The sequence below is a fragment of the Giraffa tippelskirchi genome, chromosome Y, assembly GCF_054371585.1.
Source record: "Giraffa tippelskirchi isolate mGirTip1 chromosome Y, T2T-mGirTip1v1.2.pri, whole genome shotgun sequence".
Taxonomy (NCBI): Eukaryota; Metazoa; Chordata; class Mammalia; order Artiodactyla; family Giraffidae; genus Giraffa; species Giraffa tippelskirchi.
The window spans coordinates 10,584,236-10,655,989 of record NC_137290.1 but is presented as its reverse complement, the minus strand read 5'-3'; the positions used below and the strand labels follow the sequence as shown (position 1 = coordinate 10,655,989).

The following is a 71,754-nucleotide window of genomic DNA, read 5'->3' as shown; positions in this document are numbered from 1 at the left end:
TTATACTCAGTCTCTCACATCTATCCTGTTCATCCCAGTCCGTATTATACTTTGATGGATTTCCAAATCATTTAGGAAATGAAACCAAGGCACTACCCTGGTGTGCTAGTATTTTAAGATTCTCAGCGTCCACTGTAGGGGTCACGAGTTCAATTCCTGGTCTGAAAAGGATGATCTGCATCCTGTGCGACATGGCCACAAATAACATTTAACACCCAAACTGCTTAAGATTATTCACACCGTGAATTAGAACAGCTGGTTATGTACCAATAGTGGAGAATTTATTTCTTTCTTTTACCCTATTTTTATAGATCTTTAAACATATGACAATACTCCATTGAAGCGAAGGTGAAGTCACTCAATCATGTCTGACTCGTTCTGACCCCGTGGACTGTAGCCTACCAGGCTCCTCTGTCTGTGGGGGTTCTCCAGGCAAAAACAGTGGAGTGGATTGCTATTTCCTTCTCCAGGGGATCTTCCCAACCCAGGAAGACCTTTTACCCTCTGAGCCACCAGGGAAGCCCGATACTCTACTGATGTTGCATGCTTTTAAAGCACACCAGAAACAGGAAATTAAAAAGGAGTAGAAAAATATTGTTGCAATATCATTAAATATTTTTAAAAATTTTCTCTTCCAGTTTTGCTACCACTTATCAGAGGCTCGAAAATTTTACATCAGTTTTTATTTTATATATTTATGATGCCTCTGTCATCATCTTTTATGTATTTGGAGTTATGAATTTTGTAAATGCTAAAATGAACATCTTAAAGATTTCAGTTAAACCGTGGTTAAAAATGAAAAGGCAGTTTTATTTGAAAAAGTGGACCCCGGGTTTTATGACTCAGTGTAAATCAGAAAGTAAAACACAATTATATACTAAGAAAGAATCCAGTAATGAAATGTCTTTTAAGTAGATGTCTTTTTAATGATATCTTTGTAGTATCTAGATGGTTTGTAATGCTGACCACAGATTTCTTAGAAATGCTGTCCTCTCTCTAATGTTTTGCTCAGTTTTGCAATCTCTCTCTCAGCCAGAGATTCCTTGTGGCTAAATTAATACTGAGGAGGTACAGTTGACAGTTATTTTCTGTGGTAAGAATGTAAAATGAACCAGTTATGTAGTATGTTATTCGAGACCGGAAGGTTGTCACGGCTGAGCTGGGGTTGAAGGCAAGGGAGCTAACCAAAGGGAAGACTTGAATACCAAGCCACACAGAGTTAAGCTTTTCCTTAGAAGGAAAAGAGAACAGGTTTCTGGAGCTGTGACTAAGCAGGTCAGTTGGGGAAAAGACTAAAGGCAACCGTAAGTGAAAGAGTTTGTCTTATATTGGAAATTTTGTTTAGGTTTATGTGTTTTATGTCAGAATCGCAGTTCTTGCCACAGTCAGATATCCTGGTGATTACTAGAGTGTCACGCCTGTGATCAGATTGAGTCACAAGCATTGGATTTAGTACCATCCTTCTCTCTTTGGGAGACGAAAAGATTCTAACCTGCCATTAAGATGAGTGAGTTAATTTAAAACATTGAAAAAATAATAGCTTGCGTAACATGATGTTCTCATTGAGATCATAGAGATTCACTGAAAACACATAGGAATTGAGAAAACAATCTGGTTGTTGTTCTTAACTTTAGTTCAAAAGGAATAATTTTCTAAGTAGTGTAAGAAGATCCTTTAAGCATTATTACAAGAATTATTTTTTCTGTAGATCTGATGTTCTTTTCACTTACAGATCTGAATTGAATTCAGAAGTCTGAGGAACATGCTACAGTTTGAATTTTGGTCATCACCTGCCGAGAAGAATAAAATTCAGTATGAGTGTAGTTTAAAGCACACTGTGCCTTAAATAAACTATGGTTTATTTTCATTGTTTTATTTCTTTATTTTTTATTAAATTAGTTTCTTTATTATTTAACTTTACAATATTGTATTTGTTTTCCATACATTGACTTGAATCCACCGTGGGTGTACATGTGTTTTCCTTCCAGGACCCCCCTCTGACCTCCGTCCCCACCCCATCCCTCCGGGTCATCCTGGTGCACCAGTCCCGAGCACCCTGTATCATGCATCGAACCTGGACTGGTGATTCGTTTCACATATGATAATTTACATGCTTCAGTGTCATTCTCCCATATCATCCCACCCTCGCCCTCTCCCATAGAGTCCATAACACTGGTCTATACATCTGTTTCTCTTTTACTGTCTCTCATACAGGGTTATCTTTACCGATTTACTAAATTCCATATATATGTGTTAGTATACTGTATTGGTGTTTTTCTTTCTGGCTTACTTCATTCTGTATAATAGGCTCCAGTTTCATCCACCTCATTAGAACTGATTCGGATGTATTCTTTTTAATGGCTGAGTAATATTCCATTCTGTATACGTACTAGAGCTTCCTTATCCATTCGTCTGCTCAGGGGCATCTAGGTTGCTTCCATGTCCTGACTATTATAAACAGTGCTCCGATGAACATTGGGGTAGACGTGTCTCTTTCAATTCTGTGTATGCCCAGCAGTGGGCTTGCTGGGTCATATGGCAGTTCTATTTCCAGTGTTTTGAAGAATCTCCACACTGTTCTCCATAGTGGATGTACTAGTTTGCATTCCCACCAACAGTGTAAGAGGGTTCCCTTTTCTCCACACCCTCTCTAGCATTTATTGCTTGTAGACTTTGGAGAGCAGCCATTCTGATGGGTGTGAAGTGGTACCTCATTGTGGTTTTGATTTGCATTTCTCTGATACTGAGTGACGTTGAGCATCTTTCCATGTGTTTGTTAGCCATCTGTATGTCTTCTTTGGAGAAATGTCTGTTTAGTTCTTTGGCTCACTTTTTGACTGGGTCATTTATTTTTCTGGAATTGAGCTGCAGGAATTGCTTGGATATTTTTGAGATTAATTGTGTGTCCGTTGCTTCGTTTGCTATTCTTTTCTCCCATTCTGAAGGCTGTCTTTTCACCTTGCTTATAGTTTCCTTTGTGGTGCAAAAGCTTTTAATTTTAATTAGGCCCCACTTATTTTTGATTGTATTTCCAATATTCTGGGAGGTGGGTCATAGAGGATCCTACTGTGTTTTATGTGGGAGAGTGGTTTGCCTATATTTTCTTCTAGGAGTTTTAAGTTTCTGGTCTTATGTTTAGATCTTTAATCCACTTTGAGTTTATTTTTGTGTATGGTGTTAGAAAGTGTTCTAGTTTCATTCTTTTACAAGTGGCTGACCAGTTTTCCCAGCTCACTTGTTAAAGAGATTGTCTTTTCTCCATTGTATCTTCTTGCCTCCTTTGTCGAAGATAAGGTGTCCATAGGTGCGTGGATTTATCTCTGGGCTTTCTCTTTTGTTCCGTTGGTCTATGTTTCTGTCCTTTTGCCAGTACCATACTGTCTTGATGACTGTGGCTTTGTAGTAGAGCCTGAAGTCAGGCAGGTTGATTCCTCCATCTCCATTCTTCTTTCTCAACATTGCTTTGGCTATTCAAGGTTTTGGTATCATATTCCTTTTAAAAACAGATGAAGCTGAATTATTTTGAGTAAAATGTTAACACTTGCTTCTTTCAATGTAATGGAATTTTTAGGGGTAAAGACCTCAATATCTGCTGCCAAAACACTGGGGACAAAGAAAGAAGAGGAAAGATTCCTCTCCTGTTTTACCTCCAGTCAACGGATGTTTTGAATAAATTGCCTCACCATCATAAGCCCTCGTGTGAACTCATTTGTTTGCAGAGTCTTTCTATATATTCCACTTATCTAGAGGTTTTCTTGAGATTTTTGATAGAATATAAAGAAAGCAGAAGTATGCATTTGAAGTTAAGAAAAAGGGCTATTTTCTTACATATGATGCTCAAGTGTAGTTTTATTCTGTTTGGTAACATATACTCTTTTCATCATTTTGTGTTGCCACTGTATATAAAAAGGGCATTTCCAAAGTGAAGCCTTCAGAAGACAGGTTGGAGTCATAATGTTCAATTCATGTGATTAGAAGTTGCAGAAATTCTACACTAAGTAACACTCAATTTTATTAACATTGAATGTTTTGATCTGTTTGTGGAGAGTATTTTTACTCAGCATTTTAAATATTTCTCAAGTACAACCACCATTAAGAATAAAGTAAATAGATGAACCTTTACAGATAAAGTAGGTTATTTGTCCTTTCATTCTCAAAAGTCATATGCATTGTAACAATATAGTGCTGAATTTGCTGAGTAAAATAATCACATTGTATGCGTGAAAATCTCATTTCATAAGTAATTTCTATAAACTAATACTTTCATAAATTTGTCCCTTAGCTGTGATAAGGGAAAGGAAGGAACAGCCACTGAAAAATACAAGAAAGTGTTGCATTCAATATATTTTGGTCTTGCTTTGTGTCACTGGTGTATTTGTGTGTGTGTGTGGCGCATATTTTACTGCAAATTTAGACACTAATCTTGCTTTTTAACAGTGTGCTTTGAATGTATCCTCTGAATGAAATGAAATTCAGGGCTTGTTCAATGACCTCAATAAAATTTTACTCATGTGTAGTGAGAGACCATTCATCAAGTAATTTCTGAAACATATTCCTTTGGAGAATTTTTAGGGAATATACATTTAGCTGGTTTCTGTAATATAAAAAAGGGGAGTAAACATTTGGATGGTTTCATTTCACTTTGCTAGAGTTTTCTTTCCCAAGTTTGTACACTGAGTGTGTACATAGTTAAATCCGAGAAAAAAGTTCATGGATGTGTTTTTTGGTGCTTCATCTGTGGAGTTCCTGAGCACTTATATGCTGAACATATTTGAGATGGAGGACTAGTTTTAATAGTCTGAAGAAACAAACTTGAGAAGTTGACTTCATTGATAATCAAAACTTCCTGGTTATTTAGTCTTTTTACGTATCTTTCTTCAAGCCTTTGCCAAAAATACCAGAATCTGTGCACATGACATAGTGAAAAACTTCTCTGTGGATGTTCTCAAACAAACACGGGCTTGTCCAAAGATTTAATCTACACTTACATTGTGTTTGCTAGTTTTCATGGTCTGATTGTTTTACTCTTGTTTGTTTCTTGATTTCTGTTTTTATTTTCCTAAAAATTGTGTTCTGATACCCTAACCTCAGAAGATAATAGTATTTTGAAGCAGGCCCTCTAGGATGTCATTATGCCACTGCGGGGGAACCCTTAGGAAAGGAGTTTCTACCCTTATGAAGGAGACCTCAGAGGGTTTGCCCTGAGCAGAGGCAGCAAGAACTCAGCAGTTTGCAAATCAGAGGAGGCTTCACCAGAACCCTAACCCTACCAGCACACTGATCCTAGACTTCCCATGTCTGGAAGTGAAACTTTCTGTTGTTGAGAAGCCAGTTTGTAGTATTCTGATATAAGAACTTGAATGAAGGGAAACACTGGTGACAACACATTTTTTTCTCTCTGTTTAGTAACTGTGAGGCATAGTGTTTCATCTTGAGTTTCTTCTGTACAATTTTCCATGGAAGAATTATTTTGATACATCTCATGTAGAAATTGTATAGGTAAAATTTGTGGGGGGTGGTGCCTAGGAAATTTATTCAAAATTGGATGCCCCATGTTACTTGGTGCTTCAAAGAGCGTGATCTCTTTTGCTTCCTCTCCAGTCACTTGAAACATTCCGTAAGATGCCCCGGAAGGGAAAACAAAGTAATATTTTAATGGAAACTTGACAGGTCCATTTTGTAGGATTTTAGAGTGTGGGAACACAGTTCTTGGCAACATAATTTGACACTACCCTCCTTCAAATCAGACTTTGTTTCATAGGTTCAGAAGATATGCAGGACCATGAACTCCAACACTGCAATTTCAGAAAGCAAACTTTCATATTTTAAAATTATTTTAACTGTAAGATATTAAATTTACATCAACCAGAGTCAGTCACTGGTACACACATATTCCCGCGCCCTGAACCCTCCTCCCCAGCCTATTGCTCTGTGTTGTCCCAAGCACTGGCTGTGGGTGCCCTGCGTCATGCACTGGACTTGGAATGGCCATCTGATTTTGTACGGTAATGTACATGTTTCAATGCTGTTCTCTCAAATTGTCCCACCATTGCCCTCTCCCACAGAGTCCAAAAGTCTGTTCTTCCCATGTCTGTCTCTTTGGCTGCTCTGCATGAAGGATCCCCGTGACCATCTCTCTAAATTGCATACATATACATTACTATACAGCATTTGTATTTCTCTTTCTGACTTTACTTCACTCTGTAGAACAGGCTCCTGTTTCCACACATCATTAGAACTGACCCAAAGCATTCCTTTTCACAGCTGAGTAATGGTCCATTGTATATATATATACCACAACTTCCTTATCCATTCACCTGCAATGGATATCTAGCAATATTGCTTCCATGTCCTAGCTATCGTAAATAGTGCTGAGATGAATATTGGGGTGCACGTGTCTCTTTCAGTTCTACTTTCCTTGGGGTGTATGTAAGCAGTGGGATTGCTGGCTCATATGGCAGTTTTGTTTCCAGGTTTTTAAGAACTCATACGCTTTATTGTGGCTATACTTGTTTGCATTCCTACGAACAGTGTAAGACCCTTACCTTTTCACTCCCTCTCCAGAATTTCATGTTTGAGATGTTTGGGTGATGGTCATTGTGCCCAGTGTCAGATGCCACTTCATTGTGGTTTTGACTTTCATCTCTCTGAAAATGAGTGATGTTGAGCATCTTTTGTGTGTTCATTCAGTTCAGTTCAGTTCAGTCGCTCAGTCGTGTCCTACTTTTTGCAACCCCATGAATCACAGCACGTCAGGCCTCCCTGTTCATCACCAACTCCCGGAGTTTACCCAAACCCATGTCCATCGAGTCGGTGATGCCATCCAACCATCTCATCCTCTGTCATCCCTTTCTCCTCCTGCCCCCAATCCTTCCCAGCATCAGGGTCTTTTCCAATGAGTCAACTCTTCACATCAGGTGGCCAAAGTGTTGGAGTTTCAGCTTCAACATCAGTCCTTCCAATGAACACCCAGGACTGATCTCCTTTAGGATGGATTGATTGGATCTTCTTGCAGGCCAAGGGACTCTCAAGAGTCTTCTCCAACACCACAGTTCAGAAGCATCAATTCTTCAGCACTCAGGCTTCTTCCCCCTCCAACTCTCACATCCATATGTGACTACTGGAAAAACCATAGCCTTGACTAGATGGACATTTGCTGGCAAAATAATGTCTCTGCTTTTAAATATGCTGTCTCGGTTGGTCATAAATTTCCTTGCAAGGAGTAAGTGCCTTTTTTTTTTTATTAAGTATTTATTTATTTATTTATTTATTTTTTCTTATAAATTTATTTATTTTAGTTGGGGGCTAATTACTTTACAATATTGTAATAGTTTTTGCCATACATTGACATGAATCAGTCATGGGTTTACATGTAGTGCCTTTTAATTTCATGGCTGCAGGCACCATCTGCAGTGATTTTGGAACCCCAAAAAATAAAGTCTGACACTGTTTCCACTGTTTTCCCATCTATTTTCCATGAAGTGATGGGACCGGATGCCATGATCTTTGTTCTCTGAATGTTGAGCTTTAAGCCAACTTTTCCACTCTCCTCTTTCACTTTCATCAAGAAGCTCTTTAGTTCTTTTTCACATTCTGCCATAAGGGTGGTGTCATCTGCATATGTGAGGTTATTGATATTTCTCCCAGAAATCTGGATTCCAGCTTGTACTTCATCCAGTCTGGCATTTCTCAGGATGTACTCTTATTAGATCTTAGGGATACTAATTTTAAAGAGACAACATAATAAATTGTGCAAAGCATAAAATATACACATACAATAAGAGTTGTACACAGTACAATGGAATATTAGCCATTAAAAAGAATGAAATAATGCCATTTGCAGCAACATGAATGGACCTAGAGATTGTCATAGCGAGTGAAGTAAATCAGACAGAGAAGGAGAAATATCATATGGCATCCCTCATATGTGGAATCTAAAATGAAATCATATAAATGAAGTTACAACACAGGAAGACTCTCAGACTTACAGAGCAAACTTATGGTTTGTTCTTATGGATAAACTCACAGATAATGAACAAAGTCCTACTGTTAGCACAGGAAACGTTGCTCAGTGTTACCTGGCACCTTGGATGGGAGGGGAATTTGGGGGAGAATGGATAAATATATACATATGGCTGAGTCCCTTCACAGTTTACCTGAAAGTATCACAACATTTTTAACTGGCTATACCTCAATACAAACAAAAAGTTTTTGTTTTTTTTTTTTTTTTCAGTTGTATAAAGGTTTTTTTTTTTTTTTTCAGTCGACTGAGTAAAATATTTGCATGGGAGCAAGAACCACGGAGGTAATGCCACGTTCAGGGGGATGATTTTCCTTTTTGTCTTAATAATATTTTCTTTCAGCAAACGAAAATCAAGATTCAAATGTGCATAAATTGCTTTTATATGATTACATATTGTGCCATCTTAATATGTATGAATATATAATCCCTTTATCTACTCTTGCTGCTCTGATTTTAACATAAGGAGTTAGAAAACCATTTAAGACAATGTAACCTCCTACATATGCTCTCTTAAGAGGTGCTGCTAATAAATCGAACATGAAGTTTTTAACTTTTTATTTTATATTGGAGTATAGCCAGTTAACAATGCCATGATAGTTTCAGGCGGACAACAAAGGGACTCAGCTACAGATACACGCATATCAATTCTTCCCCAAATTCCCCTCACATCCAGGCTGCCACTGAACACTGAGCAGAGTTCCCTGTGCTCCACAACAGGTCCTTGTTGGTTCTCCATTTTAAATACAGCCGTGTGTACATGTCTGTCCCATGCTCCCTAACCATCCCTTCCCTGCATCCTTCCCCTCAGCAACCATAAGCTGAACATACAGCTTTTTCACACTTGACTCTGTGTCGCGCCCCTGGCAGGCACCCTGGACAAGACGCCCACACCTAAGAAAATATTTGTGAGTTACCTTCAGCCTAGAAAATATGAACAAGGGAGAAAAACAAGATCCAGAACAAGATATGAATTTCCAAGAAGTTGACGTGCACTTAAGGTATGTGTGTGACTTAGAGGTGGGAGTCTCCTGACCTCTGGATGTTTCATGTGGATTCTGAGAAAAATGTCTGCTTCTTTAATTAGATGGAAATGTACACAACAGAGAGCTTTGCATCAAGTCTGACATTTAGTGCATGACTCCCTGGGACCCTCCAAGCTGGGTTGTTGACCTATTTTTCCTCTGGACCCCAAGCTGTGTTAACTCCTCACTGACTTCTAATCCGGAATCAGCGATCCCTGTTGGGAACGTCCTTGTTGCTTCCCCCTTATCTCCATTCCTCCCTCAACCACTGTTATTTCTTACTTTTTGGGTGCTGTTGTTGTTCGTCACCGAGTCACGTCCACTTCTTTGCTACCCCACGGATGCAGCACGCCAGGCTTCCCTCTCCTTCGCCATCTCCCAAAGTTTGCTCACACCCACGTCCATTACTCAATGGACGGTGATGCCATCCAAACATCTCATCCTCTGCCACCTCCTTCTTCTCTTGCCGTCAGTCTTTCCCAGCCTCAGGTCTTTCCCAAGGAGTCCGCTCTTCACATCAGGTGGCCATAGTATTGGAGCTTCAGCTGCAATGTCAGTCCTTCCAATCAATATTCAGTGTTGATTTCTTTTAGGATTGACCGCTTTGATCTCCTTGCAGTCTAAGGGACTCTCAAGAGTCTTCTAATAAAATTGAAGCCAACAGATATAAACTGCCTGTATGGATCTCAGACACCACTTTAATCATTTGACATGTGATTGGGTTCAGGATACCTCACCCCAAAATATGGCACCTGGCATATTGAAGGTGAAGCAGTTTGAGAAAACAGCGGAAGGAAGAGGTTCACTCTCTTCCCCTTCCCCCTTCTTCCATGAAACAAGCCATAATCCCATCATGGGAGAGGTACCCTGCCTATAGCAGGAGGAAAGGAGCATTCTTATCTCCAAAGGGTGAGGAACACTTCCAAGAGGAAGCCTAACACACAGGCCTTGCTAAGTTTCTGCCAGCTTATTACACTCACCTCTTATTCCTTAACCGATCATATTCTTCCACAACTGTCCCCACCTCATCAAACCTAGTTTGAAATACTCAGGTCTGTTTCTTTAGGTCTTCATTTCCTTAGGAAGGCTCCTGCGTCACTTAAAACATATTAAAATAAGTTGTAAGCTTGTCTCCAGTTAATGTGTCTTTGTTGATTCATTTTCAGACGCACCCAGCGACCCTCAGCACGTGGAAGAAAACATTATCCACCTCTACATATTTTAATCCTTACATTTAGTAACTTGCTGTCCTTTTAGTCTAGAAGGACAGACTGAGGCTCAGAGAGCTTGAATGACCTCCAAATTGCAGGTTTTCAGATACAATACATAGAAGGGCACTTCTGGGGAATCCCCCACACCAGGGGTTTGTGAGCTGCACGTGTATACCTAAAATGCCATCACCAAATCTCAGGTCATAGGTTTTCTCTTAAGTTCTCTTCCTGGAGTTTTCTAGTTTTGGTGTTGCATTTGGGTGTCTGATCCACTTTGAGTTAGTTTTTGTCACAGGTATAAGACCAGTGTCAAGAATATTAACCATTATGCCATCATCACCATAATCAACATCACAATGACTAAAATACTTGTTGCACCTTTCACTATACTTTCCCTACATATCTCGAGGCCCTGATAAATGTTCTTTAGTTAAACACAAATGGCTCCTCAACACAGGAAAACGTATTCTACCTTGCTCCTGAAAAATTTTTCGACCCTAGTTTTGGAAAAACTGAAAAAGCATCCTATAACACTGAGAATGCAGGTTTGCTCACACAGGCTGGTGTGGGTCTGATAGGCAAGCGTCTATGGAAGGCAGCTTTGAAATCTCTGTCAAAATGACACACACATGTGCACTGTGGCTCAACAATTCCACTGCAGGGGATTTTTCTTCCCAGAAGGTTTCACACAGCAGCAGAACTGCTGAAGCTCATAGTTTTGCACAGAATACTGGTAGCAAAGGGCTGAAAACAACTCAACCACCCAGTAGTCAGGGATGGGGTAAATAAATCAAGTCACAACAACAGTACAACAGAAGTCAAACAGCTGTTCAAAAACAGTAGGCAAATTCTCTTTGTACTGATATGAAAAGGTCTCTGAGATAGGAAAAAATGAAGGCATAGAACAATGGGTACAGTCTGCCACCTTTTGTATAAAAAAGGTAGGAAATGAGACTATGAGTATTTTTGCAAACTAAAAATGTTTCTACTCTATTTATACAAACATATAGTTACATATAATATGAATCTGTGTGACATCATGATATACTTGTTATAGTTGGTCAGTCGTGTCTGACTTTTTGAGACCCCATGGACTCGACAGTCCATGAAATTCTCCAGGTATGAATACTGGAGTGGATAGCTGTGCCCGTCTCCAAGGGGGCTTCCCTACCCAGGGATCGAACCCACGTCTGCCTGCGTTGAGGGTGGAATTTTCACCAGCTGAGCCACAAGGGAATCCCAAGAACATTGCAGTGGGTAGCCTATCCCTCCTGCAGTGGATCTTCCTGATCCAGGAATCCAACCAGACTCTCCGGCATCGCGGGCGGATTCTTTACCAACTGAGCTTCCAGGGAAGCCTTATATTGCTATCAAGGGAGTAATTATATTACTTAAGTACACATTTTAAGCTACAGTATGTACCACACTGTGTCACATTATAGGTTGTGTTACATCGTCACACTTCTTATTTAGAAAATATATTTTATATTTTAAACTATTTATATCTATTACAGGTAAATATCTACCGAATTTATAGTATAGATATGTATAATACGTATCAATGATAATGACATATATGTGTGTATAACGCACATATGTATATACGCATATATCTCTATTTTCATATATACAAAGACACTGTGGAAGGACACTGAAAACATGTTCACGCTTTCATAATTATTCACAGTTGCATAATTATTCAGTTTAATAATCATACGTATTCAAATAATTGCACCTGTCACCTGAGTGTTCCGTGGTTTTATAGCATGAGAATTTGGTCGGTGGCACACACAAAGTGAGAAGGCTTTTCACTGCATACTGTTTATTTTGAAACCGTTTTAAACCACGTGCTGACTACTGCCAAAACTCGTAAAGCATCTAAAGGAAGTAGTCCTCCGGCCTCTCCCAGCCCTCTCTAGGCCGCGTGGTCCTCGCTGGTCCCCCCAGCGGAACCGGCCAGAAGCGGCCTGCGTTTTCTGCGCGGCGCTTTCTGCACCGGCCGTCCCACAGGGCGCATGCGCAGACCGCTGGTAGCGCCTGCCTGGCGGGTTTGCGCTGCAAGAGCGAGGTGCAGAGGTTCCGTCAGGCGAGGGTGTCCGTCTGCGAGGTGAGCGCGCGGCGGCCAGGGCCCGAACGCGAGGGAGGGGCCCTGGGGGTGAGGGCCCGGCTCGCGGGCAAGGAGGCACGGGCGTCCTTTCAGGGACGCCGGGGCAGACGCTCCTCTTCGCGGGGAAGTCGACGGAAAGGGAGGCGCGAAGTAGCGGCCCTGAGAGGAAGGGGTGCGGGAGGCCGCGCGGGCCAAGTCAACTCTGAGGAGGACGCGGCGGCCTCCCTGTTGCTCACGCCCCGGCTTCCTGTCAATGCTTCCCCAGCCGGAAGGCCTTCCACCCGCCCTCCTCCTCCCCCGTCGCACCTTCCTCCCCGTCCCAGGACCCCACAGCCCCTCCTTTTTTAGGGCCTCTTCGCTCTCACCCCCAAGAACGCGTTCCTTGGTCCCTGAGGACACTCCCCGTCCTCCTCTCGGACCCCTGCCCTCCCCTTCGAGGACCCCCACGGGCCTTCTCCTTCAGACACACCTGTTGGCCTCCTCAAGGACTCCCGCCCTAGAAAACCCTCCTTCCCCCTCGAGGACCCCTCCCTTCCCTTAATCCCCCCCCCCGTTTGGAGGGGCCCCCAGTTTACCCCTTCAGAGACCCCCTGCCTTCCCCTCAGAACAGCTTCCTTCCTCCATGAGGACCTCCACCCTCCCCTTCGACGATGCCCCTCAGCCCTCTTCTTCTAGGACCCCACTCTCGCTCTCCCCCACCAGAACCACCCTTCTTCGCCTTTGAAGACCCCCGTTCCTCTCCAGACCCCCTGGCCCCTCCCCCCAGCCTCCCCCACATTCAAACTCCCCTTTTTTCTTAGGACCCCTCCTCTCCCCTCAACACAGTGCCCTCAGCCTTGGCCCTGCCATTATCCCTCCCCTCTGTCCTGCTCCTGCCTCTCTCCGAGCTCCACCCCCTTTATGTCAGAGGCGCTCCTTCCTTCAGCTCCCCCTTTACCTCCTGTCCCACCTTCCTCTGTGTTTTCCCCCTGGCTCTGGCCCACCTCTCCTCTCCCAGCCCTTACCCTCCCTCAGCCTTCCTGTGGTCCCCCACTTCTGCCCTGGCCCTGGTCCCTCCTTCCTGCCCCTCTTGCCTCAGACCTCCTCCCTCCATCACACCTCTCCTCTCTATATCCTTTCGCTCAGTCCTGGCCCCCTTCCTCTCCTTAGTTCTGCCTCTCCTTTCTGCTCCTCTGCCTCAGTCCCACCCCTTCTCTCTGGGCGCCTACTCCCTGGACACCTCTCCTAGCCCAGACTGGTTCTTCCTCTTTACCTTGCCCCCCTCCTCCTCCTCTGGTCCAGCTCTGCATTCTGCCTGGCCTTGCTTTCCTCCTTTCCCCATTCCTCAGCACTTCTCTTTTGGTGGCTCCCTTCAGTCCCTGCTTCCTCCTCCCACAGCCTCAGCTCACCTGGAATCTCTTGGCCTCCACTCCCTTCTCCCAGCACTTATTCCCATTTCTCTGAACTTTCTTCCCTACTCTGAAATCAAGGAACCCACCACCACTCACGTTTTTTAGGGACTCTTTTGCTTTTTTCCCCCCAAGTGTTTAACATCAGCTGCTTTTATGCCTACTTTTCCCTCTCTGGGCGAGGAGAAGGGATTGTGACTCTTTGCTCTAGCTTGGGACCTGGCTAGCCTAGAGAAGCAGGTTGCCAGGATTTCACAGTCATTTCTGCTACTCCTTTGTCAGAATCTTATGCTGCAGCCTGTAGAGATGGAAATTCAGTGGGGGGTATCGTACATCCAAAAAAAGGAAGTAATAGCAAATTTTAAATTGATGGTAGGCGGATAAGTATTAAGAAAAAATCACAGTCTTCTCATACATTATCCCAGTCTAACTTCTAGCTAAAGAGTTAAAATGTTTAAATAAAAAATAAGAAAATAAATTTGCATTTTTAAGTGATCTCTGCCTTTTTGTTACAGGCTTGTTTGATTTCTTTATATTTTTTGCATAGGGATGCAGTCCTTTGTAGGATGAATGTATTGTAATGATCTTTCCTCATTTGTATTAACTCATTTTTAAAAGCATCTTCTTAGGTGGTTCATGAATTTGTTCAGTTCGTTGTGGTTTGGAGTTCAAGTCTCTTCCCTTCAGTGCCATTTCTGAGATTTTTCTAGCCCGTGTCTGTGCATCTTCTAGACCTGACGCTGTGACTGAGGCAAGAGCCGGTCTGTAGATATGCAAATCTGTGTGAATATTCATTTAGGCATTTGTGTGAAATGAGCTAACTTCCTTTGATTCGCATAACCTCTACTGTCCAGTTAAACTCTGCAAGCCATTTGTGAGTCTCTCTGTGTAGTTTCTGCAGATCCTAAGGTTTCTGACTCTCTTCTTCATCTGATAAAACTCAGCCCACCATCTTCCACAACAGTGTGCTTTGAAGCAGCCTGCCTTTTAGAGTATCTCCATCCTTTGAAGGGTCAAGCTGTAAAAATGCTCCATGTGAAAGAAGTTTTGGATATCTCGAGGAATACCCAGCTCGTTCATCTACGTGATCAAGAAGAAAATCGAGAAACCACCCCCATAAGAAACCCAGAGGCTCCAAGAGTTTCTCATCAAAACTTTAGGTCTTTTCAGCCCCTGTCGGTTACAGGACCTCACCAAGCTGTGAGCCAATTTCAGGAGCTCTGCTGGCGATGGCTGCAGCCAAAGAGCCGCACCACGGAGCAGATGATGGAGCAGCTGGTGCTGGAGCAGTTTCTGAACACGTTGCCAGGGGAGGTTCAGACATGAGCGAGGTCAAAGCAGCCCAAGAGCAGCAAGGAAGCAGGTGACCTGGTGGCAGAATTGATCCAAGCATGTGAGGAGGAAGGTGAGAGAGGGACTTTTTGAACTTTTGTTGTATGCCTGGCATGTAAGAGGGAGCTAAATAAAAACTTGTTCAATGAATGAATGAATGAATTTTGTAATCTCCAGTCTAATCTGCCTAATCCTATGTGAAATGAAAGAAACTTGAGATTTGGCTTTTGCTTTTCATGCTATTTTCGGAGAGTATGCCTTCTCTCTGCTCTGTTCCCCACCCTTCCACTTTTCATTTTGAGCCTAAACCTTAGTGTCAACACAAAACAATACACAGTCAAAAAAAAAAAAAAAAAGAGGGCATGCAGTGTGGGAGATAGGAGGCCCGAAATTTCAATTCTGTCAAAATTTGACTGGTGTCTTAGAAACTCAAAGTTACTCGATTGGAACTAAGGGCATCTCACTGGTGATAGAAGAAAGCCATTCACTCCCGATAGCCCTTTGGATGATATTGATACTAAAACCAAAGCTTTGTTTGTGTGTGTGTATATATATATATACATATATACTTATATATGTGTGTGTATATATATATATATATATATATATATATATATATATATGTATATATAGACAAGGAGAGAAAGGCAAGGGAACAAGATGGGGATGTGGACCAGTGGGATGGGTTGATTACATTGAAAAATATAAAGAATTAAATTTGAAATAAACATGAGGGTCATGTATGGCTGAATGGTGATGTATCAAGGATTATGATTAGTCCAGTTTTGTGCACCTGCATTCATTAAAAGAATTTGGAAGAGGCTAAGAAAATTTGGAAATCCCAGCAGTGGCCACAGAACTGGAAGAGGTCAGTCTTTGTTCCAATCCCAAAGAAAGGCAATGCCAAAGAATGCTCAAACTAAGGCACAGTTGCACTCATCTCACATGCTAGTAAAGTAATGCTCAAGATTCTCCAAGCCAGGCTTCAGCAATACGTGAACCGTGAACTTCCAGATGTTCAAGTTGGTTTTAGAAAAAGCAGAGGAACCAGAGATCAAATTGCCAATATCCGCTGGATCATCAAAAAAGCAAGAGATTTCCATAAAAACCTCTATTTCTGCTTTATTGACTATGCCAAAGCTTTTGACTGTGTGGATCACAATAAAATGTGGAAAATTCTGAAAGAAATGGGAATACCAGACCATCTGACCTGTTTCTTGAGAAACCTGTATGCAGGTCAGGAAGCAACAGTTAGAACTGGACATGGAACTACAGACTGGTTTCCAAATAGGAAAAGGAGTACGTCAAGGCTGTATATTGTCACCCTGCTTATTTAACTTATATACAGAGTACATCATGAGAAACGCTGGGCTGGAAGAAACACAAGCTGGAATCAAGATTTCCGGGAGAAATATCAATAACCTCAGATATGCAGATGACACCACCCTTATGGCAGAAAGTGAAGAAGAATAAAGAGCCTCTTGATGAAGGTGAAAGGGGAGTGTGAAAAAGTTGGCTTAAAGCTCAACGTTCAGAAAAGCAGGATCATGGCATCTGGTCCCATCACTTCATGGGAAATAGATGGGGAAACAGTGGAAGCAGTGTCAGACTTTATTTTTTGGGCTCCGAAATCACTGCTGATGGTGACTGCAGCCATGAAATTAAAAGATGCTTACTCCTTGGAAGGAAGGTTATGGCCAACCTAGATAGCATATTTAAAAGCAGAGACATGACTTTGCCAACAAAAGTCCATCTAGTCAAGGCTATGGTTTTTCCAATGGTCATGTATGGATGTGAGAGTTGGACGGTGAAGAAAGCTGAGCGCCGAAGAATTGATGCTTTTGAACTGTGGTGTTGGAGAAGACTCCTGAGAGTCCCTTGGACTGCAAGGAGATCCAATCAATCCATCCTAAAAGAGATCAATCCTGGGTGTTCACTGGAAGGTCTGATGTTGAAGCTGAAACTCCAATACTTTGGCCACCACATGCGAAGGGTTGACTCATTGGAAAAGACCCTAATGTTGGGTAGGATTGGGGGCGGGAGGAGAAGGGGACGACAAAGGATGAGATGATTGGATGGCATCACCGACTCGACGGACATGGGTTTGGGTGGACTCCGGGAGTTGGTGATGGACAGAGAGGCCTGTTGTGCTGCGGTTCATGGGGTTGCAAAGAGCCGGACACGACTGAGCGACTGAACTGAATAGTAAACATGTTGGACACTTAAAATGTACTACATTGTAAATATTCTATAATAGTGTTTTACCTCTCTTAGTAGTTCTTGAGATAGGTATTACCCTCCTTCCACAGATGAGAAGACAGAGGCACAGGGAGATTGAATAACTTACCTGTGAACGTGTTCGTCGTTCAGTCGTGTCTGACTTTTTGACCCCATGGACTGTAGCCTGCCAGGCTCCTTGCCAGTGGAATTCTCCATGCAAAAAGACCGGAGTGGTTGTCATTTCTTTCTCCAAGGGATTACGTCTGAGCCACCAGGGAAGCCCAACTTGCCTGTGGTCCACAATTATTAAAATTAGTAATTGGCAGTAAGGATTCAGACCTCCGTCGCTGGCTCCAGAGTCTGTCATCTTATTAATCGTGGCTGTTAATACTGCCTCCATCGGACATAGGGCATATGGTCCCACAGAATTTTTAAACTTGGTCAAAGACACAGCCTTTGATGGAGCTGAAATTCAAGAGAGGGGAAAGAGCTTGCTAGGGTATGAGAAGAAACTATAGAATAGTGAAAGGTACTCTTGGAAAGAGACCACAAACAAGGAAGGACTTCAGGTTTCCTGAGGGAAGGTGGTGGTTGTCTTCTAGATCCCTGAGTGAAAAAGATGTAGTAATAAGAGTTGTCGTCTTTTTTTTTTTTTTTTTTTACTACCTGCTTTGTGCCCCACACACAGCAGGTGTTTAACCCTTATAGGTGCCTGTAGAATTAGAGAGATCTTTGTAATTTTCATGTTACAACTGAGAAACTGATGTTCTCTGGTGACTAAATAGATGGTGAAGCTAGGACCATTGATACAAATGTAGAGGGAAGGTTTACTTTATTTGGAAGGCACTGAAAATCCATGGAAGCATTTAGAGGTGGGAGGTAACCAAACCTCTTTTCTGGAATTGCCACAGTGAGCTGAGAAATGATTTTTTTGGTTTTTCTCTTGTCATAGGAAGTGCTGCTTCTGCCCATGGCAGGTGAGGGGTTGGCAGGCTACTCTCTGTGTCTGTGGGTGCTGCCAGACTGGACTCAACTCTGTGGTTATTCCTTCTCCCTTCTAGGTTTCTCTGCTCAGAACTGTGTCCTTGCAGAAGAGAGAAACACAAAACACCACCAAAAGAAGGACACAATGATGTCTGACAGGAAGCCATTTGTTAGATCTCAGGTGAGTCAGGTTTTCTTCTGACTTAGTTCTGCAGTGTGAGGAGCTCCCCTTTCTGATTTCTAGACCTCCTCTATCTAATTAAACATCCTCATTTCCTTAAAGTCTTTATGTAAACTTTACCTAACTGAGCCTTTCTTTCCCAGGCTTCTGTATCAGAATTTTCTTCTGACTCTTTGTATTTGATTTCCTGCTTTTTCTCACACTTATTGCCACCACCACATACCACATCTTTAATATTTTCTCTCTTTTCCTGTCTATTGAATTAATTTTTCATTGTTTATTGTTCCATTATCTCCCCACTTTTGACTTAGTCAAAGCAACCCTCATGTGATTTGTACTACTATTATGCTCCTTTTTATAGATGAAATAACTGTTGTGAATTTTTAAAAATTTGCTCCTTAATGTTCTTGTTAAATCATGTTTTGAAACCTAGAAGAAGCTAATGTGTTGCACTTGCTTTAGAAAAAAATTCATGGGTGAGGGGAAGGCGTTTGACAGTTAGGAAAAGAAAGTGTTTACAAATGCTCCTTGAGGAAGAGCTAAGGGGAAGAGGGGTGAGAAACATTGTTCCAGGTGATCTGTTCCTGAGAATAGCCCTCTTTCCCTACAGTGTCTGTGTCTAGGATCTCAAGTGAAGATGCCCTCAGAGATGACTGAGGTAATAAAAGAGAATTTGTAAGTGGGTGGATTGTGACAACATGGGGGGCATCTGCCCCATCTAAGGGGCAGCTATGTTTCAGCATCAGCTGATGGCGCCATGTGAGAATGTGGACCCTGATGCCTAGATCTTCTGATTTTTTAAAGTGAAGTCAAAAAATCCAGCTAATAATATGAATTATACTAATATTTTGGTGTTGGCAACTAACAAATTTTGAAGAAAGAATAAAGAACACATGTGAGCCAAATAAACCCCTTTATAAAAGCTGGGCAGTCAGTACATGCTCTCTAGTTCGTTGATCTGCATAATGTTTCCATGAAAACACAAAAGACGTATATTACTAAAATGGGTATCATGGTCTTCAGTAGTCTTCCAATACCTGCTTCTTACATTCACCTTTCTGTTACCAAGAATGTTGCATGTAATTGTAATTACTTAGTTTGTATTACTGGATTATTCTGAGGTTTGATTATGTGTGTGTTAGTCGCCCAGTGATCACGGCATCTGTTGCCATCACGTCATGGCAAATAGATGGGGAAAGAGTGGAAACCGTGGCTGACTTTATTTTTGGGGGCTCCCCAATCACTGCAGGTGGTGATTGCAGCCATGAAATTAAAAGACACTTACTCCTTGGAAGGAAGGTTATGACCAACCTAGACAGCGCATTGAAAAGCAGAGATGTTCCTTTGTCAACAAAGGTCCATCTAGTCAAGGCTATGGTTTTTCCAGGAGTCATGTATGATTGTGAGAGTTGATTGTAAAGAAAGCCAAGTGCCAAAGAATGGATGTTTTTGAACTGTGGTGTTGGAGAAGACTCGTGAGAGTCCCTTGGACTGCAGGGAGATCCTTCCAGTCCATCCTAAAGGAGATCAGTCCTGGGTGTTCACTGGGAGGACTGGTGTTGAGGCTGAAACCCCAGTCCTTTGGCCACCTGATGTAAAGAGGTGATGCACTGGAAAAGAACCTGTTTCTGGGAAAGATTGAGGGCAGGAGGAGAAGGGGATGACAGAGGATGAGATGGTTGGGTGGCACCACCAACTCCATGGACATGAGTTTGGGTAAACTCCGGGAGCTGGTGATGGACAGGGAGCCCTGGCGTGCTGCAGTTCATGGGGTCGTAAAGAGTCGGACACGACTGAGTGACTGATCTGAACTCCACTGAACTGAGTTGCTCAGTTGTGTCTGACTCATTGCAACCGCAGGGACTGTAGCCTGACAGTCTCCTATGTCCATGGAATTCTCTAGGTGAGTATACTAGAGTGGGTTGCCATTCCTTTTTCCATGGGATCTTCATGACTGAGGGATTGAACCTGGGTCTCCTGCATTGCAGGCAGATTCTTTACCATCTGAGCCACCAGGGGAGCCCCAATATCATCATACATTTATCTCTTCTACCATAAATGAGTGTTTGGGTCTTGCCTAGATTTTGGAGGTTATAAGACAGTACACATGAGCAGATACACCTAGGAAGAGGTATATTTCTGGACCCAAAAGTGGTTTACCAATTTACATTTCCCTGGTGGCTCAGACGATGAAGCATCTGCCTGCAACGCGGGAGACCTGGGTTCAATCCTTGGATCGAGAAGATCCCCTGGAGAAGGAAATGGCGACCCACTCCAGTACTCTTGTCTGGCAAATTCCATGGATGGGGGAGCCTGGTAGGCTGCAGTCCACGGGATCGCAAAGAGTCACACACAACTGAGCTCACACACAACTGAGCAACTTCACTTTTAGCATCTTTAAAGAGGTCTCAAAAGCCCACATTCTAAGATTTTCGTTGATGGCTCAGTCAGTAAACAATCTGCCTGCAGTGCAGGAGACGGAGGTTCAATCCTTGGTCAGAAAGATCCCCTGGAAAACAAATGGGAACCTGCTGTGTAGTATTCCTGCCTTGGAAATCCCATGGACAAAAGAGCTTGGCCACAGTGGATGGGTCTCAAAATTTTGAGTCAGGCACGACGGAGCAACTACACCACCACCACCACCAAGAGTCCCCCTTCTCGACAGTATTTGGTATTGTCCAACGTCTTAATTTTTGTCAGCTGAATGAGTATAAAGTCATACTTTGTCATTTTGAAATGCATTTTCTTATTATAAGATTGGCCATCTCTGCATATTTATGAGCTGTTTGTGTTTTGTGGATGAGTCACTGAGGCTTAACCTATCCACACTCACAGAGCTTGTAAGAGAGAACCAGAACGTAAACCCAACTGTCTCTTTTTCCTGGGATTGGGGTATACTGCTCAGCTTTTATTTGCATTTTTCTCTCTTTATTAAGGAACTTAAAAGGATCTTTCTCCTCCCACACAGATCTCTAGAAATTCGCAGCAGGAGCTGGCTTTGAAATATTCCCACTTCTCTCAAACTTCAAGACAAAAGAAAGATATGCTTATTTTTTCTCATTCTTTTCTATGTTTTAAATTATGAAACTATGATAACACATTTACAGGAGGCTTGGAGAGTTCAGAACAAAGTTACATATAGTTCCACTATGTGGTGGTTGGTGGTTTAGTCGCTAAGTCATGTTGAGTTCTTGTGACTGCATGGACTGTAGCCTGCAAGGTTCCTCTGTCCATGGGATTCTCCAGGCAAGTATACTGTAGTGGGTTGCCATTTCCTTCTCCAGGGGTCTTCCCGACCCAGGAATCAAACCCAAGTCCCCTGCATTGTAGCGAGATTCTTTACCAGCTGAGATATGAGGGAGCTATGGGGGAAGTTCTACTATAAATTACAATTATGTTTTAGTAGATAAATTACAATTTTCAGGTGGACTTTCAATATCAAACTCAAAAAATTAATGGAATGAATAAAGGTAGAAGTCTATAGTAGATCTGAAAAGCAGTATGAACCAATTGAACATAACTTCAGATTTATATAGTTTTCACACAACAAGAGAGGCCAAATTGTGTTCAAGTTCCCATGGACTATAAACTAGGAGACCCTGGAACATATCCTGGGACATAAAGTGCAAAAGTTTCATGGCCTGAAGGTATTGAAATCATATACAGTCTGTTCTCGTATCACTGTGGAATTATGTTAGAAGTTAATACCAAAAGATGTTGGAAAATAAGCCACATATTTTCAAGTGCAGTGTGACGTTTCCCAAGAGAGATCTTTGACTTAGCCATCGAAAGCCTCTATAAAGTTAGAAGACTGAAAGAAACAAGAGGGTGATTGCAGAGAAGAAAACATTTTAATGAGAAAGACTTAAAGGAAAGAAAGCCTAGTAGGTCCCTGAAACCTTTGGATTAGAGTCTTTCTGCTTGTCTGAATGTGTGCTTCATGGTCAGTCCCCTCTTATCAGATACCTTTCCCCCTCTTTGGGATAATTCCGGATTTCAATCATTTAGGAGTATATCTGGTATTTCAGGAATTGGTGACTTTCGAGGATGTGACTCTGGACTTCAGTCCAGAGGAATTACCCTACCTCAGTGCTTCTCAGAGGAAGCTCTACCGGGAGGTGATGCTGGAAAATTACAGGAACCTGGTCTCCCTCGGTAAGCTGTGATGACCAAAATTGTTTCCAGACACTGGCATATGTCCCTAGTGGCAGAATCTTTGGAAACAGGCTTTATTTTTCTTGTGTGTAAATTTGCACTTGCCTGTTATCTCAGAGCCTTTAGAAACAAGGCTGGGAGTTCCTGAGGGTACAGGACAGAATCCCCAAGTTATAAGTCTCCTTCTTCAACAGGGTACCAGTTCCCTAAACCTGACATTATCTCACAGCTGGAAGAGGAGTCACACGCTAGGGAGGAAGACGGGAGCGCAGTGACATGTCCCGGTGAGAACGGGATCCTGGAGAGAAAACCCTGCTCAGTGAGCAGGGGCTGGGAGCTGGTCCTCAGAGCCCACTCAGCTTAGGGAGAGGGCCGGTAGGTGCTTTCACCTTAGGGGCTCGTGTGGCCACGCCACATCATGCTCACTCAGTACTTCTTTTGTCTCCTCTCTGAAGCTCATCTCTTCCTCTCCTGCTCAGCTCCAGGGAGGCCAGTTTTCCTATCCTCTAATGTTCAAGCCCCTGCATTCATTTGTGCCTTTCCCCTGACAGCTAGAAATCAGAGGTCTTTCCTCTGTCACTGAGACAAGCGAAAACCTTGGTGTGATACCACTGCTCTTTCCAGCCCTCAGGGAGTTGACTTTATAAAGCACACATCAGGTCCTTACCACTCCCAAAAGAAAATCCAGACTTCTAGCAAAACATTTAAATCCATCCCAGTCTGGCCCAAAAGTCACATCCAGCTTCATCTCTCATAGATATTCCTAGTAGAACCCTATATCGCTGCTCCCCAGGACTGTGTAGTTTCATAGTCAGTGTCTGCTCAGAATAAGATTGCCGCCCATTTGACTGCTTGCTGAGCCCTAATGCCTTCCCCTGCCTGATCTTTTTCTGTTCCCAAATGAAATTCCCCAAACTCTCCTTTTGTACATTTATAGCCTGATTAGAGTCTCTATACAGACTTATGAACATCCAGGTGGATAACGCTTTGCTCAGAATCAGCATTTAGTAAATGTTGAATTGAATGGGTAAAACGAGAGATTGGGAGCCAAGAAAAGAGTTGAAATTCTCTTGCTTTGTTCTGAGTGAGAAGGTGTTGACCAGGGTACTCCAGTGTTTCCCCAATAGTCCTACAGAATTATAATAGGGGTTCTTTACCAGAAAAAAAAAAAGTGTTGCCTAACAAGATCAGTTCGAGAAATGCTACGTCTTACATCTCCCCTCTTTGAGATCTGAGATGCTGGTTAAGGGATCTGAAGAGGCCTACAAGAGTGAAAGCTGACTTGCATCGTACGGTATCTCCCGGATTGACCTGACAATAGAATCCCTTTATGGCCACAGTTATATTAGTTCCTCCACACCGGAGTGATGTACCAAGCATGGTCTGGAAGTTTCAGCCAAACCCCAGTCCCCCCTCTTTCTCTGGTTTCCTTCTCATTCTCTTGTCGGTGCCTCTGGCATCTTTGTCAATGTTCAGTCCTCCTAGATGGTCTTTTCTATCAAGCATGGTCTGGAACTTGCAGCCAAAACCCAGTCCCCCCTCTTTCTCTGTCCATAAGTGCATGGATTTATCTCTGGGATTGCTATTCTGTTCCATGGATCTATGTGTCTCTCTCTGTGCCAGTCCCATACTGTCTTGATGACTGTTGCTTTGTAGTATAGCCTGAAGTCAGGCAGGTTGATTCCTCCTATTCCATTCTTCTTTCTCAAGATTGGCTCTTCGAGGATTTTTGTATTTCCATCCAAATTGTGAAATTATTTGTTCTACTTGTCTGAAAAATACCGCTGGTAGCTTGATAGGAATTGCATTGAATCTATAGCTTCCTTAGGGTAATGTGCTCGTTTTCACTATATTGATTGTTCTGATCCATGATCACGGTATATTTGTCCATCTATTTGTGTGTTTGATTTCTTTCATCAGTGCTTTATAGTTTTCTATATGTAGGTCTTTTGTCTCTTTAGGTAGATTGAGTTTTGTTTTTTGTTTTTGTTTTTTATTTTATTTTATTTATTTATTTTTTAAATTTATCTATTTTAGTTGGGGGCTAATTACTTTACAATATTGTAGTAGTTTTTGCCATACATTGACATGAATCAGCCATGGGTTTCCATGTGTTCCCCATCCTGATCCCCCCTCCCACCTCCCTCCCCATCCCATCCCTCTGGGTCATCCCGTTGCCCCAGTCCTGAGCATTTGTCTCATGCATCAAACATGGAATGGTGTTCTGTTTCACATATGATAATATACATGTTTCAATGCTATTCTCTCAGAACGTCCCACCCTCACCTTCTCCCTGGTTTAACAGGGAGTCCTTGGAGATCATAAATGGACTACTTTCATAAATTCAATCTTTCAAGATTTTGAAATATCACCCATTGATGATGATTTGAGAGTATTGCATAAAATAGTGGAAAAGCGCAGGCACCTGGGAATCATGTTTCATATGGGTCTATCTTAGCTCCACCTAGCTGTGTGACATAGGTGCACAACCTCACCTCTGTGCTTTATAGCCCTCATCTGTAAAATAAGGATAATAATGATTCCTATCTCATTAGACTATTGTGAACATTTTTCAAACAATCCATTAAAACACAGAAGTGAGTAATACATAATAAATACTTGATTAATAGTAGTTATTATTACTGTTAATACTAAACAGGTAGATTGAGGTTTTTAAAGGCGTAAGCCACACTTCTTGCATGGCTCTGCAATAAAACATACTCTGCTTTAAACTCTAGTGTTTCGATATTGCTTGGCCCAAGGTTGTTGGGTACAGGGGTATTAGGTTACAGTAACACCTTATCTCTCAAGTCTATGGAGGTTAACAGACTCTCTTCAGAGAATGATTTCAAAACCACATACACTCATAAAAGTATGAGCAGTTTTTTCTTCTGTGTAAAGCAAGTTAACAGACACTGAGAGCTCTCCCAGTTACCAGGTGAATTTAGGACAAAGTGTGACAAAGGTTGTCATCAGGTCTTACTTGAGGACTACTTATTATTTTGGAAACTTTGTCATGAACTGATTTGCTAGGATATATAGACAAAGTATATCTTTTATCTTTTCCATCGTTTAGTAGTTTGCTTCTCATGTGTGTCACATTATGGTTTAATATGTGCATACATTTTCATATTATAAAATATAGGGAATTCCATTCTTGATTTGGAAAGTTTGTGGTGAGATATTCACAAGTGAAATGCAGAAAATTCCGTATTTCATTCAGGAAATCTACATGCGTGTATTCAGATGTGAAATACCGAGTTCCATGCTTCACGTAGAACACTTTTGCCCTCATGTCAAAATGTGATACAGACATGGAATTCTCTCTGTAGAGAGAGATTTATACAGAGATGCTAAGGCCAGCATCCCGCCAAGGGCCACGGCTCTCCATTGGCAGAGGAATTGAAGTCTGCCCATTTATTGTACAGAGGCCCTTTCAAAGTGATTCTGTTCTCCAGTTTCTGGAGCGCATTATACAGAGTGAAGTAAGCCAGAAAGAAAAACACCAATACAGTATACTAATGCATATATATGGAATTTGAAAGATGGTAATGATAACCCTATATGCGAGACAGAATAAGAGACACAGATGCATAGAACAGTCTTATGGACTCTGAGGGAGAAGGTGAGGTTGCTATTCTGGGAGAATAGCATTGAAACATGTATATTATCATATGTGAAACAGAACACCATTCCAGGTTCAACGCATGAGACAAATGCTCGGGGCTGGGGCAATGGAATGACCCAGAGGGATGGGATGGGGAGGGAGGTGGGAGGGGGGTTCAGGATGGGGAACACATGAAAACCCATGGCTGATTCATGTCAATGTATGGCAAAAACTACTACAATACTGTAAAGTAATTAGCCCCCAACTAAAATAAATAAATTTATTAAAAAAAAAAAGAACCAGAAAAAAAGAAAAGCTTTAGAATAAAGTTCAGGGATATTTAAAGGACCCATTATTTACAAATGCTTCCCAGTTTTAAAGATTTCATAATTTTATTAGGAGGATGGTTGCAACTCAAATCTGCTATGTTAATAGGAATGTTTAGAGATGAGAATTTAGTTTTAGATGTAAAAATGCTTCATGGCCTAACTTCATTTTATGCATTTAGTCTGCTCTGGCAATTGTTGAAGAACTTGGTGTAAGGATTTCTTTGTTAATATCCTTATCTCCTCTTAGAAAATGGAAGACAAATAATTTCTTATTGTGAGCGAGACTGAGATTATGTACCCAACTGGTTAAAACATTAAATCGTGCACTGTCTATTCAAGCAAGTGCAGCTGCCTCTGCCACATATAGTCTCTTTCTGAAGAGCTATGGTTAAAATTCAAGTGCTGAGTGCAGCTTGTCCCCTCCATCTGAGACTTCCATGAAAAAAACAAAAAGATTTTCCTAACCAGGCCTCCACAGAAACATGAACAGCCATGAAGGAGGCAAGGAAATCTATCTATTAAATCTATGAATGTATCAGAAAGCAGGAGCAGTGAATAACTTACATTTTCTACTGCAGAAGCATCAAACAAATACATCTTTAAAGTGTAGACTTCTCAAGAAAGTGAAATTTAGAAAAATCTGGCATTATTCAACAAGGGAAGCTCTTTTTATTACTTAGAAAAATTATTTTTTATAAACACAAAACACTGATTTGAACTATGGAGAATCTGGGTGGAACACATACTCAAATTACCTCTGCCACTCTGGTGTTACTTCTGTGTGTTGCCCTTCTGTGGACATGGATTAACTAAGATCTTCACTTGGCTGAGTCCTGCATTGTTTAGTCTGAGGACTTTGTTTTTAAAAAATGAATACTATTTTTATAGCTTTTTCTTGTAAGTCTAAAATTGTTAAAAATAAAGTTAAAAAATACCGAATTTTAAAATATATGGAGAAAGTACTACTTCTTGTATGCTTTTAGGTTTAAAAATTCAAAAATGATTTCAAATACTTCAAAACTCTTCCATCTAAAGTATAAAACAAAGGCATTTATAAAATTTTAAATATATTGGCCAGTTCTTAGAAGTTATGGAATGAAAGTCTATTTCATTTAACAGTAATTTGAATCTCAAAGACAAAATCATTTACTTAAAAATCTGGGTTGTCATGTAATGATGACATACATTTCATGGGAACTGTAATGGTTAGTTCTTAGAAATAAAACTTACACGGAGTGAACGTTCTCTTGCAAACAAGTAAGAATCACCAGCTAATATGTGCTTTATACATGTTTAAATCTGACCTGATGACAAATCATTAGGTACTAATACCTTTACCTGTTACTTCCATCACCCTAGCTTCTTCCATGAGCACAGAACATAAATTGTAAGGGAAATAAAATACCTCAGGAGTTTATCTCTAAATATTTACTTTCTAGGTAGTCTGCAGTATATCATGTCTCTCCTTATAAAAATGAATACAGTTAGGAATTAAGAACATAAGCTATACCTCAAAAAATTAACAAAAAACTGTATCACATTTAAAATTATCCAGCTTAGCCATTGACTACTTTTTTTTTTTCCTATTCAACTATATCCTGAGTAGAAAATGCATGGTGTTACCCACATGACCTTGGATAATGCCAGATGGTTCTGCAAAATTATTGTGTATTTAGTAAGTGTGTTTTAGAGTAAAACTGAAAGCCAAGATGATTATTTCATAGATTGTCCATTTAACAACATAATTGACCCTAAGTGTTCAACCATACTGAACTGCCTAGTTCCAGTGAACAGAAACACCCTCAGCGTCCAGGGCAATCCTTTAAAACATGAATGAATTGTTTCTCAGGAAAGCCAAGAGACCCAGTGAAACACTGTATGTACGGTGACTGAAGGAGCCACATTTCATCAACACTCTTCTGTGTCCTGTGTTTTATTTACAGCTAACAGTTCAGCTAGTGAATACACAGAATACTGTCCAAATATTACTCAGCTTCATTCACTATCGGTGGTAAAGTGATCTACAGAAAACAAAGACCACGTCTCTTTTCTATAGAGAGAAACAGAATCTCTCTCCCATTCTTGTTTTCTTATACATCTCTCCACAGAATCATACTCTATAATCATAATCTATTATTAAGAACAGCAGCCTAGCAAGGTCAACTTCGTTAAAATAAAGTTTAAAAACTTACGAGTCACTGGGGAAAAAAAAAAGTAAAAGTGGTTCTGTTCTCATCCAGCCTCCAGGTGAGAACACACCCCAGCCTACCCCATCAGCCCAGGCCTGTGGGACTGGGAAGGGCGAGAGGATCAACCCAAGACACCCTTTTAAGGAGTGATGTTTCAAACTGGCATACGCTGGATGTAGCAGGTGCTTATGCTACAGTGCCATCAGTCTCCCAAACCTTACAGAAAAGGGCAAGCTGTGCTCATGTGCCTGGTCATGTTGAGGATAGAATGGTTCTGCACTTGAGAGAGACAGAAAACCCTTTGTAGCTGGGTGTCCTAGGGGCTGTGCATAGCCCCTCTTCTGTGCCTGGGGATCTGGCCCACTCTTATTTCTCTGCTCCTTCGCATCCTCCCTGACTGCCCCCAGGTGCTTTTTTCCTGCCTCTCCTTTCTGCTGAGGGATCCACGTTTACACTTACAAGCCTGTTTACACTTCCAGCTTGCTCTGTCGCTGAGATCCCTGGGCTTTTTTCCATGGCGTCAGTGCTTCTGCTGCCCTGTGATCTTTATACCTTACACAAGCTCTTTCACGTTTTCAGTGTCCATTCTTCCATCCCCCAGCCAGACCAGTTCAGACAGCTCACACACACATTTGTGTCAGCGCATATGTGTGTGCATGCACACCCCCCCCCACACACAAACAGTCCTGAAAAGAAACTTCACACATGCACAACTATTTGTTTACTTGTCCAGTATAATGGACTTTGGTAAGCACCCCTCTTTTTTTGGCCCGGTTATTTTTTTTTTTCCACTCACTAGTTGATCAACTCAGCCTCCTCTTCTACTTCTATGATACATCCTAGAAGGTGAATGGGATTTGCTCATGAGGGGGACTGACATGCAAAGAGGTTGGCAGGGTTGGAAGTCCTCACTGTGGACGGTTGAGTGACGTGTGCCTGTGTTCTCTACTCCCATCGCATCGGACTAGTTCACAGCACCAATCACGTTGGCAAGATAATATTCCCTGGGCTTTCCTTCCAGAAACAACAAAGAAATAGCAAGGGGCTTTGAACTTGAAATTGATCATGCACCCCCTTTCCCCGGGCTATAGAAGGTCACTGAGGACAAGAATTCTTTAACAACTTCCTATTCGCAAAAGGCAAGCCCCAACTCCTACTGCCTGGGTGATGCTTCACTTAAAATCATGAAGAAATACTGCATGGGTAATGTCAGTTTAATGATCAAAGCAAGAAGTGGTAAAAGTCAATGTCCTTCATTTCTGCAGCAGCGTTTATAGAACACTTAACAAGTCAACCCCAAATCTTTTCTGACAGATGAAAAATTTTCTGACAGATGCATTCCTGCAACATCTTTGCCCTTTGTGATCCTAATTAATATTCTCACTTCAACGAGTGATAATCTTGCCCCACGGGCATTTCTGTAAGTGTGTGGGTATTGTTGTTTCCAAACGTGGGTCACTGTTAAGTATTCCTGCGATAAAGCATTTCTTGCTGTTCACAAATATCGCGTAACTCTTTTAAAAAGTCACTATTCAAGGTGTTGGAAGCATTTGATCCAGGAATGAAAGAAAGGGTCGAATTCACACACAGTCTAACAAAGACACACAAATTTAAAACAAAAAAGGGAATACAAGCAACACAATTCATGTATGTTGAATAGGGCCATGCAAGAACTGACACAGCTACGGCAGCAGAGCTGTGCATAATGGCACAGGCATGGGTGCCACATCAAAGAAGACAGGAGGCATAGGCAGACCCACAGGAAGAAACATCAGCTCACCTTCATGGGCAAACACAACGGAGACACCCAATCTTCATTCTAAACAGAGGAAAACATGAACACATCTAGGGAACAGGAAACAAATGCAGCTCAGGGTGATTGAGCCAGAATGCTCTTGAAATCATCAGTAATCCGCCAAGTCTCCCACGCATTGATATTCAGTGGAAGAAAACCTTACACAACACGTCCAAGTGCGCAGTCAAATCTAATAGCACCTAGACCTTAGGGCCCAAGTGAAAGCCCGAAAGACACTGGGACACAAGTCATGGCAAGTTTCCAGAGAATGACCATCAAGTCAACCACACACAGTTCAGTTTCACTAACCGATCCATGACTATCTCTGCAGTCTTCACTCCAGGACAGGTTAGAGCTAAAGCCATCCCTGGTACTGAAGCACTGGTACTGAAGGCAGGAAGTATTAGGCATTTGGGGACCCTGTCCTTAACTTGTCTTGTCTTTAAGTTCTTTGCAATGCCTAACTAAAACTTCTGAATGTGGATAAATACCACGCAGCCCCTAGAATGAGGCCAGTCTAAGGTCCCCCAAACCATGCACCAATATGCCATCCCACACCCACTGCAGTTATTACAGCATAATTTCTCCATTGCTTTGTTTTGAACTGGCGCTGAGAAAGACAGGTACCAGCCTGCCAGAGCCCCAAGGGTTCTTTGAAGTTTACAGAATAAGAAAGTAAGAAGACATGTTTCCAGTGTTTGCTGGGCTGCTTGTACAGAAAGCACCCAGAGAAGGCCAAGCCTTGCCTTCTGGAACTGTAGATGCTCCTCTGCAGAAGGGGCAAAGCGAGGGTGCAGATATTCAAATGCAAAAGTTGGCCCTGAGCAGGAGATCTCGTTCAGTGCACCTTGAAGGGGACATCCATAAACCCATGAACATTGACGTTCATCCTTTACCCTTTGCCCTCAAAAGAGATGCTGCTGTAGGGAGACAAGCTGTGGAGTGAGAACTCCATGTGGGACAGATCCATCACCCTCAGGCATGCCCACGTTGGAGCCATTGTATCTGGGGCAAGAGGACAACAAGGGAGGACAAACGCTGAACTCTCCCTACTCCCTTTGTGCCAGTCTGTCCTTTGCCCGATCCAGAGGTGGACGTGATTCCGGAAAGCAGCCATCTACTTGGAAAGGGCCACCCTAAGTGCTGACCAGTCCCTCGGTGAGCTCCGTATGCCCCAGGTGTTCCCATTGGCCCTTGGCCCACAGAGTAGCGACAAAGCCCCAGAAGAAGGTCCCTTGTGGTTGAAAACAGTCTGTGCTGAGACATTCAGCAAGGAAGGGACACTATTACCAGAGGGTTCATGAGAAAACGGTTATTTGTACACCTAGGCCTGATAGAGAGCCTTGGGCACAGAGCTTAAGCCTTCCTGGGAAAAGGGATATTAACCACCGAGCCATCATGGGACACAGAGCGCATGGCTGGGTAGGCTGGACCTTGCCTGTTTACCATCCCCACTCCCCTGACTTCTGCCCCTGCAGACTTTGTACCTAAACTGAGTTCCTGGAAAAAAAGAACAGAGTTCACATGAGCTCAAACAGATACGATGGGATCTGTTTTTGTTTGTCTCTCTGTTTCCTGGCAATTGATCTTTTCCCCTGGTCACTTTTGCCAGAAACTAATATCCTTACTGCCTTCCCACCCCCTCACTTTCTCCCTAGGCCACAGCCCCTCTATATACCTTACGCCCCCATCCCCTAAGATGTTACCTGGAACCCTAGCTCTGGGAAGCTGACTTTGAGCAAAGCTGAACTGTGCAGTCATACACACAAGGAGGCTATGTGGTTCATAGTGAGCTGAATGTTAAGGCTTTTTCCTTGTCCTGTACTCTTCAAGTATCTGATGATATCCAACAGGGACAATACCTGGGGCACCACCTTCCAACAAAATTGCGTCCCACTATTTTGATCTCTGGCCCTTGTTCACCAGACCCTTTCCATGAACATCCACATCTCCCTTGAAAAATTGACAGACCCACAGTTAATGGCCCCTCCTCTTCCTCCCCAACCCCCACCCCACAGGAAGTACTGTGTCCCCTGACACAACCCAACATATGACTTAACCCCCTCTACAACTCTCCATGGTCTGGTAATTCCCATGCGGTAAACTGAGAATCCTACGCGGAGCTGAAGTATTTATCCTGAGGACCTGTCCAAACAATGCACAGACACATACAGTTGATGCTTTTTATTTATCCTTCGGAATTATTTCAGGTTTACTTGTGTCTCCCTCTCGATCCGTTTCACCACCAGACCGCTCTGCATTACTTTCCTGTCCGAGAGAACTAGCTGGCCATTGATCTTCATGTGAAGCACCTTCATAGGTTTCCTATTTTAGGTAAAGGGGGGCACTCCTTCATAAGTTTCTCAAGATCGGGGGGGTCCTTTCAAAACAGACACAGACACAGATATGTAAACCTATCCTCTCTGAACTACACTAAAGACAGCTTTAATCTTTCAAGTCAATTCCCAGGAGGGAGAGTCTGTGAACTTTTACATTTCCTCTCTAGGCACATACTAAAAACCACGTACCCCAGTCTTCACCGTAGAACTATTTACAAGAGCTAGGACATGGAAGCAACCTATATGTCCATCGGCAGATGAAGGGATAAGGAAGTTGGGGTACATATACACAATGGGATGTTACTCAGCCCTAAAAAAGAATACATCAAACTCAATTCTTATGAGTTGGAATGAACATGGAGCCTATTATACAGAGTGAAGTTAAGTCAGAAAGAGAAAAAACAAATACTGCATGTTAACACAAATATACGGAGTTTAGGACCGTGTAGGTGGTACTGAACATCCAACATGCAGGACAGCAAATAAGACACAGACATATAAAGAACAGACTTTGGGCTCAGTGGTAGAACGTGAGGCTGGGTTAATTTGAGAAAATAGCCCTGAAACCTTTACATTACCTTAGGCAAAATAGATGACCAGCACAAATTTGATGCATGAAGCAAGGCAAACAAAGTCATGTTGTGGGACAACCCAGAAAGACGGGTAGGGGAGGGCGGTGGGTGGTGGGTTCAGCATTTGGGGGGGACACGTGTATACACGTGTATACGGGTGATTCGTGTTGGCCAATGTATGGCGAAAACCGCCGTGGTTTTGTAAAGTAATCATCCTCCAGTTGAAATAAGTAAGTTAAAAGACTATTCTCCAGAATCCTGCACAGTGGTCAGTATTCTCAGAATGAGGGTGGCAGGTGAAAAAGATGCAGAAGAAAATAAAAACAAGTGTGATGATCAAAATGGAATCAAATGATGGTCAGTGGGGAACAGCCTAGCAGAAAGGAGACTCACAGACCTTTGTGGAAAGGGGACTTCAATAGTAGGTGGCCCCCAACTTAAGAGAAGCCTGAGGGTACACTTGTTGGCCATGGAATGGCAGTTCAGAGATGTGCAGCTGAGTCAGATATAAATTGGAGTGAGTTTGCCCTGACCAGGCCACTTCATCTACCTCAAGCTTCTCTACTTAGAACCCATTTTTCACTACAGTTCTCTACTCCTGCTGTCTCTTGCTGATTCCCTCATTCCCTGGTGGTACTCTGCATTCCACGGAGTCTCACTTTCTCCACAAGTGAAATAAATGACCCAAGTTTCTGGAAAACAGTTAATGCCAGTGCCCAGCCCCTGGGCTCCTCACCTCTCGTCCTCCCAGTACCTCTCGTGGGGGAGCCTTCCTCCTCATATAGTACCACACGGGATTGGGCCACAGATCCTTTATGATGATCTGCCAGGGCAATGAGCAAGGTCAGCACAGGGCTGGCCAGACCCTGAGCCCTCCCGTGCACCGCCAAGAACTCCAACATACATCACCAATTCTGGCCCAGTGGCCACGTGGGACCCTACCTCAGCAATCCGGTCAGATCCTGTGAAATTGTGGTCAAAGAACCAGTTGAAGAAGTTAACGCTGCTGTTGTGGTGCCTGCGGCTGTATGCCTTACGTTCAAATCCCTGGTTCCAGTGAATTGGGGTGGAATGAGATGCGCGGTATCCTGCAGGAAAAGGGAGTATGGGAGAAAGACCTAAGTCATTTTCCAATTCAACCTACACTTTTCTGCCCCCCACCCCATCCAAGGAGCTGCCTCTTACCGGTGACATTAATGAGATATTCCTTAACAATCACTTCATTCTGGAAATACCTATTCTTCCGGAAGAACAATGTGATCTTGCAGTGATGAGTGGGATGCCTGAGTTCCTCCACCTGCCAGGACAAAGTGTGGGGAGTGGGGTAGGGGTGGGTGGGTGTGAAACCTCTTTACAGAAGAGCTGTCCTTTCCTGTTTTCAGGGGTAAATCATGTCCTCTCCCCTCCCCAGTCACCATTCCTCCACAATTATCAGTGTCCCCTGCCTGACCTTCAAGTTGGTCATGAAGTGAAGCATGTCTTCATCTTGGTCAGCCATCATAGCTGACATCTGGGGATGGTTCATAAACTGCTGTAGGTCAAGGAGCCTCCAGATGCTAGAGGAAAAAAGTGCTGGAAGGACAAATCTAGCCTAAAGAGTAGAATGGCACTGCCTGACTTCAACTTGCTACGAGTTAACTCGTCACATTTCTGTTGACGCAGACTGTATGAAGGCATGACAAGCCCCAAGGCTGTGCCTATGAACGCACTACCATAAGAGGGTCTGTTCCTAACAGGAAAGGCCCTAAGCTCCATCTCAGCCTCCTAAAAGTTAGCTTACTTCTGGAAAACAAGCACTCCGAGGTACAAGCAGCATGAGCATTTGCACATCCCAACCTCATCCCCAAATTCACTCAGCTTTTCAGAGAAGACCTGGATCCCAGACAAGCCTTTTCTCTGAGGAGTCCCTGGTGCTAATGACAATTCTGATTGGGACCTCTGCAAGTAAAGCCCAAGTAGCAATTTGTGCTAACCAGAACAGCAAGGACAGCCCACCTAATATCAGGAACAGATACATAGAACGGTAACCAATATCCACGATCTGTAAACCGCTTCTGCAATAGCCCAGGTTAAAAAAAAAAAAATCCACAAGCACCACACCAAGGATACAACTTTGACCCAGAAGCCACAAATTCCCTGGATGATGGCACTTCTGTGCTCTAGATGCAGCTTCCGCCTCTGGCAGTTCTTGTGTTTCAGGCGAGCGTGGGCCCTTTGGGCTTGCTTATTCACGGGTTCCAGCTCGGCTTGCAGGGCCTTGAGCGCCTCCAGTGCGGGCCGGTCACTCGGGGCTCCGGGGCTTATATATTCCTGGCCCTGCTTCTCCGAGGACACCTGCTCTTGCTCCTCGTAGGCCACCAGCTCCACCTCCTCCATGACGTCTAACGCCAGCAGCTGGAACTCCTGCCCGATTCCCGCCACCTCGCCCTCCTCCAGGGCCGCACCTTCCTCCGCCGCCTCCACCCAGAAGAGTGCGGCCTCCTCGCCTGCGGCCTGCATCGCCTCTGCCGCCCCCACCGGGCTGGTAGGCCCCAGGGTCCCTCCCTCCTGAAGACCCGGACTCACAACTAAGACCCCGGATCCCGGGGTGCTGCCGCCTTCCTCTGGCCCCGTCTCACTCTCCATGGTGTTCTGGCCGTAGCCCAGAGCCGCGAAGAAGCTGCACGTGAGGGCACAGCGGGCGGCCGGCACAGCCCGCCCACCGGCCGCAGTCTACGTGGCACAACCAACTGGCTACTTGCCCACAGCCAATGAGCAGGGAAAGGGAGACAGTCATGCGCAGAGCCGTGTGCCACCACGCACGCACAATATGGCGGCGGGAAGGGGCTGAACTCTACCCCCTGACCTCTAGACCTCATCACAGAACCAATCAAATGGAGTCGAAAGGGCTTGGCTCACGGGACACGCCCCTTGGAATTCTGGGCACTCTCTCAGCACGTGACCCAGGGGCCCAACTTGGCTCAGCGCACAGTGCGCCGGTCCAGGCAAGCCGTTTGCCTGACCAACAGTGCACATGTGCCAGCCCAGCGACTGGGCGAGCCAGGCCAGCTGGAGGCGAAGGCAAGGAACTTGAACCTGACGCCGCAACCATCCTCAAGCTTGAAATTGCCTCTGGGGCGGCGGGCGACTCCGTGTGCTCAGGGATCCACACAGGTGAGACGGGGTTCCTGGGTACCTCAGGGACACAGGTGCTCACCTTAGATCTGAACTGCAAGCCACGGGCAGGGTGTGGGAGGCGGGCTTACCGCTGACCTCACCGAAGTTCACCGCCTGCAGAGTCCATCCCTAAACTTGTGCCTTAGGCTTGAGCAGTGTCAGGAATGCAGTCATCCTCTCCTCAGAGGATGAAGCAGCGCACTTTCCTCAGCTCGCTGTTCGGGCCCCACAATGCAGCCCCAAGCCAAACCACCCTGGAGCCCCTGGCTTGCGGTCTGTCAGCTCTTGGCCTTTCCCCCGGCCCACGGCTTAGAGCAGGCACCCCGGTGGCTAAGGATGTGCTCCTGCGGATGCACTTCCCAGAGCAGCAGAGCTCCTCCTGGAAGTGTTTCAAGGGGACCAAAGTGCTCCTCCTGACCATTGCTTACTCCCTTCCTCTCGGCTGCATAGCTAACATGGGCACACTCACGTTAAGTGCCTGGATAGATGCAACACTCACACTCTGCCTCCTAGGATGTCTGGTGTTTCACACTGAGCACCTGTCTTAGGCCACACACACACACACACACACACACACACACACAAACAGGTGCCACAAGCACACACGTGTACACACACACATTTGATGCACAGGGACACAAATGCAAACAGGTGTTTCAGAGACTGAAGAACCAGTGGTTCACATGAAATGCAGAGATTTCCTTATTTCTCATAGGAAAATGTTCGTTCTGATCATCAGATGTGAAATATAGAGAAGCCCAACTTTCATGAAGGAGAATTAATGCCTAGATTTTGGTGCAGGTAATATAGAGAACTCCATATTCCATGGTGGACAGTCATTGTTTTATATATGAGAAATACAAGGAATGAAGTATTTCACGAAGAAACAGTGGTGCCCAGAATTTCATTTATGAAATAGAGAGAATTCCAATTCCATGTTGGTTCCCCATATCTTAATTACATACTTCATGTCAGTAAAATTTCATTGAGATTTTCACATAGGAAATGTGTACAATTTCAGAGTTCTGATGCAAGAAAGGATGTGCTCAACTTTTCATATCTGAAATATGTAGAATTCCCCATTCATGTAGGAAAAATGCACAGATATCCATAGGTAAAACAGACAAGATTCCAAATATGATGAAGAAACTTATACAAATAGATTTTCAAACATGAAGTACATATCTCCTATTTCACATAGAAAAATGTGCCCCCATGTTCTCACGTGTGAGATAGAGAAAATTACATATTTTATACAGAAAAATCATCTTTCAGGTTTTCATCTTCACGAAGCAGGGCATGCAAAGCAAGTGCTCTGGAAGAACCCAGAAAAATAGCGTAGGAAGGGATGGGAGAGGCTCCAGGATGGGCGGGACGTCTATATACTTATGGCTTATTAATGTTGACCCACGGAAGAAGCCATCACGATATTGTATGGTAATTAACCCCCAGTTAAAATTTAAGAAAAAGTTACAGTTTGAGAAAAGTGAAAGTACAAGGGGACTCGACTCGGCTCTGTAGTGACCTAACTGTGAAGGAAATCCAAAAATGACGGGATATATGTACAGCTAAAATGGATTCACTTGGACATACGTACAGCAGAAACTAAAGCAACATTGTAATGCGACTATAGCCCAATAATAATTGTTTCAATCATATTCATGTCAAGTATAATTCTAGCAGTGAATAAATAAATGGTAGCCTCATTTGCAATGTATGTCCAAGGGGACATTATTCTAAGTTAAATATTTCAGTTAGAGGAAGACGAAACCTTTTTCATCACATGACATTGTGAAGTTGAAATCCCTGCATTATAGAAACAGAGTAGACTGTGGTCCTCGGGCTACTGGAAATGGCCCGTGATGGTCCAGGTTATCAACTTTTAGTCACAGGTTGAATAAGCTCATCAAGGAAGATACTGTAATAGAGGCAGGATGGAAAACTGAGCTGCAGGCCTCAGCCCAAGACCTTTAGTGCAGTTAGAAACCCCAACACCACCAACAAAAAGCCTCTCAGCAGAGTGTAGTGAGAGATATATTACAGCCTTCCCACAGAGCCCTCTAGGCCCTCGGGCCTTGGGCTGGGGAATGAACTGTGGAGCTTGGGGACAGGCTGTGTCTTGTAGAGTCCCAGAGCCCTTGCTGGAGCCACTGACTGGCCTGGCCCAGGTTTCAAAGCAATGGCCAACGTGTTCCATCCCCACCTCCATGACCGAATGGTTGTGGCAATCTCCATGGGTCACAGTCTACAGGACCCAGCTTTCCATCTGGGTAGACTGAGGAGGCTGAGGGCCAGCTACATGCTGGGTACCTGGCTCGCTCATTGAAGGTGGCTGGGCAGTGTATGGGGGCCTTGGTAAGAGGAAGGCACAGAGAACTGAGAAATGCCTCTTCCGGCTGGGACTGAGCACTGCTGGAAGTAACAAGAGTGGGTGCTAGACGAATGCTCCACAACTAGGATAACCGGCCTGCACAGGGACCCCTCCCCCTCCCAACCAGGACCGTGGAGGGTGAAAGTCAAGCTTGGGACCTTTCCTTTCGGGAAACAGGGAATAGGGAATAATATTTGCTTCCCTCGAGGATTACAGGAACACAGTTAGCTGACCACCACCTCGCTTCAAGAGCACACGATCTGACAGCAAGAAGTTTGCAACAGCTAATCACACCCCTCCCTCACCTTTCTTATACGTAGCCTTTGCTGAACACTTTGAGGGAGTGTTTTGGTTTTTTTTTTTTCTTTTTTCCATTGGCTTAGGCTTTTATTCTTTTTTCATGCAAGCATTTAAATTTATGAGCACTTCTAGACATGCATCTCATGAATTCTGATATGCTGTTTTTATTATCACTCTCTTAAAATATTTTCGAAGCTTTCTTTTTATTTTTTACCTCTTTTTAAAAATGGATGTCAATTGGAGGCTAATTACTTGACAGTATTGTGGTGGCTTTTGCCATATATTCACATGAAAGAGCCCTGGGTGTACATGCGTTTCACATCCTGACCCTCCCGCGTCCCTCCCCATCCCATCCCTCAGGGTCATTCATTCCAGTGCTCCAGCCCTGAGCACCCTGTCTTATGCATCGCACCTGGACTGGCGATCTATTTCACATACTATACATGTTTCCGTGCTATTCTCTCAAATCATCCCACCCTCGCCTTTTTCCACAGAGTCCAGCAGTCTGTTGTTTACATCTGTGTCTCTTTTGCTGTCTCGCATATAGGGCCATCGTTATCATCTTTCTAAATTCCATATATGTGTGTTAATATCATGTATCGGTGTTTTATCTTTCTGGCTTACGTCGCTCTGTATAATAGGCTCCAGTTTCATCCACCTCATTAGAGCTGATTCCAATGCATTCTTTTTAATGGCTGAGTAAAATTCCGTTGTGTGTATGGATCAGAGCTTTCTTCTCCATTCGTCTGCCGATGGACATCTAGGTTGCTTCCGTGTGCTAGCTATTGTAAACACTGCTGCGATGAACACTGGGGTACACGAGTCTCTTTCGGCTCTGGTTTCCCCGGTGTGTATGTCCAGCAGCAGGATTGCTGAGTTGTATGGCCGTTCTAGACCCAGTTTTTTAAGAAATCTTCAGGTTTCTTTGTCACTGGATGCTCTGGACCTTCGGGTGAGAAAGAAGCTGTAGTTGGGAGTCACCCAGGCTGTGTAACCAAAGCACTCCTGGCTGGTTCGCCCATTTGGCTAGGACATTGAGTGACGTGGATGAACTATGCAGTCCATATCCCTGTTGGGTTCTTCCAGGCAGCTGGTCTAGCTCCTCAATTTGTTATTTTCAATAAGGATTTACGGAGGACTTCCTATGGCCCCTGCACTGTGCATAGATTGCCCTGGAAGGTTGATACTGTTATCAAACCCATTGTCCGGAGGAAGAAACGGAGGCTCAGAGAGGTAGTCCACTCGTTCACAGTCACACAACTAGTAGAAGCAGAGGAGCAGGATCTGAATTCACCTCCTTTGGGCTCCGGTATCCAAGCAAGTGTGGTCATGCTTGTCGTTCTTGTGTCCAACCTTTAGTTCCCAACTGCACCAGCCCTGAGATCCAGGAATTAAACCACACTTGGTTTTTAGGTTCTTTCCATTTGAGCCCTGGAGGAGGTGGATATAGTTCACTCCTGATCCTGCTGGGCTGTTTGTGGCTCTTGGCCTTTTAAGATTTTCTCTTCCATGATCCCACTCATGGTAAGCATTGCTCTAGAATGAAGACAATACAGAGTCGATGGGGATTTCCTCTTTTCATAATTGTAGGGTAACAGATTATTTACGTTCAGATGGATGATGCTCACTTCTGGGAGCAGGAAACATAAATAGGTTAAATGAAATTATTGTTAGAAATAGACTTTTGCCCATTTTTGCTTGTATATGTAGGAAACTCCTGCTGTTTTATCGTTTTTCCTTTTGCTTGAGACATGGAAATGTGTGCCTTTCCTCTGGACTCAGTTACAAGTAGAAAAACAGTAGAAGCACAATGGTGGTTGACTCTGCTTCAGGGCAGGAAGCCAGATGGGGGCTGGGCAGCTGGGTCACCTGGAGACAGTGCTCCCCCAACCGAAATGGGCCAGAAGTTCTCAGCCCCAGCCAGCCTTGCAGGCCTGTGACCCAGAATGGCCAGGTCTCCCGCCTTTTCCGGCAAGCCTAACATCTTAATTTCTGTGTGAAACTTCAGGATTTCTGAGTTGGCCAGCGTATTCTAAGTTAAAAGCAACAAATAACGAAAGATTGGAAAGCATTGGGTCAAACCATTGCTTCCTTAATAACACGTTTGCTCGCCCCATGTGGCTTGTGGGCTGTGAGTTTGCATCCGCTGCTTTAAGGCTTGGCTTACTTCTTTGAGTCCTGGACACAAAGAGTAAAAGACTTAATGCTTTGGGAATTTGTGGGAAGAGTCCTAGCGGTGACTCAAGAGCCCATGTCTCTGGTCTCGCCTCTCTGTCTTGGTTTTCTATGTGTCCCAGGACAAGGGATTTCTCAGGCCCTCTTTTTTTTTCCTAATCTGTAAAATGGAAGCAGAAGCTGGAATCAAGATTGCCGGGAGAAATATGAATAACTTCAGATATCCAGAACTAAAAAGCCTCTTGGTGAAAGTGAAAGAGGAGAGTGAAAATGTTGGCTTAAAGCTCAGCATTCAGAAAACTAAGTTCATGGCATCCGGTCACGTCACTTCATGGCAAATAGATGGGGAAACAGTGGCTGACTTTATTTTTCTGGGCTCCAAGATCACTGGAGATGCTGATTGCAGCCATGTAATTAAAAGACGCTTACTCCTTGAAAGGAAAGTTATGACCAAGCTAGACAGCATATTAAAAAGCAGAGACATTACTTTGTCAACAAAGGTCCATCTAGTTGAGGCTATGGCTTTTCCAGTTGTCATGTGTGGATGTGAGAGTTGGACTGTACAGAAAGCTGAGCGCTGAAGAATTGATGGTTTTGAACTGTGGTGTTGGAGGAGACTCTTGAGAGTCCCTTGGGCTGTAAGGAGATCCAGCCAGTCCATCCTAAAGGAGATCAGTCCTGTGTGTTCATTGGAAGGACTGATGTTGTAGCTGAAACTCCAATCCTTTGGCCACCTGATGCGAAGAGCTGACTCATTAGAAAAGACCCTGATGTTGGGAGAGATTGAGGGCGGGAGGAGAAGGGGACAACAGAGGATGAGATGGTTGGATGGCATCACTGACTCAACAGAGATGAGTTTGAGTGGACTCCGGGAGATGGTGGTGGACAGGGAGGCCTGGCGTGCTGTCGTTCATGTGGTCACAAAGAGTTGGACACGACTGAGTGACTGAACTCAACTGAAATGAACTGAACTGAAAATGGATCAGTTTTAACAAATCCTGTGTAGCGTTCCCTTCCATCCCTCCCATTCTATGTGTCCCAGTTAGTTACCCATGCTGCCAAGATTAGGCTCTGGATAGATTAGAAGTTCACATGGTTTGGTCCCATGTCATCTTTGAATGTCAGTAACTGAAACCCTCTCCAGGCAAGTTCCATTTATCACCTGTAGTCAGCTGCAACTTAAGTCTACTGCTAATCCCACCAGGCCAGTGTGATGCAACATGGTTTTTTTTTTTTTTATTTTAGCATTGAGCGTGGTAAATATTTGCGGTTTTCTGGTCCTGCTCTTTTTTTCTGTGAGTATGCGACATCTTGTTGTTGTTGTTGTTGTTGTTGTTGTTTTAATTTAGGCATAAATGAAATCTCAGAAGATGTTTATATGACTGTCGGGCCTGGCGATTCAAGGCATTCTGAGAAGTCAGATAGTAGCGGAAGTAACTCTATCGGTGATGAGGAGCAGAGGTCCAAGAATGAGCCAGAAGATGCTGAAGACAAAGAGGTGGCTCAGATGGTCAAAGAGCCATCTGCTATCAAAAAAAAAAAAATGCCCAAAGTGCCAAATCCCGTGGAGATGGAAGAGGAGCTGAAAGCAGGTCACCAGTCTGTGAAAAAGTGGACTCAAGATCAGTCAAGGAGAAGATGAGCCCCAGCTTGAGAAGGACTTTTCAGACAAAGCAAAAAACCCTTTCCTCCTCCCACAAAGGATAAGCTGAAGGGAAAAGGTGAGACTGACTCCCCAAGAGTGCATTTGGGCCTGGATTCTGATTCAGAGAGCAGACTTGTCATAGATTTAGAAGAAGACCTTTCTCCGCTGGAGGGTCGAAACACTAGGAAGGAACCCAAAGAACCATCTCCCAAGCAGGAGGGTAAGTGACTGTACCAGTTTCTGGTTTCTTGATTTGGTTTTAGGATGTCACCTTGCCATTTGTAGTATCACACGTCATGTCGCCCTCAGACGTCATGAAGTGTGGCACAACCAAGCTCGGATTAGCTCCAAGTCCCCTAGCTAGTTACTGAGCAGGACAAGGACTTGAGCTGGCCCTGCCTACCATTTACCTCCTTGATACCCAATGTGGTTGATTTTGAGCACAGGAGAAGAAGTCTCTTAGAAAGTAATAGCTGCTTCTAGCAGTCAGGTCATTGTGAACCTAAGCAGTTTTGTTTCCAATATGTTCACTTACATGCCTCACATGGTTATCAATGTTAAAACATTGTACAGGGCTGATATTGATAAAAGCGTTCAGTTCAAAGACCTTGATGAGTTTCTTCTCCCTTACCTCTCCTCACACTGCCCAGGCATTTCAAAATACATTTTCTCACTCGAGTATAAGACTTCCCGAGTGGGTGGCACCAGACTGCTGAGTTCTTCTTTAGGCCTGTAGAAGTTCAAGGGGCATTGTAGGATGCACACCTGAGCCCGTATTCTGCCATATTTGCATTTACCTGACATGGGCCCGAGGCTTCTCAACCTTGGCGCTATTAGCTTTTTATGCTGGATAATTCTTTGTCCTGTGTACTGAGGCATGTTTAGCAGTATCCCTGGTCTTTACCAACTGGATGTCAGTAGCATCTACCCAGCGGTGGCCTTCAAAAGTGTCTTGACAAAGCTAAATCTCCCCTAGTTGTGAACTGCTGCCTGAGTCTTAGCAGTTCCCCCGTTGCTGTTGTTAGGGACTGAACCAGCAGAGGCTTCTCTCAAACCTGCCACACGCCAGGCATGTTGGCAGACACCACAGTGGAACATAGGAATGACTTGAAAGATATTCGGTCCATTGGCGAAGCAGTCAGCAAATTTCTCAGCTGGCTTGGCAGGTGTGTGTTGATATGCCCAAGAAAGATAAGAATTAATTAAGGCCCAGGAGAAACATGGCCTAAGGACAAATTGGATATTGTAGCCATAAAACCTCTTGTACTTTGTGAGTTACATACATGGATAGCCAGGCTTAATCATGTAGCTCAGTGGTCAAGAATCTGCCTGCCAATGCAGGGGTCGCAAATTTGATGCTCGTGTCGGGAAGATCTCCTGGAGAAGGAAATGGAAACCTACTCCAGTAGTCTTGCCTGGAGACTTCGTGGACAGAGGAATCTGGTGGGCTGTATAATCCATGGGGTCACAAAAGAGCTGGACACGGCTTAGTGACAAAACAGACAACACACAGCTTCTGACAGGACCCATCTACAAGTTGTGTGTCCCCTGGGGTTTTCTTAGTCTTGCTGCTTAAAGCAGGAGGGGGGATGAGTTTTGAGCTTTTTTCCTCCGTGTTTGTATCATTGGGAACTGTTCCAGAACCTCAGTTCCTGCAGTTCATTGAGAGAGGATGGAATATCTCTCCGTGATACAGGGCAGGAAGAGAGAGAGCAGTTGGGTTAGTCAGGAAGGGTGGATCACCACCCCATTCCTTAAAATTCTGAATGGCATCTGAAACATCCAATTCTGTGTGGATTGGGGTTTGAGGGACCACTTCTGATGCTGTAGAAAGCAACAGGAGTAGCATTTATTCCATGAAGTTTGTGGAATTCTTGGGTCCCAGATGGCAGTGTTCCTATGAATGATACATTTATACTATTCTTCTCTTTCTGAAGTAGATTGTTCATTTGGTTGTGGGTTTTTTCACTGCTTCCGGAAAGGATTTCAGATATACTGACAAAATGGATATCAAGACAGTGAGAAAGATGAAAATGTCAATGTATGGCAAAAACTACTACAATATTGTAAAGTAATTAGCCCCCAACTAAAATAAATAACTTTATTTGAAAAAAAAAGAAAGATGAAAATAGAATAGTGAGAGATCTGGAGAAACTTTGCATACAGAAATAACTATTTCGGCCTTCAGAATTAGCAAAGTCAGTCTTCCATTTTGGCCCCGAGCTTGCTGGCAGTCAGAGGGAAAAGGGAAAAACATATGAGTGCTTTCAAAGAGCTCATGTTTCCCCCGTAAATAGAAAACACTCCAGTTGATCAAATGAAGCTGAGCTTTTCCTCTGACTGGTGTCTGAAGGAAGTTTCTCTAGGATCCTCTGAGTGTGGTGGGACGTTTATGCAAAGGGTGATTCTGAAACAGTAAGTCAGTCAGAGGAACTTCACAGAGGTTGAAATCCAGAGCCACCTGAGGATGATTTCGGTCTTGAAGAATCGACTTCATGTCAGACTCTGCAGTTGAGCATCTTTTCAAAGGTGTGCTTTCACTTACGAGTTTATTAAGTGACGGGTGTTTTGGAGAGTGCTTGGTGACCTCCAAGTGATCTTTAGTTAGGAGTGCAGCTTATACACAGAATCTGAATCCTCAGATCGAAAGATGGCTTTTCTAGCTAGAGATCCCAGAGCAGAGGCTAAGGGAGCTCGCTTCAGGACCGTGACTCCACTTACCTGTGTCATATAAGTCATTTCCAGCCTTCTCTTCAAAAGTCCTGTTTTAATGTACAAGACAGCAACCTAAGTCTGATGTAAGTGGGCTAGTTGGGTGGGGTCGCTTTTGCAATGTTGACCTTTAAGAAATTCACTTCTTTTTGAGACTACAGGTGAGTATATACTCCCAAATTTTAGGACAAATGGAATTCTCCACGGCCTTTCCTCTCCCTCCCCACTGCCCCAGTAAACCATCCATATCCTTTAGAAATTAAAACGTTTTAGTTTCTAAGTGAAACCCCCCCAAGAGTGCGTCAAGCCCGGAAAGTTTTCGGATTGCATACTCCTGTTTTTTTTTTTGTTGTTGTTTGTTTGTTTGTTTTTTAATTTGGAGAAGAGTTCCAATGGGACTCTTTCAGGGCAGTAACCACTCTACAAAGCCAGCTGCTTGCTTTTGCAAGATGAGAGAGAGAAAGGACTTTTTTGTGGTTGCCCTTTGCCCAAAGAGGTATCAGACTAGCTAATCAACAAGGACAGGGTATTTTTTAATCACATGGCAGAAAAGAGAGGCGCTGAAGTTCCTTTTGCAGGTTAGAAGCCTTGCCTGTGGGATCTCTGCCTTTTAGAAGGGCCAAGCTCAAAGCCGTTTCTGCCCATGGAAGTGGAAGGGGCAGTGGCTGTGACCGATATCTGAAAGGTTGTCCTGGGCAAGGATGGGGTTTCCTCACTCTAGGTAGAGATCTTCTCCCAGCCCCACCCTGTGTTCTGACCCAGGACTTTGGCTGAATTCTTCCCCAGAGGAGCAAGAGGGCCACTCAGTTTTGTAACCACGAAGACACTCCCACCCCCAGGCAGAAAGGTCAGCCTGTCAGCACTGTTCTCCTTTCACACTCCTTGGTTTTCCCAGAGCCACAGTTAACTGAAAATTTCCCCTAAAATAATCAAGAACTCATGTCTTTTCTGGGTAACAGAAATCTAAAATGACAGGCATGGAGTTTTGCAGCGGAAGCATGCTGAGCCCCTAAAAAAGGTGTCATTAAGGGCTTCCTTGGTGGCTCAGATAGTAAAGAGTCTGCGTGCAATCTTGGAGGCCCAGGTTTCTTTCCCTGGGTCGGGAAGATCCCCTGGGGAAGGAAATGGCAACCCACTGCAGTTTTCTTGCCTGGGAAATCCCATGGACAGAGTGGCCTGGTGGGCTACAGTCCATGAGGTAGCAGAAGAGTTGGACATGACTGAGCGACCTCACTTTCAGTCCTTATTTAACAGAGTCTGATGTCCAGGCACATCGTTTGAGATCAAGGATGCTGACTTGCATCCGTGTTTTTTGTGTGAACCCGAGAGAATCCTCTCTGGGGGTGCGTGTTCATCTCCCCAGTGCCTGGGGCCCCTGCAGTCGTAACGGACCCCGTCCCCTTACCTTTCCTTTCAGGAAATAGGGAATCGGGAATAATATTTGCTTCCCTCGAGGATTACAGGAACACAGTTAGCTGACCACCACCTTACCTCAAGAACACAAGATGGGACAGCAAGAAGTTTGCAACAGCTAATCACAACCCTTCCTCACCTTTCCTAAATGTAGTCTGTGCTGAAAGCTTTGAGGGAGTTCTGTTTTTGTTTTTGTTTTTTTCCATTGGTTTAGGCTTTTATTCTTTTTTAATACAAGCATTTAAAATTATGAGCCCTTGTAGACATGCATCTCATGAATTCTGATATACTGTGTTTTTATTATCACTCTGTTAAAATATTTTCTAAGCTTGCTTTTTTACCTCTTTTTTAAAATTTGTATTAATTGGAGGCTAATTACTTTACAATATTGTGGTGGCTTTTGCCATATATTCACATGAAACAGCCCTGGGTGTACATGCATTCCCCATCCTGACCCTCCATCCCACCTCCCTCCCCATCCTATCCCTCAAGGTCATTCATCCCAGTGCACCATCCTTGAGCACCCTGTCTCATGCATCGAACCTGGTCTGGCGATCTATTTCACATTATATACGTGTTTCAATGCTATTCTCTCAAATCATCCCACCTTCGCCTTTTTCTGCAGAGTCCAGCAGTCTGTTCTTTGCATCTGTGTCTCTTCTGCTGTCTCGCATATAGGGTCATCGTTATCATCTTTCTAAAGTCCATATATATGCGTTAATGTGATGTATTTGTGTTTTATCTTTCTGGCTTGCTTTGCTCTGTGTAATAGGCTCCAGTTTCATCCACCTCATTAGAACTGATTCTAAGGCATTCGTTTTAATGGCTGAGTAATATTCCATTGGGTGTATGGATCACAGCTTTCTTCTCTGTTCATCTGCCGATGGACATCTAGGTTGCTTCCATGTGCTAGCTATTGTAAACAGTGCTGCGGTGAACATTGGGGTACACGAGTCCCTTTCAGTTATGGTTTCCTCAGTGTGTATGTCCAGCAGTGGGATTGCCGGGTCGTATGGCAGTTCTATTTCCAGTTTTTTAAGAAATCTTCACGTTGTTCAAGGAGAGATAAGAAAGCCTTCCTCAGCGATCAGTGCAAAGAAATAGAGGAAAACAACAGAATGGAAAAGACTAGAGATCTCTTCAAGAAAATTATAGGTACCAAGGGAACATTTCATGCAGAGATGGGCTCGATCAAGGACAGAAATGGTGTGGACCTAACAGAAGCAGAAGATAGTAAGAAGAGGTGGCAAGAATACACAGAAGAACTGTACAAATCAGATCTTCACGACCCAGATAATCACGATGGTGTGATCACTCACCCAGAGCCAGACATCCTGGAATGTGAAGTCAAGTGGGCCTTAGAAAGCATCACTACGAACAAAGCTAGTGGAGGTGATGGAATTCCAGTGGAGCTATTTCAAATCCTGAAAGATGATGCTGTGAAAGTGCTGCACTCGATATGCCAGCAAATCTGGAAAACTCAGCAGTGTCCACAGGACTGGAAAAGGTCAGTTTTCGTTCCAATGCCAAAGAAAGGCAATGCCAAAAAATGCTCAGACTACTGCACAGTTGCACTCATCTCACACGCTAGTAAAGTAATGCTCAAAATTCTCCAAGCCAGGCTTCAGAAATACGTGAACCGTGAACTTCCAGATGTTGAAGCTGGATTTAGAAAAGGCAGAGGAACTAGAGCTCAAATTGCCAACATCTGCTGGGTCATCGAAAAAGCAAGAGAGTTCGAGAAAAACACCTATCTGCTTTATTGAGTATGCCAAAGCCTTTGACTCTGTGGATTACAATAAACTGTGGAAAATTCTGAAAGAGATGGGAATACCAGACCATCTGACCTGTCTCTTGAGAAATTTGTATGCAGGTCAGGAAGCAACAGTTAGAACTGGACATGGTACCACAGACTGTTTCCAAATAGGAAAAGGAGTATGTCAAGGCTATATATTGCCACCCTGCTTATTTAACTTACATGCAGCGTACATCATGAGAAGTGCTGGGCTGGAAGAAATGCAAGCTGAAATCAATATTGCCGGGAGAAATATCAATCACCTCAGATATGCAGATGGCACCACCCTTATGGCAGAAAGTGAAGAAGAACTAAAGAGCCTCTTGATGAAAGTGAAAGAGGAGAGTGGAAAAGTTGGCTGAAATCTCAACGTTCATAAAACTAAGATCATGGCATCTGGTCCCATCACTTCATGGGAAATGGATGGGGCAACTGTGGAAACAGCATCAGACTGTATTTTTCTGGGCTCCAAAATCACTGCTGATGGTGCCTGCAGCCATGAAATTAAAAGACGCTTACTCCTTGGAAGGAAGGTTATGACCAACCTAGATAGCATATTTAAAAGCAGAGATAGAACAGTCTTATGGACTCTGAGGGAGAAGGTGAGGTTGGGACGTTCTGGGAGAATAGCATTGAGACATGTATATTATCATATGTGAAACAGAACACCATTCCAGGTTCAACGCATGAGGCAAATGCTCGAGGCTGGGGCAATGGGATGACCCAGAGGGGTGGGATGGGGAGGGAGGTGGGAGGGGGGTTCAGGATGGGGAACACGTGTAAACCCATGGCTGATTCATGTCAATGTATGGCAAACACCATTACAATATTGTAAAGTAATTAGCCCCCAAGTAAAATAAATAAATGTATTTAAAAAAAAAAGCAGAGATACTACTTTGCCAACAAAGGTCCATCTAGACAAGGCTATGGTTTTTCCAGTGGTCATGTATGGATGTGAGAGTTGGACGGTGAAGAAAGCTGAGCACCGAAGAATTGATGCTTTTGAACTGTGGTGTTGGAGAAGACTCTCGAGAGTCCCTTGGACTGCAAGGAGATCCAACCAGTCCATCCTAAAGGAGATCAGTCCTGGGTGTTCATTGGAAGGACTGATGTTGAAGCTGAAACTTCAATACTTTGGCCACCTCATGCGAAGGGTTGATTCATTTGCAAAGACCCTGGTGCTGGGAAGGATTGGGGACAGGATGAGAAGGGGACAACAGAGGATGAAATGGTTGGATGGCATCACCGACTCGATGGACATGGGTTTGGGTAAACTCCGGGAGTTGGTGATGGACAGGGAAGCCTGGAGTGCTGCGATTCATGGGGTCGCAAAGAGACGGACACGACTGAGTGACTGAACTGAACTGAACTCCCGTTGTTCTCCATAGTGACTGTACAAGTTTGCATTCCCAACGACAGTGTAAGAGGGTTCGTTTTTCTCCGTACCCTCGCCAGCGTGTATTGTTTGTAGACTTTTGTATAGCAGCCATTCTGACCGGTGTGAGATCGTACCTGATTGTGGTTTTCATTTGCATTTCTCCAATAATGAGTGATGTTGAGCATCTTTCATGTGTTTGTTAGCCATCTGTATGTCTTCTTTGGAGAAATGTCTGCTTAGTTCTTTGGCCCATTTTTTGATCGGCTCGCTTATTTTTCTGGAATTGAGCTGCAGGCGTTGCTTGTGTATTTTTGAGATTAATTCTTTGTCAGTTGCTTTGCTTGCTATTAGTTTCTGCCATTCTGAAGGCAGGCTTTTCCCCTTGGTTCTAGTCCCCTTCATTGTGCAAAAGCTTTTAAGTTTAATTAGGTCCCATTTGTTTACTCTGGGAGGGGGGTCATAGAGGATCATGCTGTGATTTGTGTCAGAGAGTGTTTTGCCTATGTTTTTCTCTAGGAGTTTTATAGTTTGTGGTCTTACGTTTAGATCTTTAATCCATTTTGAGTTTTGTGTGTGTGTGTGTGTGTACCGTGTTAGAAAGTGTTCTAGTTTCATTCTTTTACAAGTGGTTGACCAGTTTTCCCAGCACCACTTCTGAAAGAGATTGTCTGGTCTTCATTGTATATTCTTGCCTCCTCTGTCAAAGATAAAGTGTCCATAGGTGCGTGGACTTATCTCTGTGCCAGTACCATACTGTCTTGATGACTGTTGCTTTGTAGAACAGCCTGGAGTCAGACAGGTTGATTCCTCCAGGTCCATTCTTCTTTCTCAAGATTGCTTTGGCTATTCGAGGTTTGTTTTTTTGTTTTTTGTTTTTTGTATTTCCATACAAATTGTGAACTTATTTGTTCTAGTTCTCTGAAAGATACCACTGGTAGCTTGATAGGTATTGCGTTGAATCTATAGATTGCTTTGGGTGGTATACTCCTTTTCACCATATTGATTCTTCTGATCCATGAACACAGTATATTTCGCCATCTATTTGTGTCCTGTTTGATTTCTTTCATCAGTGCTTTATACTTTTCCATATGTCGGTCTTTTGTTTCTTTAGGTAGATTGAGGTTTTTAAAGGCATATGCCACCCATCTCCATGCACGGCTCTGCAACAAAACATATCTCGGCTTTAAATTCTAATGTTTCGGTATTGCTTGGGCCAAGGATGTTGGGTACAGGGGTGTTAGGTTACAGTAACACCTTATCTCTCAAGTCTATGGAGGTTAACAGACTCTCTTGAGAGAATGCCTCATTTCAAAACCACATGCAGTCATAAAAATATGAGCAGTTTTTTCTTCTGTGTAAGGCACGTTAGCAGACATTGAGAGCTCCCGCAGTTACCGGGTGAATTTAGGAAAAAGTGTGACAAAGTTTGTCATCTGGTCTTCCTTGAGGACTCCTTATTATTTTGAAAACGTTGTCATGAACTGATTTGCTAGGATACATATATAGAGTATATCTTTTATCTTTTCCATCGTTCAGCAATTTGCTTCTTATGTGTGTGTCATATTATGGTTTAATACTTACTCAAAAATAGAATGTTTTCCTTCCCTTGTGTCTTTGAGGAGAGGATTTCTAGATTGGTTATAAATTCTGAATTTTGTCTTCATCTGTATTACCCCTGGACAATCCGTTTTTCTTAACCAGTTGTTTTCTGTGTTGTGGAGACCTACTTCGTAGGTTGAACTCTGGGAGACAGATACGGCAGTACCAAGTGGAAAGAACAAAAATCCATATCATGGAATAAACTGTATTCTCTCAAAGTGTGTATGTTGAAGCTCTAACTCTCTGTATTTTATATGTAGTCGTACTGCATAAATTATAATTTCTTTCTGACCCTTTCTGGAAATAGGGCCTCTATATAGGTGGTTGGGTTAATACGACTGGTACTGTATAAGAAAAGGAGATCAGTCACAAACAACACAGAGACATCACTATGTGAAGACAAAGGCAAACAATGGCCAGTCTCAATCCAAAAGAGACGCCGGAAGAAGACAAATGTGCTGACCCTTTGATTACTGACTCGATCCCCAGGAGTTTGAGAAAACATTTATTGAAGCTGCCTGGTGTGGGGCACTTTGTTATGGCAACCCTAGCAAACCAGTACCTGCACTTTCTCTTGAAAAGAAGTCAGTTCCAGAAGAGGTGTCCTTTTCTTACATGTGTTTTCAGGGAATGGAAAATGGCTAAGAACTCTCTTTCCCATCAACTGAAAATCCTTAAAGATTCCTAATGCTCCCTAAGAGCTTTCAGTGCCTCTTTAGAGACTCAGCTGGGCTAGAACGTATTCTTATTTCATGGGTCAAGTTGGCCTATGAAATATCAGAATGAGCATAATCCACAGGAGGTGGTAGAAGAAGATACGCACATCAGGAAGGCAGTCTGTCCTCGTGAAAAAGATACAGTCCTCTCCTTTTATCCTTCCCATACATCTCTTTCTAAATCCTAGGTGGCAAATGGTAGTGCCCAAGGCATTGTTGCCTGTCGCTTTAGTGAAATCACATTGTTGTGATGTCATGGTCACCATGCCTCCTTAAACCTCCCCTCACCAAGACAGTAGGCTTCAGCAGCCATGAGGCAGCCTAGAGGATCACTACTGCTACTGCTGCTAAGTCGCTTCAGTCGTGTCCGACTCTGTGTGACCCCATAGACCGCAGCCCACCAAACTCCGCCATCCCTGGGATTCCCCAGGCAAGAATACTGGAGTGGGTTGCCATTTCCTTCTCCAGTGCATGAAGGGGAAAAGTGAAAGTGAAGTTGCTCAGTCGTGTCCGACTCTCAGCGACCCCGTGGACTGTAGCCTACCAGGCTCCTCCGTCCATGGGATTTTCCAGGCAAGAGTACTGGCACAAGGCCACCCAAACTGTTGGAGCCGCCTGGGCCTGTCCCCCACACAGTTGGCCAGGTGGGCTTGCTGGTGTCATCTTCTCCATGGCAGAGTCTATTGTCTGTGGCCGCCACTCTTCTCTCCAGTCCTCTGGATTCCTGGGACCCCCAAAGAGGTCACCATTCTAGCTTCCAAACTACATATCTGGAAAAAAAAAAAAGCAAAAACAAAACAGGAATACAATCTAGTCGAGACTGAAGGGCCCCAACCCATGGAGAGGTGCATGGTCCTCAACCCCAACAAGGGCCTCTATGAGCAGCAAAACCACAGCTCCACACAAGCTCACCATTAACACCTGCAGCCATGCCAGGGGCATGTCCCCAGTATTGACAAAGAGTATAGACTTCAAGTCCTCTACCAGCTCGAGAAACTCTGCTAGCAAGACCTCTCCACCGTCCACCTTAGCCACGCCCGAAAGACTCTCTACTGCAGCACATCAGGCCCAAGGCATACTCAACTGAGAATAATTGGAGGTCACACTACAGGTAGAGTAGGCCTTGGAGAAGACGGACACTCAAAGTGAAGCCATATAGAAGCCTTTAGTGCCAGTTTTGGAGAGAAAATGCTGATCTCCCAGATGATCAGGTCAATAGGATTCAAATCACTACTAACACTCAGCCTAGCTAAAATGAAGTGCAGGTTCCCTCTATGGAACTTAATAAATTTCACTGCAGGCCTGTCTGCAACCTCTAATTTCCATTCCTCAAAGGTTTTCGGTCAGTCAGCAGGCAGCCCAAAATGTGGACGGTAAATGGGGACTCGTGGAAGACAGTGAGGACTGCAAGAACAGAGAATCTTTCCCAGGCCGAGGACAGAGAATGCTACAGGTTGGTGATATGATGGAGGGAGTTGGAAAGGAGAACGAAGGGGAGATCTATGAGCTACAAGCTGGCTTTTTGAGGTGGTGGGAGCTGCTTCAGACATGCCTGCAGGCCTTGGGGACGTATTTCCAAATTTAATAAAGAAATGTGGTCGCTGGCCTCAGTGAGCTTTTACAATCTTAATGCCTCAGCATACTGCTGCTGCTAAGTCGCTTCAGTCGTGTCTGACTCTGTGCGACCCCACAGACGGCAGCCGACCAGGCTCCCCAGTCCCTGAGTCTCCAGGCAAGAGCACCGGAGTGGGTTGCCATTACCTTCTCCAATGAATGAAAGTGAAAAGTGAAAGGGAAGTCGCTCAGTCGTGCCCAACTCTTGGCGACCCCCACCATGCTCCGTCCATGGGATTTTCCAGGCAAGAGTACTGGAGTGGGTTGCCGTTGCCTACGTACTAGACTAGACTACATGCAGTGTCACCACTTAGAAATTCAGCAGATATTTGGGGGGTTGTGTGGAACTTGCTGGAGACTTGCTATATCAGACTTGTTCCAACACTTAGAATACTTAATAGAGCTGGAGCCAGGACTCAGCTATAGTGGACTGTTCTCGTAAGCATTATTCAGTTCAGTTCGGTTGAGTCACTCAGTCGTGTCCGACTCCTTGTGACCCCGTGGACACCAAGCTTCCTTATTCATCACCAGCTCCCCCCGGCTTGCTCAGACTCATGTGCGTTGAGTCAGTGATGCCATCCAACCATCTTATCCTCTCTCATCCCCTTCTCCTCCTGCCTTCAGGCTTTCCCAGGGTTAGCGTCTTTTCCAGTGAGCCAGTTCTTCGCATCAGGTAGCCAACAGTTGGAGCTTCAGCATCAGTCTTCCAATGAACATTCAGGACTGATTTTCTTTAGGACTGCCTGGCTGATCTTGCATTCCTGGGGACTCTCAAGAGTCTTCTCCAACACCACAGTTCAGAAACATCAATTCTTTGGCACTCAGCTTTCTTTATGGTCCGGTTCTCACGTCCGTCCATGACTATGTGAAAAGCCATAGCTTTGACTGGATGGGCCTTTGTCAGTAGTTTAATGTCTCTGTTTTTTAATATGCTGTCTAGCTGTGTTATAGGTTTTCTTCCAAGGAGCAAGGGTGTTTGAATCCCATGGCTGCATTCAGCATCTGGAGTGATGTTGGAGTTGAGGAAAGTAAAACGTGTCCGTGTTTCCACTGTTTACCTTTCTATTCACCCTGAAGTGATGAGACCGGTTGCCATGATCTTAGTGTTTTGAATGTTGAGTTCTAAGCCAGATTTTTCACTGCCCACTGTCACTCTCGTCAGGCCAGACTCTTCAGTTCCACCTCGCTTTCTGCCAAAGGGTAGTCTCATCTGCATATCTGAGGTTAGCGATATTTCTCCCGGCCATCTTGATTCCAGGTTGTGCTTCATCGAATCCGGCCTTTTGTATGATGTACTGTGCATATAACTTAAAAAATCAAAGTGGCACTATACAGACTTGACGTACTCCTTTCCCCCTATTCGGAACCAGTCCATTGTTCCACGTCCTATTCTAACTGTTGCTTCCTGAGCTGCATACAGATCTCTCAGGCGGCAGGTAAGGTGTTCTGGTATTAGCGTTTCCTTAAGAATTTTCCACAGCTTGGTGTGATTCACACAGGCCAAGGCTCTAGCGTACTCAGTGAAGCAGAAGTACGTGTTTTTCTGGAATTCTCGTGCTTTTTTGTGATCCATCGGATGTTGGCAATTTGCTCTCTGGTTCCTCTGCCTTTTCAAAGTCCCGCTTGAGCATCTGGAGGTTCTCGTTTCACTTACTGTTGAAGACTTGGAGACTTTGAGCCTTCCTTTGCCTGATGTGTGAGATGAGTGCAACTGTTGGTAGTCTGAACATTCTTTGACGTGGTGTTTCTTTGGGATAGGAATGAAAACTGGCCTTTTCCAGTACTGTGGCCACTGCTGAGTTTTCCAAATTTGCTGGCATATGGAGTACAGCACTCTCACAGCCTCATCATTTAGGATTTGAAATAGTTCAGCCGAAATTCCATCACCTGCACTAGCTTTGTTCATACTGGTGCTTCCTAAGGCCCAGTTGACTTGTCAGTCCAGGAAGTCTGGCTCCAGGTGAGTGAGCACACCATCGTGGTTATCTCGGTCATTGTCAGTAGTTCTTCTATGTATTCTTGCCACCTCTTCTTAGTATCTTCTGCTTCCGTTAGGTCCATACCATTTTTGTCCATGATTGTGCCCCTCTTTGCATGAAATATTCCCTTGGTATGTCTAATTTTCTTGAAGAGACCTCTAGTCTTCCTCAGTGTATTGTTTTCCTGTATTTCTTTGCACTGAATGCTTAAGAAGGCTATCTGCTGTCTCCTTGCCATGCTTTGGAACTCTGCATTCGGGTGGATACATCTTTCCTTTTCTCCAGTGCTTCTCACTTCCCTTCTTTGTTCAGCTATTTGAAAGGCCTTCTCAGACAACCTTTTGCCTCTTTGCAGTTCTTCTTGTGGATGGTTGTCATCACTGCCTCCTGGACAGCGTTACGAACTTAGTGACCTGGGGAGTTCATCTTCCAGCGTCCTATCTTTTGCCTTTTCATACTATTCATGAGGAGCCGGGAAAGGTCAGTTTTCATTCCAGTCCCAGAGAAAGGCAAGGCCAAAGAATGCTCAGACTACTGCACAATTGCACTCATCTCACACGCTAGAAGAGTAATGCTCAAAATTCTCCAAGTCAGGCTTCAGCAATAAGTGAACCGTGAACTTGCAGATGTTGAAGCTGGTTTTAGAAAAGTCAGAGGAGCCAGAGATCAAATTGCCAACATGCGTTGGATCATCGATAAAACAAGAGAGTTCGAGAAAAACACCTATCTGCTTTGTTGAGTATGCCAAAGCCTTGGACTATGTGGATCGCAAAGAACTGTGGAAAATTCTGAAAGAGATGGGTGTACCAGACCAGCCGACCTGCCTCTTGAGAAACCTGTATGCAGGTCAGGAAGCAGCTGTTAGAACTTGTCATGGAAAAACAGTCAAAGGCTTTGGCATAGTCAAGAAAGCAGAAATAGATGTTTTTCTTGACCTGTCTTGCTGTTTGGATGATACAACGGATGTTGGCAATTTGATCTCTGGTTCCTCTGCCTTTTCTAAAACCAGCTTCAACATCTGGAAGTTCATGGTTCACGTATTGCTGAAGCCTGGCTTGGAGAATTTTGAGCATTACTTTACTAGCGTGTGAGATGAGTGCAATTGTGCAGTAGTTTGAACTTTCTTTGGCATTGCCTTTCTTTGGGATTGGCGTGAAAACTGACTTTTTCCAGTCCTGTGGCCACTGCAGAGTTTTTCCGAATTTGCTGGCATATTGAGTGCAGCACTTTCACAGCATCATCTCCCAAGATTTGAAATAGCTCCACTGGAATTCCATCACCTCCACTACCTTTGTTCGTAGTGATGCTTCCTAAGGCCCACTTATTCCACCTTCCAGGATGTCTGGCTCTAGGTGAGTGATCACACCATTGTGATTATCTGGGTCGTGAAGATCTTTTTTGTACAGTTCTTCTGTGTATTCTTGCCACCTCTTCTTACTATCTTCTGCTTCTGTTAGGTCCCTACCATTTCTGTCCTTTATGGAGCCCATCTTTGCATGAAATGTTCCCTTGGTATCTCTAATTTTCTTGAAGAGGTCTCTAGCCTTTCCCATTCTGTTGTTTTCCTCCATGTCTTTGCATTGATCACTGAGGAAAGCTTTCTTATCTCTCCTTGCTATTCTTTGGAGCTCTGCATTCACATGGGTATATCTTTCCTTTTCTCCTTTGCTTTTGACTTCCCTTCTTTTCGCAGCTGTTTTTAAGGCCTCCTCAGACAGCCATTTTGTTGTTTTGCATTTCTTTCCATGGGGATGGTCTTCATCGCTGTCTCCTGTACAATGTCACGAACCTCCATCCATAGTTCATCAGGCAGTCTGTCTGTCAGATCTAGTCCCTTAAATCTATTTCTCACTTCCACTGTATAGTTATAAGGGATTTGATTTAGGTCATACCTGAATGATTTCTTATTTTCTCCATTGTCTTCAATTTCAGTCTGAATTTGGCAATAAGGAGTTCATGATCTGAGCCACAGTCAGCTCCCAGTCTGTGGATTAGATGAGCAATTGGATCAGATTAGCAGTTGCCAAACTCTAAGCTTTAACCTTTTCTGCCTCAGAGGATAGTGTATGCAATAGATAACGATTTCAGCTGTTGGAGCTGAATTATGGAATGAATGTGGGCCTGCAAGGTCTGTCTTCCATTTTTTTTTTCCTTTTCCTGCAAGCTTCGTAATCAAGACATCTCCCTGGAACCTCTCAACTCTTTCATATATAGATATTTTCAATACCAACCACTTGGCTATTTTGCTCCTTAGAAGCCTTCTTATTCGTACGTATCTAATTCTGTGCACATCACTTTGTAATAGGGCATGCAGTTTAGAGGTTGACCTTACTGCCCGGATTGGGCTTCTCTGGTAGCTCAGTTGGTACAGAATCCGCCTGCAATGCAGGAGACCCCGGTTCAATTCCTGGATGAGGAAGATCCGCTGGAGAAGGGATAGGTTACCCACACCAGTATTCCGGCCTAAAGGATTCCATGGGCGGCTGAGTCCGTGGAGTCGCAAAGACTCAGACACACCTGAGCAGCTTTCACTTTGACTTTAGAACCTGGATTACTAGTAGCAGCCATTAAAGGAACCATTCGATAGGATAATTGGACCCCGGACCTTGGACTTTGAGTATGGCGGCTAGTCAGTGGAATACATGCATGGTATTCTCATTGTACTTGATGTGCACGGCTCAGACAGTAAGATACCTGCCTGCAACGTGGGAGACCCAGGTTCAGTGCCTTTGTCAAGATCCGCTGACAAAGGAACTGTCTACCCATTCCGGTATTCTTGGCTGGAAAATTTCACGGACGGAGGAGCCTGGTGGGGTCCAGTCCATGGGGTCGCCAAGATCGGACACCATTGAGCAACTGACACTTTCCAACTCCTATAATATATGGGTGTGGGTTGCTTCATGGCAAATTTTAGTGGCCCAAGGGTCAGAGGTAACCTCGGATACAGGCATACAATAAGTAGGAAGACCAGTGGTAAAAACGAGAGGCAGTGTGGTCTGCTGGGAAGACCGCACCAGACTATACCTATTATAGTGCACCACTCAGGTCCCTTTCACTAGGCACCCCTCAACTCCATAAATCCTGGCCACTAATCTTTGTGAAAGGTTCCCTGTTCTGGAAAATTGCCTTTGGTCACATGAAAGCCTCCTCATCCAAGAGGTGAAAATCCCACATCTATGGGTGAAATTTTGACTGAGTGACATGGAAGCAAATGCCTTAATACAAAGTGAGATAAAGCCTGGTGCAACTTGGTCTCTGCTTGACCTTAGATTTTGTTTTCCCTCTGCTATATCTTGCTTCCCTCATTCCATTTCTCCTGGAAAACCCTCACCATTGAGTCCTGTGAGTAGCAAACATGGGCTCTGCTTTTAGGGAATCTGATGGAAAACATTCCCACCACAGAATAGCAACTACCACTCGCCAAGAAAAGGAAAGGGAAAAATATTCATACTCTAGCCTCAGTTTCTCTTAAGGTAAAATGCCACTCTCTGCTGCTATTTGCTATCCTTTGTGCAGACCTCTGAGATTACATTGTTTGCTGTTTCGTTTTTTTTTTTCTTTTTTTTTTCCTTTTTGATGTTCCTTGGCCACATAAGTCATGGAAAGGTATGCTTTTCTTAGAAGCTGATGATGTTTTTTTTTAGCTGATCTTTGGGTGGACACCCAAAGTTGGTGGTTTTAACTTGTAAACAATATACTTCATTTTTTCAAGGGCTAGGATCTTAATAATCTGTCTTCAAGTCCAGAGTTTATTAAGATTTGTAAGTTTAAACATGTTTCTTATTGATTCCATTATTTAGGTTGAATGTTTCAAATACAGACCTCTACCCCAGAAGAGAATCAAATAAAATCGCAAGTGAAATAGACTTGGGAGACGATCGTCTATTCCAGTTAGAGAAGACAATCTATCAAAGTGCATTGAGCAGGTCAATCTAAAATAGTAATCTAATAACAATCTGTAAAGTCAGAAAACTCTGCACGAGGAACTTAAAATAAGATTTTGTAGGCATGAGGTGGCCAAAGTATTGGAGTTTCAGCTTCAACATCAGTCCTACACCACCACCACCAAGAGTCCCTCTTCTCGACAGTATTTGGTATTGTCCAACGTCTTAATTTTTGACAGTTGAATGAGTATAAAGTCATACTTTGTCATTTTGAAATGCATTTTTTTATTATAAGATTGGCCATCTCTGCATATTTATGAGCTGTTTGTGTTTTGTGGATGAGTCACTGAGGCTTAACCTATCCACACTCACAGAGCTTGTAAGAGAGAACCAGAACGTAAACCCAACTGTCTCTTTTTCCTGGGATTGGGGTATACTGCTCAGCTTTTATTTGCATTTTTCTCTCTTTATTAAGGAACTTAAAAGGATCTTTCTCCTCCCACACAGATCTCTAGAAATTCGCAGCAGGAGCTGTCTTAGAAATATTCCCACTTCTCTCAGACTTCAAGACAAAAGAAAGATATACTTATTTTTTCTCTTTCTTTTTCATGTTTTAAATTATGAAACTATGATAACACATTTGCAGGAGGCTTGGAGAGTTCAGAACAAAGTTACATATAGTTCCACTATGTGGTGGTTGGTGGTTTAGTCGCTAAGTCAAGTCCAGTTCTTGTGACTGCATGGACTGTAGCCTGCCAGGCTCCTCTGTCCATGGGATTCTCCAGGCAAGAATACTGGAGTGGGTTGCCATTTCCTTCTCCAGGGGTCTTCCCGACCCAGGAATCAAACCCAAGTCCCCTGCATTGCAGGGAGCTTCTTTACCAACTGAGCTATGAGGGAGCTATGGGGGAAGTTCTACTATAAATTAGAATTATTTTTAAGTAGATAAATTACAATTTTTAGTTGGACTTCCAATATCAAACTCAAAAAATTAATGGAATGAATAAAGGTAGAAGTCTATAGTAGATCTGAAAAGCAGTATGAACCAATTGGACATAACTTCAGATTTATATAGTTTTCACACAACAAGAGAATCCAAATTGTGTTCAAGTTCCCATGGACTATAAACTAGGAGACCCTGGAACATATCCAGGAACATAAAGTGCAAAAGTTTCATGGCCTGAAGGTATTGAAATCATATACACTCTGTTCTCCTATCACTGTGGAATTATGATAGAAGTTAATAGCAAAAGATATTGGAAAATAACCCACATATTTTCAAGTGCAGTGTGACGTTTCCCAAGAAAGATTTTTGACTTAGCCATTGAAAGCCTCTATAAAGTTAGAAGACTGAAAGAAACAAGAGGGTGATTGCAGAGAAGAAAACATTTTAATGAGAAAGACTTAAAGGAAAGAAACCCTTGTAGGTCCCTGAAACCTTTGGATTAGAGTCTTTCTGCTTGTCTGAAGGTGTGCTTCATGGTCAGTCCCCTCTTATCAGATACCTTTCCCCCTCTTTGGGATAATTCCGGATTTCAATCATTTAGGAGTATATCTGGTATTTCAGGAATTGGTGACTTTCGAGGATGTGGCTGTGGACTTCAGTCCAGAGGAATTACCCTTACCTCAGTGCTTCTCAGAGGAAGCTCTACCGGAAGGTGATGCTGGAAAATTACAGGAACCTGGTCTCCCTCGGTAAGCCATGATGACCAAAATTGTTTCCAGACATTGGCATATGTCCCTAGTGGCAGAATCTTTGGAAACAGGCTTTATTTTTCTTGTGTGTAAATTTGCACTTGCCTGTTATCTCAGAGCCTTTAGAAACCAGGCTGGGAGTTCCTGAGGGTACAGGACAGAATCCCCAAGTTATAAGTCTCCTTCTTCAACAGGGTACCAGTTCCCTAAACCTGACATTATCTCACAGCTGGAAGAGGAGGGGTCACATGCTAGGGAGGAAGACGGGAGTGCAGTGACATGTCAAGGTGAGCCGTGAGACCGGGATCTTGGGGAGACAACCCTGGTCAGTGAGCAGGGGCTGGGAGCTGGTCCTCAGAGCCCACTCAGCTTAGGCAGAGGGCCGGTAGGTGCTTTCACCTTAGGGGCTCGTGTGGTCACGCCACATCATGCTCACTCAGTACTTCTTTTATCTCCTCTCTGAAGCTCATCTCTTCCTCTCCTGCTCAGCTCCAGGGAGGCCAGTTTCCGTATCCTCTAATGTTCAAGCCCCTGCATTTATTTGTGCCTTTCCCCTGACAGCTAGAAATCAGAGGTCTTTCCTCTGTCACTGAGACAAGCAAAAACCTTGGTGTGATACCACTGCTCTTTCCAGCCCTCAGGGAGTTGACGTTACAAAGCACACATCAGGTTCTTACCACTCCGAAAAGAAAATCCAGACTTCTAGCAAAACATTTAAATCTGTCCCAGTCTGGTCCAAAAGTCACATCCAGCTTCATCTCTCATAGATACTCCTAGTAGAACCCTATATTGCTGCTCCCCAGGACTGTGTACTTCCATAGTCAGTGTCTGCTCAGAATAAGATTGCCGCCCATTTCACTGCTTGCTGAGCCCTAATGCCTTCCCCTGCCTGATCTTTTTCTGTTCCCAGATGAAATTCCCCAAACTCTCCTTTTGTACATTTATAGCCTGATTATAGAGTCTCTATACAGAGAGACTGTTCAGTCCAATGAACACCCAGGACTGATGTCCTTTAGGATGGACTGGTTGGATCTTCTTGCAGGCCAAGGGACTCTCAAGAGTCTTTTCCAACAGCACAGTTCAGAAGCATCAATTCTTCAGCACTCAGGTTTCTTCCCCCTGCAACTCTCGCATCCATATGTGACTACTGGAAAAACCATAGCCTTGACTAGATGGACCTTTGCTGGCAAAATAATGTCTCTGCTTTTAAATATGCTGTCTCGGTTGGTCATAAATTTCCTTGCAAGGAGTAAGTGCCTTTTAATTTCATGGTTGCAGACACCATCTGCAGTGATTTTGGAACCCCCCAAAATAACGTCTGACACTGTTTCCACTGTTTCCCCATCTATTTCCCATGAAGTGATGGGACCGGATGCCATGATCTTTGTTTTCTGAATGTTGAGCTTTAAGCCAACTTTTCCACTCTCCTCTTTCACTTTCATCAAGAAGCTCTTTAGTTCTTTTTCACGTTCTGCCATAAGGGTGGTGTCATCTGCATATGTGAGGTTATTGATATTTCTCCCAGAAATCTGGATTCCAGCTTGTACTTCATCCAGCCCGGCATTTCTCAGGATGTACTCTTATTAGATCTTAGGGATACTAATTTAAAAGAGACAACATAATAAATTGTGCAAAGCATAAAATATACACATACAATAAGAGTTGTACACAGTACAATGGAATATTAGCCATTAAAAAGAATGAAATAATGCCATTTGCAGCAACATGGATGGACCTAGAGATTGTCATAACGAGTGAAGTAAATCAGACAGAGAAGGAGAAATATCATATGGCATCCCTCATATGTGGAATCTAAAATGAAATATAAATGAAGTTACAACACAGAAAGACTCTCAGACTTAGAGAACAAACTTACGGTTTGTTCTTATGGATAAACTTATGGATAACCAACAAAGTCCTACTGTATAGCACAGGAAACGTTGCTCAATGTTCCCTGGCAGCCTGGATGGGAGGGGAATTTGGGGGAGAATGGATAAATATATACATATGGCTGAGTCCCTTCACTGTTTACCTGAAACTATCACAACATTGTTAACTGGCTATACCTCAATACAAACAAAAAGTTGTTTGTTTTTTTTTTAAGTTGTATAAAGGTATGGTGACTGAGTAAAATATTTGCATGGGAGCAAGAACCACGGGGGTAATACCATGTTCAGGGGGATGATTTTCCTTTTTATCTTAATAGTATTTTCTTTCAGCAAACGAAAATCAAGATTCAAATGTGCATAAATTGCTTTTATATGATTACATATTGTGACATCTTAATATGTATGAATATATAATCCCTTTATCTACTCTCGCTGCTCGGATTTTAACATAAGGAGATAGAAAACCACTTAAGACAATGTGACCTCCTACTTATGATCTCTTAAGAGGTGCTGCTAATAAATTGAACATGAAGTTTTTAACTTTTTATTTTCTATAGCCAGTTAACAATGCCGTGATAGTTTCAGGCAGACAGCAAAGGGACTCAGCCACAGATACACATGTGTCCGTTCTCCCCCAAACTCCCCTCACATCCAGGCTGCCACTGAACACTGAGCAGAGTTCCCTGTGCTCCACAACAGGTCCTTGTTGGTTCTCTGTTTTAAATACAGCCATGTGTACATGTCTGTCCCACGCTCCCTAACCATCCCTTCCCTGCATCCTTCCTCTCAGCAACCATATGTTGAACATACAGCTTTTTCACACTTGACTTCGTGTGGTGCCCCTGGCAGGCACCCTGGACAAGACACCCACACATAAGAAAATATTCGTGAGTTACCTTCAGCCTAGAAAATAAGAACAAGGGAGAAAAACAAGATCCAGAACAAGATATGAATTTCCAAGAAGTTGACGTGCACTTAAGGTATGTGTGTGACTTAGAGGTGGGAGTCTCCTGACCTCTGGATGTTTCATGTGGATTCTGAGAAAAATGTCTGCTTCTTTAATTAGATGGAAATGTACACAACAGAGAGCTTTGCATCAAGTCTGACATTTAGTGCATGACTCCCTGGGACCCTCCAAGCTGGGTTGTTGACCTATTTTTCCTCTGGACCCCAAGCTGTGTTAACTCCTCACTGACTTCTAATCCGGAATCAGCGATCCCTGTTGGGAACGTCCTTGTTGCTTCCCCCTTATCTCCATTCCTCCCTCAACCACTGTTATTTCTTACTTTTTGGGTTGCTGTTGTTGTTCGTCACCGAGTCACGTCCACTTCTTTGCTATCCCACGGATGCAGCACGCCAGGCTTCCCTCTCCTTCGCCATCTCCCAAAGTTTGCTCACACCCATGTCCATTGAGTCGGTGATGCCATCCAAACATCTCATCCTCTGCCACCTCCTTCCTCTCTTGCCTTCAGTCTTTCCCAGCCTCAGGTCTTTCCCAAGGAGTCCGCTCTTCACATCAGGTGGCCATAGTATTGGAGCTTCAGCTGGAATGTCAGTCCTTCCAATCAATATTCAGAGTTGATTTCCTTTAGGATTGACTGCTTTGATCTCCTTGCAGTCTAAGGGACTGTCAAGAGTCGTCTAATAAAATTGAAGCCAACAGATATAAACTGCCTGTATGGATCTCAGACACCACTTTAATCATTTGACATGTGATTGGGTTCAGGATACCTCACCCCAAAATATGGCACCTGGCATATTGAAGGTGAAGCAGTTTGAGAAAACAGCGGAAGGAAGAGGTTCACTCTCTTCCCCTTCCCCCTTCTTCCATGAAACAAGCCATAATCCCATCATGGGAGAGGTACCCTGCCTATAGCAGGAGGAAAGGAGCATTCTTATCTCCAAAGGGTGAGGAACACTTCCAAGAGGAAGCCTAACACACAGGCCTTGCTAAGTTTCTGCCAGCTTATTACACTCACCTCTTATTCCTTAACCGATCATATTCTTCCACAACTGTCCCCACCTCATCAAACCTAGTTTGAAATACTCAGGTCTGTTTCTTTAGGTCTTCATTTCCTTAGGAAGGCTCCTGCGTCACTTAAAACATATTAAAATAAGTTGTAAGCTTGTCTCCAGTTAATGTGTCTTTGTTGATTCATTTTCAGACGCACCCAGCGACCCTCAGCACGTGGAAGAAAACATTATCCACCTCTACATATTTTAATCCTTACATTTAGTAACTTGCTGTCCTTTTAGTCTAGAAGGACAGACTGAGGCTCAGAGAGCTTGAATGACCTCCAAATTGCAGGTTTTCAGATACAATACATAGAAGGGCACTTCTGGGGAATCCCCCACACCAGGGGTTTGTGAGCTGCACGTGTATACCTAAAATGCCATCACCAAATCTCAGGTCATAGGTTTTCTCTTAAGTTCTCTTCCTGGAGTTTTCTAGTTTTGGTGTTGCATTTGGGTGTCTGATCCACTTTGAGTTAGTTTTTGTCACAGGTATAAGACCAGTGTCAAGAATATTAACCATTATGCCATCATCACCATAATCAACATCACAATGACTAAAATACTTATTGCACCTTTCACTATACTTTCCCTACGTATCTCGAGGCCCTGATAAATGTTCTTTAGTTAAATACAAATGGCTCCTCAACACAGGAAAACATATTCTACCTTGCTCCTGAAAAATTTCTCGACCCTAGTTTTGGAAAACCTGAAAAAGCATCCTATAACACTGAGAATGCAGGTTTGCTCACACAGGCTGGTGGGGGTCTGATAGGCAAGCGTCTATGGAAGGCAGCTTAGAAATCTCTGTCAAAATGACACACACATGTGCACTGTGGCTCAACAATTCCACTGCAGGGGATTTATCTTCCCAGAAGGTTTACACAGCAGCAGAACTGCTGAAGCTCATAGTTTTGCACAGAATACTGGTAGCAAAGGGCTGAAAACAACTCAGCCACCCAGTAGTCAGGGATGGGGTAAATAAATCAAGTCACAACAACAGTACAACAGAATTCAAACAGCTGTTCAGAAACAGTAGGCAAATTCTCTTTGTACTGATATGAAAAGGTCTCTGAGATAGGAAAAATTGAAGGCATAGAACAATGGGTACAGTCTGCCACCTTTTGTATAAAAAAGGTAGGAAACGAGACTATGAGTATTTTTGCAAACTAAAAATGTTTCTACTCTATTTGTACAGACATATAGTTACATATAATATGAATCTGCGTGGCATCATGATATACTTGTTATAGTTGGTCAGTCGTGTCTGACTCTTTGAGACCCCATGGACTCGACAGTCCATGAAATTCTCCAGGTATGAATACTGGAGTGGATAGGTGTTCCCGTCTCCAGGGGAGCTTCCCTACCCAGGGATCGAACCCAGGTCTGCCTGCGTTGAGGGTGGATTTTTCACCAGCTGAGTCACAAGGGAATCCCAAGAACATTGCAGTGGGTAGCCTATCCCTCCTGCAGCGGATCTTCCTGACCCAGGAATCGAACCAGACTCTCCGGCATCGCAGGCGGATTCTTTACCAACTGAGCTTCCAGGGAAGCCTTATATTGCCATCAAGGAAGTACTTATATTAGTTGAGTACACATTTTAAGCTACAGTATGTACCACACTGTGTCACATTATAGGTTGTGTTACATCGTCACACTTCTTATTTAGAAAATATATTTTATATTTTAAACTATTTATATCTATTACAGGTAAATATCTACCGAATTTATAGTATAGATATGTATAATACGTATCAATGATAACGACATATGTGTGTATAACGCACATATGTATATACGCATGTATCTCTATTTTCATATACACAAAGACACTGTGGAAGGACACTGAAAACATGTTCACGCTTTCATAATTATTCACAGTTGCATAATTATTCAGTTTAATAATCATACGTATTCAAATAATTGCACCGGTCACCTGAGTGTTCCGTGGTTTTATAGCATGAGAATTTCGTCGGTGGCACAAAGTGAGAAGGCTTTTCACTGCATACTGTTTATTTTGAAACCGTTTTAAACCACGTGCTAACCACTGCCAAAACTCGTAAAGCATCTAAAGGAAGTAGTCCTCCGGCCCCTCCCAGCCCTCTCTAGGCCGGGTGGTCCTCGCGGGCCCGCCCAGCGGAGCCGGCCAGAAGCGGCCTGCGTTTTCTGCGCGGCGCTTTCTGCACCGGCCGTCCCACAGGGCGCATGCGCAGACCGCTGGTAGCGCCTGCCTGGCGGGTTTGCTCTGCAAGAGCGAGGTGCAGAGGTTCCGTCAGGCGAGGGTGTCCGTCTGCGAGGTGAGCGCGCGGCGTCCAGGGCCCGGACGCGAGGGAGGGGCCCTGGGGGTGAGGGCCCGGCTCGCGGGCAGGGAGGTGCGGGCGTCCCCTCAGGGCCGCCGGGGCAGACGCTCCTCTTCGCGGGGAAGTCGACGGAAAGTGAGGCGCGAAGTAGCGGCCCTGAGGGGAAGGGGTGCGGGAGGCCGCGCGGGCCAAGTCAGCTCTGAGGAGGACGCGGCGGCCTCCCTGTTGCTCACGCCCCGGCTTCCTGCCAATGCTTCCCCGGCCGGAAGGCCTTCCACCCGCCCTCCTCCTCCCGCGTCGCACCTTCCTCCCCGCCCCAGGACCCCACAGACCCTCCCTTTTTATGGCCTCTCTGCTCTCACCCCCAAGAACGCGTTCCTTGGTCCCTGAGGACCCTCCCCGTCCTCTCGGACCGCTGCCCTCCCCTTCGAGGACCCCACGGGCCTTCCCTTTCAGACACACCTTTGGCCTCCTCAAGGACTCCCGCCCTAGAAAACCCTCCTTCCCCCTCGAGGACCCCTCCCTTCCCTTCCCGTCCCCCCTCCCCCCGTTTGGAGGATAAGTCTCTATACAGACTTATGAACATCCAGGTGGATAACGCTTTGCTCAGAATCAGCGTTTAATAAATGTTGAATTGAATGAGTAAAATGAGAGATTGGGAGCCAAGAAAAGAGTTGGAGTACTCTTGCTTTATTCTGAGTGAGAAGGTGTTGACCGGGGTACTCCAGTGTTTCCCCAATAGTCCTACAGAATTATGATAATAGGGGTTCTTTACAAAAAACAACACAAAAAAACAAAAAGTGTTGCCTAACAAGATCAGTTCAAGAAATGCTACCTCTTACATTTCCCCTCTTTGAGATCTGAGATGCTGGTTAAGGGATCGGAAGAGTCCTACAAGAGTGAAAGCTGACTTGCATCGTACGGTATCTCCTGGATTGACCTGATAATAGAATCCATTTATGGCCACAGTTATACTAGTTCCTACAAACAGCAATGATGTACCAAGCATGGTGTGAAAGTTGCAGCCAAACCCCAGTCCCCCGTCTTTCTCTGGTTTCCTTCTCATTCTCTTGTCAGTGCCTCTGGCATCTTTGTCAATGTTCAGTCCTCCTAGATGGTCTTTTCTGCCTCACCTTCACCTATCCTTGGTTGCTGTCTTCTGCATCCTTCTCCCACTCTCTCCTTACATCCCCAGACAACTCTCAAACCTCTGTACTAATTAATGTGTTTGTGATGTTCGGTCTCTTTCTTCTATTTCTACTATAATGATGTTTTTCTCTGAGTAAAAAATAGTAGAGGACCTTTTACATTTCTTTTAGGTTGTGAGGACCAATCTGAAACCAAAGATCTAACTCCAGAGCAAAGCCTGCCTGTAGAGACATCATCCTCGGGGGCAGGAATAAAGGATTTGGAGGCAGGTGACTCCTTGTGTGCCCACACGAGAGAGTCTTGTGCTGATGATCCACTGGAGTCACACCAGGTCAAGCCGGCACAAGTTTTGAGTCCCATAAAAATGAGTGACCCCAAGACCCTCGCTCAGGAAGGAAGCCACGAGGGTGATCAACTAGAGAAAAGCTCAGAACGTAAGAAAGCATCGGAGAGTCTGCTAGGAAAGGGTCCCCGGGAGCACAGTACTCTTGGAGTCTGCACCAGGTCCTGCCTGGCCCACAACTCGTTTTTCCTCCAAGAGAACAAACACTACAGATGTGAATTTTGTGGGAGAGACTTCAGTACCCGAGGAGGCCGGGAGAAGCACCAGCAAATCCACACGGGGAAGATGCCCTTTGTATGTAAACGGTGTGGAGAGGCCTTCTACCTCATGCCGCGCCTCAGCAGGCATCAGAAGACTCACTGGGATGGGAAGTCCTTGACCCAGCGTGCAGATGTCTACGGCCGCGTGAGCGTTCAGAGGCAGGACTGCCGTGAGCGTCTCGAATGCGGCAAAGCTTTCATCCAGGCTGTGCATCGTCTCCAGCATCTCAAAGCCCACGAAGCAGCAAGAGCCCTGCCATGTGAGTTACCCCGAGACAAGATGTATTTGATTGGATATAAGCGGCAGCACGACTACGTTGGAAAAAGAGCCCGTCAGTGTTGCGACTGTGGCAGAAGGTTGCATCAAAGGTCGCACCTCATCCAGCACTACAGGATTCACGCTCAGGAGAGGCCTTACCAGTGCCAGCTGTGTGGGAAGTGTTTCAGCTGACCCTCCTGCCTCACTCAACATTACCAACTCCATTCTCAAGAGAAGCCCCTGGAGTGCCATTACTGTTGAAACACGTCCAGTCAGAATATTCTCAACCTCTTAGGCTTTCTCCTGGAGAGAGACCCTTGGAGTGCTCTGAATGAAAGAAGGTCTTGCACCAGCCCTCCCACCTTGTTAACAACTCGAAAACATGTCATGCTGTAGTCAGAAAACAGCAAGCGGTTGCAAGGTGATAGAACAGTCTTTTTGCAGACGGACAGTCAGCACGTGTGCCAGTCACTGAGGCAAAAAACCTCAGAGAGTATTTTTGGCAAAGAAGCCGATAGATTTTGTCCTTCTCTGGTGGTGTCCATAGAACAGAGAACCTCGATTTTGACATCCCGACAAAAAATGTGTCACTGGCAGGTGTGCTCCAGACAGGAACTCTGTTGCCTGAATTTTTACAGAAGTTTTGACATACAATATCTTTACCACATGGGATGCATCAGCAAAGGGCATCGTAAAAAGGTGTGTGAGGTGTACCTATGGTGATAATCCACAAAGCTGAAGTAATTGGTAATGTGCTTACATAGACGTTCATAATTTTGAAAACATTGCCATGTGTTTTATTTGATCTGTTAAGGAATGCTGCACTGCACCTGTGTTGAGGATATTTATTTCATATGTACAGATAGAGCAAACTTGAAACTCCAGGTTGTCATTTGATTTGACCTGGGTTGTAAGTGATGAGGCAAAAACTGAACCCCAGCTTGGTTTGGTTCGCTTGTTTGGTTTTTGAGAGTCCCTGAGATACTTATTTTAAATCTTGATGCTCAACCCAGGTTTGTTTTGTTCCTGCCACATTCTCTCTGAAGAAAAGTAACATCTGTACTGACCGAAGCCACCTTTCTTTTTAGTAATTTCAGTGTTATTTCATGTTAAATCAGATGGGACACTGGTGGAATTAGGGGGTCAAAGACATTGTTAAAGTGAAGTTCAGATAGCCATTTCTCTTACAATTTAGGATTAGATGAATTTTGGGGACACTGATCAGGGAAGAATATTTTTGCTAAACACTTTCTTATAATTGGTCTTGTAGTTCGTAAATCTGCTGCTGATCAAGTAGAATTTTTAGTAGTTTTATATTTGAGGGCTTGGGGTTTTGTATTTTTGAAAAAAGAAGGAGTATTTGAAAACGGTTTCTGTTGTTGGACTCTGGCATCATCAGCACAGCCAGCTTCACCTAAAGTCCTATTTCTGTGCTGAGCAGACCTCACTCAAAAGTATGAGCCATGAATTGCACTAAAAATCTCTTTCATGCCATAGTGTTCTAATGTAAAGGTTTTGCATCACTGACTTGAATGATGGTCAGATGCAAACACACCTGGGAACCAGGTGACCTAGTGTCTCAGAATCTGACTCCTGGCCTGGCAGGGTGGGTTGTGTCTGTCGTTATTCACTGCCATGCTTTTTCTCATTCTGCC

At 43.9% G+C, this 71,754-nt stretch overlaps 2 protein-coding genes and 1 pseudogene across 4 annotated transcripts in view; 2 read left to right on the top strand and 1 right to left on the bottom strand.

Annotated features, from left to right (window-relative positions):
• The window catches only part of LOC145537775 (eukaryotic translation initiation factor 1A, X-chromosomal-like), a 17,604-nt gene extending 15,737 nt beyond the window's left edge, over window positions 1-1,867 (top strand). The window contains exon 7 of one of the 2 annotated variants that reach the window (XM_081568588.1): window positions 1,733-1,867. In XM_081568588.1, coding sequence (XP_081424714.1) covers window positions 1,733-1,757 — 25 coding nt within the window. In that variant the 3' untranslated portion in view covers window positions 1,758-1,867. Of the gene's footprint in view, window positions 1-311 lie in introns of both variants that reach the window. The other variant, XM_081568589.1, reaches the window with a different exon arrangement.
• A 12,910-nt stretch (window positions 1,868-14,777) lies between these two features.
• LOC145537692 (zinc finger imprinted 2-like) lies at window positions 14,778-70,360 on the top strand (annotated as a pseudogene).
• Window positions 32,713-36,258, bottom strand: LOC145537774 (testis-specific Y-encoded protein 3-like). Of its 2 annotated transcripts, none has more exons than XM_081568587.1 (6): window positions 35,564-36,258; window positions 34,905-34,982; window positions 34,640-34,751; window positions 34,397-34,542; window positions 34,191-34,277; window positions 32,713-32,923 (listed from the first exon to the last, which is right to left on the bottom strand). In XM_081568587.1, exons 1-6 carry the CDS (start codon window positions 36,077-36,079, stop codon window positions 32,858-32,860), a joined length of 1,005 nt encoding a protein of 334 aa, XP_081424713.1. In that variant the 5' UTR covers window positions 36,080-36,258; the 3' UTR covers window positions 32,713-32,857. The 2 variants fall into 2 exon arrangements, with proteins under 2 accessions (XP_081424713.1, XP_081424712.1); XM_081568586.1 differs by having other exon boundaries at window positions 32,713-32,868.
• Window positions 70,361-71,754: the final 1,394 nt, after the last annotated feature.

What these genes read in the sequence shown, in the direction of transcription:
- LOC145537774 (XM_081568586.1), bottom strand. Translation starts at nt 36,079, where the DNA reads ATGGAGAGTGAGACGGGGCCAGAGGAAGGCGGCAGCACCCCGGGATCC. An exon ending in ACTTCATGACCAACTTGAAG is followed by an intron (nt 34,752 to 34,904) that starts GTCAGGCAGGGG and finishes TTGTCCTGGCAG; the next exon opens with GTGGAGGAACTCAGGCATCC. An exon ending in ATATCTCATTAATGTCACCG is followed by an intron (nt 34,543 to 34,639) that starts GTAAGAGGCAGC and finishes CTTTTCCTGCAG; the next exon opens with GATACCGCGCATCTCATTCC.